This window comes from Artemia sp. Qi Xiang Cuo, chromosome 3, assembly GCF_049724085.1.
Source record: "Artemia sp. Qi Xiang Cuo chromosome 3, ASM4972408v1, whole genome shotgun sequence".
In the NCBI taxonomy this organism is placed as follows: Eukaryota; Metazoa; Arthropoda; class Branchiopoda; order Anostraca; family Artemiidae; genus Artemia; species Artemia sp. Qi Xiang Cuo.
The window spans coordinates 19931070-20003158 of NC_142796.1; the positions used below are offsets into that span (position 1 = coordinate 19931070).

A 72089-nucleotide genomic window follows, 5' to 3' on the forward strand; every position below is an offset into this window, starting at 1 on the left:
TTATATTTTAGTTTATTTTTAGTTACAGTTCAGAATTTAGAGTTTTATCTTAGAGTCACAGCTTAGAGTTTTACTTAAAGTTATAGTTTTGTTAAGTTTTAGTTAAGAGTTTAGAGTTTTTAGCTTAGAGTTTTTGTTGAAGTTCTAGTTTAGTTTAGTTTTAGTTAATAGTTTAGAGTTTTAGATTATAGTCTTAGCTTAGAGTTTTTGTTAGAGTTGAAGTTTATTTTAATTTTATTTAAAAATTTGATGTTTTAACGTTGAGTTTAAGTTAGAGTTCTAGTCTAGTTTACTCTTAGTTTAGAGTTTACACTCCTTTAGCTTAGAGTCTTAGCTTAGAGTTTTAGTTGTAGTTTTAGTTTAGTTTAGTTTTAGTTAAGAATTTAGAATTTTATCTTAGAGTCTTAGCTTAGAGTTTTTGTTAGAGTTCTAGTTTATTTTAGTTTTGACTTCTAGTTTAGCTTACATATAGTTAAGAGTTTGGAGTTTTACCTTAGAGACTTAGCTTAGAGTTTTAGTTTAGTTTAGTTTTAGTTAAGAGTTTAGATTTTTTTAGCTTATAGTCTTAGATTAGAGTTTTTGTTAGAGTTCTAGTTTAGTTTAGTTTTATTTAAGAGTTTAGATTTTTTAGCTTAGAGCCTTAGTTTAGAGTTTTAGTTAGAGTTCTACTTTAGTTTAGTTTTAGTAAATAGTTTAGAGTTTTAGCTTAGAGTCTTAGCTTATAGTTTTTGTTAGAGTTCTAGTTTATTTTAGTTTTAGTTAAGAGTTTAGAGTTTTAGCTTAGAGTCTTAGCTTAGAGTTTTTGTTGAAGTTTTAGTTTAGTTTAGTTTTAGTAAATAGTTTAGAGTTTTAGCTTAGAGTATTAGCTTAGAGTTTTTGTTGAAGTTTTAGTTTAGTTTAGTTTTAGTTAAGAGTTTAGAGTTTTAGCTTAGAGTAAAAGCTTAGAGTTTTTGTTAGAGTCTTAGTTAAGTTTAGTTATAGTTAAGAGTTTGAAGTTTTACCTTAGAGACTTAGCTTAGAGTTTTAGTTAAGTTTAGTTTTACTTAAGAGTATAGAATTTTAGCTTAGAGTCTCAGCTTAGAGTTTTTGTTAGAGTTAAAGTTTAGTTTAGTTACAGTTAAGAATTTAGATTTTTAGCTTAGAGTCATAGCTTAGAGTTTTACTTAAAGTTATAGCTTGGTTAAGATTTAGTTAAGAGTTTCAAGTTTTAGCTGAGTCTTAGCTTACAGTTTTTGTTATAGTTCTAGTTTAGCTTAGTTTTACTTAAGAATTTAGAGTTTTTCCTTAGAGTCTTAGCTTAGAGTTTTTGTTAGAGTTCTAGTTTAGTTTAACTTTAGTTAATAATTTGATGTTTCACCTTGGAGTTTTAATTAGAGTTCTAGTTTAGTTTAATTTTAGTTAAGAGTTTAGTGTTTTACCTTAGAGTCTTAGCATAGAGTTTTAGTTAGAGTTCTAGTTTAGTTTAGTTTTAGTTAAGAGTTTAGAATTTTAGCTTAGAGTCTTAGCTTAGAGTTTTTGTTAGTTCTAGTTTATTTTAGTTTTGAGTTCTAGTTTAGTTTACGTATAGTTAAGAGTTTGGAGTTTTACCTTAGAGACTTAGCATAGAGTTTTAGTTTAGTTTAGTTTTAGTTAAGAGTTTAGAGTTTTTTAGCTTAGAGTCTTAGATTAGAGTTTTTTTTAGAGATCCATTTTAGTTTATTTTTAGTAAATAGTTTCGAGTTTTTATATTATAGAATTAGTTTAGAGTTTTAGTTAGAGTTTTAGTTTATTTTATTTTTAGTAAATAGTTTAGAGTTTTAGATTAGAGTCTTAGATTATAGTTTTTGTTAGAGTTCTAGTTTACTTTAGTTTTAGTTAAGAGTTTAGAGTTTTAGCTTAGAGTCTTAGCTTAGAGTTTTTGTTGAAGTTTTAGTTTAGTTTAGTTTTAGTTAATAGTTAAGAGTTTTAGCTTAGAGTCTTAGCTTAGAGTTTTTGTTAGAGTTCTAGTTTAGTTTAGTTTTAGTTAAGAGTTTAGAGTTTTACCTTAGAGTCTTAGCTCAGAGTTTTTGTTAGAGTTGAAGTTTAGTTTAGTAATAGTTAGGAGTTTAGAGTTTCAGCTTATAGTCTTAGCTTAGAGTTTTTGTTAGAGTTCTAGTTTAGTTTAGATATAGTTAAGAGTTTGGAGTTTTACCTTAGAGACTTAGCTTGGAGTTTTAGTTTAGTTTAGTTTTAGTTAAGAGTTTAGAGTTTTAGCTTAGAGTCTTAGCTTAGAGTTTTTGTTAGAGTTCTAGTTTAGTTTAGTTTTAGTTAAGAATTTGGTGTTTTACCTTAGAGTCATAGCTTAGACATTTAGTTAGAGTTCTAGTTTAGTATTAGTTATGAGTTTAGAATTTTATCCTAGAGTATTAGCTTAGAGTTTTAGCTTAGAGTTTTAGTTTAGCCTAGTTTTAGTTAAGAGTTTAGAGTTTTTTAGCATAGAGTCTTAGCTTAGAGTTTTTGTTAGAGTTCTAGTTTAGTTTAGTTATAGTTAAGAGTTTAGAGTTTTTAGCTTAGATTCTTAGATTAGAGTTTAAGTTTAGTTTAATATTATTTAAGAGTTTAGAATTTTAACATAGTCTTATCTTAGGGTTTTTTTAGAGTTCTAGTTTAGTTTTGATTGAGTTAAGAGTTTAGAGTTTTTAGCTTAGACTCTTTGTTTATAGTTTTTTGTTGCAGTTCTAGTTTAGTTTAGAGTTTTAGCTTAGACTTGGAGTTTTAATTAGAGTTCTAGTTTAGTTTAGTTTTAGTTAAGAGTTTAGAGTTTTAGCTTAGAGTCTTATCTTAGAGTTTTTGTTAGAGTTCTAGCTTAGTTTAGTTTTAGTTAATAGTTTAGATTTTTAGCTTAGAGTAAAAGCTTAGAGTTTTTGTTAGAGTCCTAGTTAAGTTTAGTTATATTTAAGAGTTTGAAGTTTTACCTTAGAGACTTAGCTTAGAGTTTTAGTTAAGTTTATTTTTACTTAAGAGTAAAGAATTTTAGCTTAGAGTCTCAGCTTAGAGTTTTTGTTAGAGTTCTAGTTTAGTTTTAGTTAAGAGTTAAGTGTTTTTAGCTTAGAGTCTTAGTTTAGAGTTTTTGTTGAAGTTCTAGTTTAGTTTAGTTTTAGTTTTAGCTTAGACTTAGAGTTTTAATTAGAGTTCTAGTTTATTTTAGTTTTCGTTAATATTTTAGTGTTTTTAGCTTATAGTCTTATCTGAATTTTGTTGATATTTATAGTCTAATTTAGTAGTATCTATGAGTTTTGAGTTTTACTATAGAGCCAAAGCTTAGAGTTTTAGTTAGAGATAAAGTTTACTCTAGTTGCAGTAATGAATTTATAGTTTTAAATTAGAGTCATATCTTAGAGTTTTACTTATAGTTATAGCTTGGTTAAGATTTAGTTAATAGTTTCGAGTTTTATCTGAGTCTTAGCTTACAGTTTTTGTTATAGTTCTAGTTTAGCTTAGTTTTACTTAAGAGTTTAGAGTTTTACCTTAGAGTCTTAGCTTAGAGTTTTTGTTAGAGTTCTATTTTAGTTTAACTTTATTTGATAATTTTATGTTTCAACTTGTAGTTTCATTTATACTTATAGTTTATTTTAGGTTTAGTTAAGAGTTTACAGTTTTGACTTTGAGTCCTAGCATAGAGTCTTAGTTAGAGTTCTAGCTTGTTCTATTTTTAGTTAAGAGTTTAGAATTTTAGCTTAGAGTCTTAAATTATAGTTTTTGTTAGAGTTCTTGTTTAGTTTAATTTTAGTTAAGTATTTGATTTTTTACCTTTGAGGTTCAGTTAGATTTATATTTTATTTTACTTTTAGTTAAGAGTTTAGTGTTTTACCTTAGAGTCTTATCTTAGAGTTTTAGTTAGAGTTCTCGTTTAGTTTAGTTTTAGTTAAGAGTTTAGAATTTTAGCTTAGAGTCTCAGCTTAGTGTTTTTGTTAGAGTTCTAGTTTATTTTAATTTTAGTTAAGATTTTAGAGTTTTTGGCTTAGAGTCTTTTGCTTAGAGTTTTTGTTGAAGTTCTAGTTTAGTTTAGGTTTAGTTAATAGTTTAGATTTTTAGCTTAGAGTCTTATCTTAGAGTTTTTGTTATAGTTCTATTTTAGTTTAGATATATTTCAGAGTCTGGAGTTTTACCTTCGAGACTTAGCTTAGAGTTCTAGTTTAGTTTCGTTTTAGTTAAGAGTTTAGAGTTTTAGCTTAGAGTCTTAGCTTAGAGTTATAGTTAGAGTTGAAGTTAAGTTTAGTAATAGTTAAGAGTTTAGAGTTTTAGCATAGAGTCTTAGTTTGGAGTCATTGTTAGAGTTCTAGTTTGGTTTAATTAAGAGTTTAGACTTTTATCATATAATCATAGCTTAGAGTTTTTGTTGAAGTTTTAGTTTAGTTTAGTTTTAGTTAAGAGTTTAGAGTTTTTTAGCTTAGAGTCCTAGCTTAGAGTTTTTGTTAGAGTTCTAGTTTAGTTTAGTTTTAGTTAAGAGTTTTGTTTTTTAACTTAGAGTTATAGATTAGAGTTTTAGTTAGAGTTCTAGTTTAGTTTAGTTTTAGTTAAGAGTTTAGAATTTTAGCTTAGAGTCTTAGCTTAGAGTTTTTGTTAGAGTTCTAGTTTAGATTAGTTTTAGTTAAGAGTTTAGAGTTTTAGCTTAGAGTCTTAGCTTAGAGTTTTTGTTGAAGTTCTAGTTTAGCTTAGTTTTAGTTAAGAGTTTAGAGTTTTAGCTTAGAGTCTTAGCTTAGAGTTTTTGTTAGACTTTTAGTTTAGTTTAGTTTTAGTTTAGAGTTTTGAGTTTTACCTTAAAGTCTTAGATTAGAGTTTTAGTTAGGGTTGAAGTTTCGTTTAGTTTAGTTATAGTTAAGAGTTTATAGTTTTAGCTTTATAGCTTTATAGAAATTATAGAGTTATTGTTTATTTTAGTTTTACTTAAGAGTTATAGCATAGAGGTTTAGCCTAGAATCTTAGCTTAGAGATTTAGTTAGAGTTGAAGTTGAGTCCAAACTAGCATAACCACAAAATTACACAATATTGCATAGAAATACCAAAACCATAGGTTAGATTAGGTTAGGTTAGGTTAGAGGTTAGGTTTCTCCACGTTTAAGTTAGGTTAGATTAGGTTAGCTTATCATGAGCGGTCATGATAATCTAACCTAATCTAACCTAACTTAAACGTGGAGAAACCTAACCTCCAAACTCTTAACTAAAACTAAACTAAACTAGAACTCTAACAAAAACTCTAAGCTAGGACTCTAATCTAAAAAACTCTAAACTCTTAACTAAAACTAAACTAAACTAAAACTTCAACAAAAACTCTAAGCTATGATTCTATGATAAAATTCTAAACTCTTAAGTAAACCAAACTAGAACTCTAAAAATGACTCCAAGCTAAGACTCTTAAGCTAAAACTCTAAACTCTTAACTATTACTAAACTTAACTTCAACTCTAACTATAACTCTAAGCTAAGACTCGAAGCTAAAACTCTAAACTCTTAACTAAAACGAAACTAAACTAAAACTCTAAGCTAAGTCTTGAAGGTAAAACTCCAGACGCTTAACTATATCTAAACTAAACTAGAACTCTAACAAAAACTCTAAGCTAAGACTCTAAGCTAAAACTCTAAACTATTAACTAAACCTAAACTAAACTAGAACTTCAACAAAAACTCTAAGCAAAAGACTCTAAGCCAAAAACTCTAAACTCTTAACTAAAACTAAAATAAACTAGAACTCAAACAAAAACTCTAAGCTAAAATTCTAAACTCTTAACTAAAACTAAACTAAACGAGAACTCTAACTAAAACTCTAAGCTAAGACTCTAAGGTAAAACACTAAACTCTTAACTAAAAGTAAACTAAACTAGAAATCTAACTTAAACTCAAATGTAAAAAATAAAAAACTTAACTAAAACTAAACTAAACTAGAACTCTAACAAAAACTCTAAGCTAAGACTCTAAGCTAAAAATCTAAACTCTTAACTAAAACAAAACTAAACTAGAACTCTAACAAAAACTCTAAGATAAGAATCTAAGGTAAAACACAAAACTCTTAACTAAAAGTAAACTAAACTAGAACTCTAACTGAAACTCCAAGGTGAAACATCAAATTCTTAACTAAAGTTAAACTAAACTAGAACTCTAACAAAAACTCTAAGCTAAGACTCTAATGTAAAACTATAAACTCTTAAGTAAAACTAAGATAAACTAGAACTCTAACAAAAAATTTAATCTAAGACTCATCTAAAACTAGAAAATCTTAACTAAATTTTAACCAATCTATAACTATAAGTAAGACTTTAAGCTATGATTCTAAACTAAAAATACAAATTCTTTACTCCAACTAGAATAAAATTTAGTTCGAACTAAAGATCTAATTTATTACTCAATATTGAAACTATAAACTCTTAGCTAAAAATAAACTAAAATATAACTATAAATAAAACTAAGCTAAGACTCTAAGCTAAAAACTCTAAACTCTTAACTAAAACTAAACCAAACTAGAACTCTAATTAAAACCCTAAGTCTAAGCTAAAACTCTAAACTAAAACTAAACTAAACTAGAACTTCAACAAAAACTCTAAAATAAGACTATAAGATAAAAACACAAAACTCTTAAATAAACTAAATTAGAAGTCAAAAAGAAACTCTAGACTTAGACTCTAAGACAAAATTCTATGATCGTAGTAGAACTAAACTTAACTTAAACTATCAGCTAAGTCTCTAAAATAAAAATTAAATCTCTTAACTATAACAGAAAATGAATAGGACTCTAACAAAAACTCTAAGCTTTTACTCTAAGCTAAAACTCTAAACTCTTAACTAAAACTAAACTAAACTAAAACTTCAACAAAAACTATAAGATAATACTATAATCTAAAACTCTAAACTAAAAACTAAAAATTAACTGAACTAGAACTTCAACAAAAACTCTAAGCTAAGACTCTAAGCTAAAACTCTAAACTCTTAACGAAAACTAAACTAAACTAGAACTCTAACAAAAACTATAAGCTAAGACTCTAAGCTAAAACTCTAAACTATTTACTAAAACTAAACTAAACTAGAACTCTAACTAAAACTCTAAACTAAGTCTCTAAGCTAAAAACTCTAAACTCTTAACTAAAACTAAACTAAACTAGAACTCTAACAAAAACTCTAAGCTAAGACTCTAAGCTAAAAAACTCTAAACTCTTAACTAAAACTAAACTAAACTAAAACTCTATGCTAAGTCTCTAAGGTAAAACTCCAAACTCTTAACTATATGTAAACTAAACTAGAACTCAAAACTAAAATAAACTAGAACTCTAACAAAAACTCTAAGCTAAGACTCTAAGATAAAATTGTAAACTCTTAACTAAAACTAAACAAAACTAGAACTCCAACTAAAATTCTAAGCTAAGACTCTAAGATAAAAGACTGTTAACTCTAAACTAAAAGTAAACTAGACTAGAACTCTAACTGAAACTCAACGGTAAAACATCAAATTCTTAAATAAAATTAAAATAAAATTAAAATATAACAAAAAATATTAGATAATAATATAAAATAAATATATAAAATATTAAATAAAACTAAACTAAACTAGAACATCAACAAAAACTCTAAGCTAAAAAATCTAAAATCTTAACTAAAACTTAAGCAAACTATAACTTTAAGTAAAACTCTAAGATATTACTCTAATTTAAGACTATAAATTATTAAATTTAACTAAAACCAAAATAAAAAAGAACAATAAATAAAACTAGAAGATAATAATATAAGGTAAACTATAACCTATGAACAAAAACTAAACTAGAACTCTAACCAAAACTCTTAGCTAAGACTCTATGGTAAACTCTAAACTCTTAACTAAAACTAAACTAAAGTAGAACTCTAACTGAAACTGAAAGGTAAAAAATCAAACTCTTAACTAAAATTAAACTAAACTATAGATATAAAAAAAAAAAATCTAAACTCTTAAATGAAACTAAACTAAACTAAACTCGAACGAAAACTATAATCTAAGACTCTAAGCTAAAACTCTAAACTAAAACTAAACTATACTAGAACTTTAACATAAACTCTAAGCTAACACTCTAATCTAAAAACACTAAACTCTTAACTAAAACTAAAATAAACTAGAACTATAACAAAAACTCTAAGCTTAGACTCTAAGCTAAAACTCTAAACTCTTAAGTAAAACTAAACTAAACTAGAACTCTAAGCTAAGACTCTACGTTAAAACACCAAACTCTTAACTAAAACTAAACTAAACTTGAACTCTAACTGAAACTCAAAGGTAAAACATCAAACTCTTAACTAAAATTAAACTAAACTAGAACTCTAACAAAAAACTCTAAGCTAAGACTCTAAGCTAAAACTCGAAACTATTAACTAAAACTTAGCTAAACTAAAACTTTAAGTAAAAGTCTAAGCTATGACTCTAAGCAAAGACTCTAAATTCTTAACTGTAACTAAACTAAACTTCAACTCTAACTAAAACTCTAAGCTAAGACTCTAAGGTAAAACTCTAAACTCTTAACTAAAACTAAACTAAACTAGAACTCTAACAAAAACTCTGAGCTAAGACTCTAAGCTAAAACTCGAAACTCTTAACTAAAACTTAACCAAACTAAAACTTAGCTAAACTAAAACTTTAAGTAAAACTCTAAGCTATGACTCTAAGCTAAAAATCTAAATTCTTAACTGTAACTAAACTAAACTTCAACTCTAACTAAAACTATAAGCTAAGACTCTAAGCTAAAACTCTAAACACTTAACTAAAACTAAAATAAACTAGAACTCTAACAGAAACTCTAAGCTATGACTCTAAGCTAAAACTCTAAACTCTGAACTGTAACTAAAACTAAACTAGACTAGAACTCTGAATAAAACTCTAAGCTAAGACTCTAAGCTAAAAACTCTAAACTGTTAACTAAAACTAAACTAAACTAGAACTCTAACAAAAACTCTAAGCTAAGACTCTAAGCTAAAAAAAACCTCTAAACTTTTAACTTAAACTAAACCAAACAAAAACTTTAAGCTAAGACTCTAAGCTAAAAACTCTAAACTCTTAGCTAAAAGTAAACTAAACTAGAACTCTAACTGAAACTCAAAAGTAAAACATCAAATTCTTAACTAAAATTAAACTAAGCTACAACACTAACAAAAACTCTAAGTTCAGTTTCTAAGCTAAAACTCGAAACTCTTAAATAAAAATTAACCAAACTACAACTTTAAGTAAAATTATAAGCTATGACTCTAATCTAAAACTCTAAATTCTGAACTGTAACTAAACTAAACTGAATTAGAACTCTGAATAAAACTCTAAGCTACTACTCTAAGCTAAAACCTCTAAACTCTTAACTAAAACTAAAGTAAACTAGAACTCTAACAAAAACTCTAAGCTAAGACTCTAAGCTAAAAAAAACTCTAAACTTTTAACTAAAACTAAACAAAAATAAAACTTTAATATAATACTCTAAGATAAAAACTAAAAAATATTAACTAAGACTAAACTATTCTATAACTCTATCAAAAACTCTAAGCTAAGAGTCTGAGGTAAAAAAAAAACCTCTAGACTCTTAAATAAACATAAAAAAGACTTAAAATTCTAGCTAGGTCTCTAAGGTAAAACATCAAACTATTACCTATAACTAAGTTGTGGGTGAAAAGGATGGGTACTTCAATTTGTAAAATGGGTTTAGAACGGTCACTAAGAAAAGAGCTTGTTCTGAAATGCCTTTTGAAAAGTATTGCTTGGTGTTGGGGATTCAAAAAGCTGTAAAGTATAGCTGTGGGTTAAAAGGATGGGAACTTCAATTTGTAAAATGGGTTTAGGATGGACATTATGAAAAGAACTTGTTCTGAAATGCCCTTTGAAAAGTATCGCTTGGTGTTGGAGCATTCAAAAAGCTGTAAAGTAAAGTTGTCGGTGTAAAATTGGTACTTCAATTTGTAAAATGGGTTTAGGAGGGACATTAAGAAAAGAACTTGTTCTGAAATGCCATTGAAAAGTATTGCTTGGTGTTGGAGCATTCAAAAATCAGTATAGTAAAGTTGTGGGTGAAAAGGATGGGTACTTCAACTTGTAAAATGGGTTTAGGATGGACATTAAGAAAATCACTTGTTCTGAAAAGATATAATAAAGCCATAAAAAAGCATTAAAAAATGGGGGCTCTGGGGCCTTTGGGGCGCCGGGGGTCCTTTGGGGGTCTGGGGTCCGTTGGGGGTCTGGGGGGGTCCTTTAGGGCCGGGTGACCCTTTGGGAGCCCTGTGGAACTTTGGGGACTAGGGGAGGGCCTTTGGGGGTCGGGGGAGGGCCTTTGGGGGTCTGCGGAGGGCCTTTGGGGGTCTGGGGGGCACTTGAGGTCCGATTGGTCCTTTGGGAGCCCGGTGGACCTTTGGGGACCGGGTGAGGGCGTTTGGGGGTCCGGGGGGTCCTTTGGGAGCCCGGTGGTCTTTTGGGAGCCCGGTGGGCCTTTGGGGGCCTGGGGAGGGCCTTTTGGGGTCTGGGGAGGGCCTTTGGGGGTCTGGGGGCCCTTTGGGAGCTTGGGGGACCTTTGAGTACCGGGGGCTTCCTTCGGGGTCGGGGTAGGCGGATTGGAACCCTTTGGGGTTGGGGTAGGGGGATCGGAACCCTTTGGGGTTGGGGTAGGGGACCTCACGACGCTGTTAAAATACAACTTGTGTATTATAACGACCACAGAGTTTCACCCTTAAATTCTCTTCTAAAATTATCTTTTAAATCATCTTTTAAAATGTCTCTAACTGTTTCGCCGAAATAATTCCATAAAATGGCTAAAACGGCTTCGCCCAAATAATCCCTAAACGTAATTTCAGCGTGTTCCTTTTGTTTGGCATCTCTGCACTGTCACATTTCAAATTATTTGGAAACCCTTTCGTGAATCAATCTCTTCATCGCTAAGATCTAAACATTTGCTCGGAGACGATTCTCTTTAGAAACAATAAATTAATTCCCCTTTCGTGAATCAATTCTCTTTAGAAACAACAAATTAATTCCCCTTTCATGCCAATCAATCATGACATCAGCTGTCATGTATGATCTAAACTTTGCCTCGGAAACATTCTCTTTGGAAATATATCAAAGACATTAATTAACTTGACGTCATCTGTCAGACACTATTAAACTTTGCCCGGAAACAATTTGATTAATGACTGACAGCACAGGTGTTCCATGTCATTGACACACTTTGATTACGCAATCAATTTCTCAGAAATCCATTTCCCCTAGGGACTCTATGCCCATATTTGGTGTGGTGACACGACCTCCTGAGGCATCTCTACTCACGACTCTTGTGCTAGAGCAGTCGTTCTTCAATTATTAGGGGGTTGGGTCAAACTTTAGAGAAAAGAACAGGAGGTCGGGGTGAGTGTGACAGCCCCAACATGAACAAGATAATTTATATTTTTTTAGTTTGATATGCGTTGTCTTCATTATATTTATGTTACACAGACCATATGATAAACATTTATTTTGATATCAAATATTTTTTTTAATAGCTATTCGCATTTTGCTATTTTACGTTTAAAAAATAAATATAAATAAAGTAACCACGCTAAGAAATGTTGTGTTAAAGTTAGCTTCCCGCGACGATGAATGCTGTTCATTGCAAAGACGTTTTCCAGTTACCAATATCCAGGAGTATAGCTCTGGCATTTATACTGGGGGGAGAGGGGGTATACGTCAAGGGAATTAAGGGGCTAGGGATATCGTTCAGGGGAAAGGGGGTTGGAACATATGTGAAAAACCCAAACCTAAACTTGTTTTCAAGATGTCTGAAAACTCCTTTTGGGAAATCATTTTATAACGGGTGCTAAACACAAATAGAAGAAAAAGTAAAGGTGGCATGTGCCTGCCCTAAATCTTCAATACCACATTTTCTCCGAGAGGTTCTGAAGAAAAATTACTATTTAGCAACGACGTTATTCGGTAATTTTAAAAACATTACATAATACATAAACAAACAATAAACTCGCACCAAACAAATATAAAATAAAGTAGTGGACTAAGCTTGTACCAAGGCTGTCAGCAATGATTTACTGCCCTTGCTGCAAACGACAGTAGTGCATTGTAAACAAGCTTTCGGGTGGGTGATGATGAATTTCATATAAGCTTGGATTTTCTGCCAACTTTACTGTTCCTACTAAAGTGACTATCCCCCATCCACTTCCTTCAACTCCCGTGCCCATCACAAGAGAGTAGTACCCCCAGTTCAACTGTGTACTATTACAACTGCCCTGTTCATCGTGTCATTTAGTTCCATATGGTTCGAAAATAGCGTCTTAGCAAATCGAAGATTGCAACCCCTCTCCTTGAGCAACAAGCAAAAAATCACTTTTTTGCGTGGGCAGCAATGATGTGTCCTCTTGTTTTCTTCGTCGCTATCACGGAAATGGAGCATCATTGAGAGTTGTTTAAGGGTTTGTTTAAAAGCTAATTCTTAAAAGACTCATTAAAGTCGTCATAAAGTGCCAATTGGTACCCTAAAAGCGCAGTTTGGGTGACAATTTTGGATGGAAAGGCTGGGCCAAAAGCATGGTCATCATAGAGAGCTAATCATGGGCTTATTTATAAACTAATTTGTATATTAATTGCTTTTTATAAATTCGACTTAATAAGACAATCATGAAGTGTCTTTTGGCACACAAAAAGTGAACTTAAGGTTTTTCAATTTCTAAAAATGAAAATAACAAAAAACGCTTTTGTCCAATGAAAAAATTCCGCGGACAAATCTAACCTGGAACCCCCACCCCACCACCCACTGCGGAAATTCTCCTCCACTGCAAATCCCCCTCCCTGGAAATTTTCCCCACATTTAAAATAGCGAAAATGGTGGGAAGTCAGCATGGTATTATACATAGTGGCAGTTCTACGTTTATGGGTTAGTATGTGAATCCAGAACTTAAGAAATAGGACGTTCTCAGAATTTATTAGGCGTTTTCATTTACAAATAAGAGAATTTGGAGCTATTTTGGAGTTTTGATTAATTATTGGAATCAAAAATTAAAACAACTAAACTGTTCCTGGAGTGGATTCCCTCCCTCCCCCCCCCCCTACTGACTTCCATGACCAAAATACAACCGATTTAACCTATCTAGCTATACTATGAATATTATTATAAAAATCACTAAGCGTTATTTTCTTGTTCGATGTTTTTTTTCATTCAGGAAATTATATAATAATAATAATAATTTATTTGTGCCCCGCTCATACAAAAAAAAGGAAAGCGGAGTAAGGAAAAGGAGAAAAGAAAAACAAAACACTTCAACACCAAAGAATAAACTCAAACAACAACTTCTTCATTCGCACTCGTAGATAAGGTGTAGGGGCAGAAATTCGCACAAAGTTTCCATTGCCCTTTTTTCGGCGTTTCTTTCGGAGGATGGCATAATGTCAGTCGGGTCAAACATATTTTGGGAACGCAGGATGAATGTGTTTCTTTCACGGAGCGGATATCTAAGTAAGAACTTTAGATACTTGCAATAGATTGACCGGAGTTTTAGTCTATCACTTTGGGTGAACCAATCCCACAATGGCGATACATAGAGCAGTTGAGGGAGAGCAACTGCTGCATAAAGCTTTGCAAGAATCTTCCTGTTCAGGAAAAACTTCAAAGAGACAAGTTTTCCGTAACTTGATCGAATACTTTTGGATATTTTTTCTATTATCAATAAACGTGAACTTCTTATATCTTGACCGTACGTTATTCCCAGATACTTCATAGAGTTTCCCGGAAAATTTTTCGTTCGTACCACCTTAGAATGACATAGTTTCTGTTAGAAGGATTGGAAAACAAGGCTCAGGTTTGAAATCTCGCCCACTTGTTGTGGAATTTTGCAGTTTTAGAATGCAACAGCGTATTCTTAGAGAAAAGAAAAGCTTGCTAGGTAGTGGTGTATTTATGTCTGCGTCACTCGCAAAGCCTAGACTTCAGCTACTTAACTATGCTAAATCAAAGCTTGGGAAGAGGTCTACATGGACTAGTGGAGGAGAAATACTTACCAAGCTTTCTGATGGTATAGTGATCACTGTTAAAGAGGCATCTCAAGTTGATGTTCTCCATCAGTCAACTACAGCCCATCCAAGCCCCTCCTAGGACTGAAATAAACCATTTTTCCCTTTTAGCTCTGTTGTTTTGTTTTTGTTTTTTTTAACTCTTTACGATTTAATGGTTTTACTTATGCTTGCATTTATGTTGTTTTACATTATTCTTTTAAGTAAATTCCATAAACCGTTGATAACTCTTTCCTCTGGTTGCTTTTTTACTGTTTTGCCTTTTTCTTTATTTTGTTTATGCCTTTGTCCTTGTAATTGTTTTTTATTTTTTTTAGCTTTGTAGCTTGGTATTGTTCTTTGTCTTGCAGGTTTTTTTTTTTTTTTTTTTTTTTTTTTTTTTTTTTTTTTTTTTTTTTTGCCTATAAGTTTCACCTTTTTAGTTTCAATTTACCCTCTGCTATTTCAGCCTGTTTGTTTGATATCTTGTTCATTTGTGAAGATATTGTGTGTATTTGTTATGTGTGGTAAATCTGGCTGATTTTTCTTTTCTTTTGAATTCTTCTATTTTTAAATCATTTATCTTTGAACAACCAAGTAGTGCTGGCAAACAAGAGGCCCACACACTTGACCCTCTTCTTGAATCTATGGTTAATTCTAGTTGCAATTATCACACTACTATTGATTTTTGTGATAAAATCATGCCTTCTTTTTCTTTAAATAGTTGCTTTAATGTATTTTGTTTGAATGTACGTGGGATACAAGATAAGTGGGATAGTTTGAAATCATATTTGTGGTCTGATAATTCTTGCCCTTTTGTTGTAATTGGTTTAATAGAAACATGGTTATCTGATAGTGATAATTTAACAGCTTATGATATGCATGGTTATATTGCTATTCATGTCCCTAGAATAGTAACAAGTGCTCAGGGGGCATTTCTTTATTTATAAAATCTGATATTAAGTTTAGTAGACCGTCTAACCTTGAATCCTTGTTTACATCCGTAGTGTCTAATAGTAGGACTGTTGATTCTTTTGTCATTCATCTGAAAAACCAGTTTGCATGTGATACTGTTTGTTTGTTTTATAAGCCCCTTCCTTTTCCAACACATCTGTTCTGTGATTTGCTTGATCAGCTTTCTGGCGTGGGGACTTTCTCTAAAAAACGTATTTGTGTTTTGGGAGATTTTAACTGTAATATGTTAAATATTGGATCAAGTGATGAATGTGACCATCTCTTTGATGTGCTTTCTTCTTCTGGGCTACTTCCTTCAATTTTTTTTCCTTCCCGTGTTGATCCTACAAGAAATTCTGCCACTTTGATAGATAATATTTTCATTTCTCATTCTCCAAAATTGAAGTTTACTTCTGGTCTTGTTTTCACTGATCTGTCTGATCATTTCCCTATTTCTTCAGCAAACGCCTTCAATTCGTATTTCACCGCTCTTCCTTCAGTTCCCATTCAACCCAACAGTAGAGTAAGTAGTTTTCCCATAGCAGAAAAGTCATTTTTGCTTTCCCCATGCAGTGATATTGAAATTTATAGTATTATTTCCCAGCTTCCAAGTAGCCGTTCAGTTGATTGTTTTGGTTTGAGTAATAATGTTCTTAAAAAAATTGGTTAGTTTGTTTCTAACACCATCTCATACATAACTAACCTCTCTCTTTCTTCTGATGTTTTCCCTCATTTATTTAAAGTTGCTAATTTTTTACCTTTACATAAAAAAGGTGATTCATCTCTAATTTCAAATTATAGACCCGTTTCTCTTCTTCCTGTCATCTCTAAGGTTGTTTAAAGAGTAGTGTATCGTAGACTCTCTTCATTGGTTTTTAGTACTAATACGACTACAGGAAATTATCCCATAACTAACCATTAGTATGGTTTTTGTCCCACTTTCTCTACCTCGTATGCACTTTCTAATGCAACAGAATTTTTGCGTGTTAATCTGGACAAGGGCTTGTGTGTTTTGGGTCTATTTCTTGACTTTTCAAAGGCCTTTGATATGGTTGACCACTCTGTTCTTTTGTCTAAACTATCTTTATTTGGAGCACATGGAGTCCCACTAGAATGGTTAAGGTCTTATGTGTCGGGAAGATCTCAGTATGTTTCAGTTAATGGTAATTCTTCAACTACTTTGCCTATATTGAAGGGTGTCCCACAGGGCTCTGTGCTTGGACCACTTTTGTTTTTAATTTACATTAATGATCTCGTTGATGGTCTTCATCCCCTTGTGGACCCTATTCTTTTTGCTGATGACAGTAACTTTTTCATTGCTGCAGTGGACTTGCCATCTGCCACTTCCCTAGCTCAAGGTCTTCTTGATAAAGTAAAAGATTGGTGCTGGTCAAAAGGTATGACTCTCAACAGCCAAAAAAGTGCCATTGTACACTTCAGGACCCCTTATCGTATGAGAGACGTAAGGGAGCCAATCACCCTGGCTTATGGGAATGATGTTATACTGCAAGCTGCTATGATGAAATTTCTTGGTGTGTATCTTGACTGTTTTCTTTCTTTTCAACCTCATATAACTCACAGCCGATCCCTCATCTTCCACCAGTCTTCAACGTTGCACCGGGCTAACTCATTTCTTCCCCCAAATGTTATGCTTTCTCTTTATTACGCTTTTATTTTTCCTTACCTTTCTTATTGCTGCTCTGTCTGGGGTAATACTAATGAATCTCTTATCTGCTCACTTCAAAGAGCCCAAAATAGGGCAGTGAAGGCTAATTTTCTTCTCCCTCGGCTTTACCCTTCCTCTGATCTTTATAATGATACTCGAATAGCTCTGCTGGATAGTATTGTGGGTAAAAGTAATCTTTATTTAGCACATTCTGCTTTACTAGGTACACTTCCACCACCTCTTCAGCAATTTTTTTCAAGGACAGGCTCAGGTAGGTACTCTAATTTCTTACGTAGTTCTTCTCGTAGACTTATGTTTCCCAAACGTTCATCTTCAGCAGCCCAGAGGTCTCCTGTTTATAAATCAATTCAGTTATGGAATTCTATCCCACCGGATGTCCCGTTATTTCTGTCTGCAAAGGCAGTTTTTCATTGGGTCTTTCCAGTTTAGTAATTTTGCCCTCTCCTTGTTTATTTTCCCTTTTTTATCTTTTCCTTGTGTTTCGCCCTTTTTGGTTTTCCCTTATTTATCGTTATTATTATATTTTTTTTTCTTTTTTTTTTTACTGTATGGTAGTGTTTATTCTATTTAATCTTTATTTCATATATATTGTTTGATTTAGAGTAATATTTATGGTTGTTTTAGTGCTTTATTATTGTGTTGTAAGGCCCACAACAAGCCAAGCTTCTTGGGCCAAATAATTTTTCTTTACGTTTGTAATAGAGTTTAGTATTAATAAAATGATTGATGATGATTGATGATGAAGTAAAAAAAAACATGTTTTTCCGACTGAAAGTGAGGAGGAACATTAAAATTTTGAACCAATAGAAGTTGTTCCGCATTTTAGGCGTGCTGTTCCTTCCTCAACCCTCACTTCTTACGCTAAAATTTGAGTTTTTGCCCAATTCTTTAAGATATACCGCTCAAACACAAGGGCCGTTGGTAGAAAACTTTAAGACTTCAGAGTAAAGAGCGAGGGTTGAGGAAGGGGAGCCCCCCTCATTAACGGAATGATTTCCGTTCGTTTTAAGTTTTAATATTGCTCCATAGTTTCGATTGAATAGCTCGTTTTTTATTCAATTGTTCCACAGGGAAACCTTTATCAAAATGATCTTAAGTAAGAAAAACTATTTGACTCCCAAGAAAATTGGACATTTTCTTCTATAAGACCCCAAATCCCAGCTCATGTTACGCGAAACGTTTCAGATTCAGACTTGATCGAAAACCTCAACTGAAATAATCTCGTTCATCTTAAATCAACTAAATGGCTTGGTTTTGACAATAAAGTTTTTGAAGATATTCCTAAAATTTGTGTTTCTTTTTTTTACGCAATTAAGAAGGTACTGGTGCATTATATGGGCACTTCTAAAGGGTCAAGTTTGGTTAATGCTAATGAAATAAAATAAAATAGGATTAATATATAATAGTTTATTAACAAATTAGGGCTATATATTTGCACATTCGGGGGGTTTGGGGTAAAGCATAGCATATATTAAATACGTAGCATAAACTAACCTAGGTACCTTCCCCCCCCCCTATAAACCCCAAAGCACAACAGTTAAAATATCGCATACGCAATAAAAACCACGCTTTGCAATGCATTTCTCTATAGCGGTCTCTTGCAATTAACCAGTCAGGCGGGTTTTTCGTCACTGGTTTCCTTGTACATAGATATAAAAGTGACCGCACCACTACCATTACACAATAACGCACCAGTACCATTAAAAATATGTTGAAAACAATTATTCTCTCTTAAAATAGGCCAGCATCCCCCTTCCTTCTCCATTTTTTTAAGAAGCAACACTTGGGTCTTTGATTATAGAAAATTGTTTTGGGAAAAATAGTGAGTTTTTTTTTTCCTTATCATACTGTCACTCTTGCTCTCTTTAGGCAAGTCCTTAAGCCCCTAGGACGTGATCATCTTCGACATTTGGTTAGGGCAGTTTATGTCAGCCTTGAAGAACTTCTAAGGGTACAATCCCATTATCAGGGCCGCTTGGCTTAAACACTATAGCCTAGGCAATTAGACCCCAAAGCTGCGTCGAAAAGTCGGCAGCGCGCCGCCGAAAAAAAAAACGGTGGCGCGCCGCTGAGCTTGCATCAGCGCACTGACGCCGCCACTGATTCTTTCGGCGGTGGCATCACTAATACGCCGCCGTTTTTTTTTATGTTTTTTGCTTATCGATATCGACCTCCAGGATTGAACTGTCATCCCGGCTAATATGTTTCTTAAAGATAAATGCTGTCATCTTGGGCTCGCCATGTATATCGGTTCGTAGGAAGAAGAAGAAAAAATTTTTCTTGAAACAAAAATTCTACCTTCCCCTTTAAAATTCTGTTCATTTTCTTTTGATTTTTTGGATGAAAAGAGGTAGGTAAAAGAGCATTAGGCAATTCAGGATATTATTATGAACAATGTTGGCACAATGTATTTTTTTTTTCCATACCAGGGCAATTCGTATCGAAGGAGTTGTCGTAGAAAGTTCGAAAAGGGCTCATTCGATTGGAAATTGGAATAGCTAGTGCCCTTTGAAATAGTCGAAAGTGATCGGAAGGCAGATAACACCCCTTCCACGCCCACCATTTCCTCAAACACATCCAATCAAAACTTTAAGATAGCCATTTTGTTCAGAGTAACTGATTTCCAGAGAGAAAATATGTTTTTGAGAAGGTTACTCCCCCACAACCCTTAGGGCAGGGGTTTTAAGTTATGACCTAGGGTGTATAAGAACGATGTTGGCACAATGTATTATTTATTATTTTTTCCTTTAGACCTGGGAATTTCGTATCAAACAACTCATTACAGGAACTTCCAAAACGGCTGAATCAACCGGAAATTGGAGTGGCTTATGCCCTTTTTAATATTTAAAAGTGATCAGAAGGTAACTAACATCCTTTCCACGCCCACCACTTCCCTAAACACATCCAATCAAAATTTTGAGATAGCCATTTTGTTTAACATAGTTGAAAGTTCTGGAAATTAGGTTTTAGAGGATGACAACCACCCTCACCGCCCTTAGGGTGAGGGTTGTAATTTATGTCCTGGGGGCATAAAAGATCGATGTGGGTACAAGGTATTATTTTTTTGTGGTTGTTGTTGTTTAGACCAGGGCACTTCGTATCGAAGGAGTTGTCGTAGGAACTTCGAAAAGCGCCCGTTCGATTGAAAATAGAAAGGACTGATGTCCTTTTTAATATTCGAAAGTGATTGGAGGTAAACTGATCCCCCTCCCACTCCCACCCACCCAATTCCTTTATGGTTAAAAACTAAATGTTGTTTTCAGATTAAATCAAAATGCATTGGTTTAATGCTAATTACAAATGAGGTATCTCAGACGTATCGTAAAAATGACTGAGGGTATTATGTTCAAACATTTAGGGCTTCTCCTATTATATATTAACAAAGTCAAAAAAGCGTAAGTGTATCCAAGCTATGAAAGAAAGTAAACAGATTTTTCTTCGAATGGTATCAAGTTTTCTATTTCAGGTCAACTAGAGGAGATATGAAACTAAATTAAACACTACTATTTGTGTCCAGATTTTTAAAAGGGTCTATGTTGTTAAAAATTGCTGAACATTTTTTTCCAGCATAGAAATAGCAGGCCAAACAATAAATCCTTAAAAAAACGGAAAGATTTAAAGTATTTTTTTCTTTTTCCCTTAAAAAAATTATGTCAATATAAAACGAACAGAAATTAATTAAGAAAACTGTTTCGACAAAATATGTTTTTGAAAGAAAAGTAAAGAACTCCATTAAACAAAAAACGAGCAAAAATAAAATCAAACAATCTACCAAGCTTGAAACTACCACAAATCAGCATCGATAAATAAATGAAACCCAAAACGAACAGACATTACAATAAGTAACCGAGTCAAACTCAAAACGAGCAGAAATTAACATAGGTTGGGCTCAAAACCCCTATGCCTTCCCAAGGCCAGAACATAATTTGCACTTTACTGAAAAAAATACAAATGAATGTCAGTTTAATATACATATACTGATATTTAGTAATCAAAATCTCAATATTATTTGATTTATTAAAGTTATAAAAGTAAAAACATTTATATTTTTTCAGTAAAGTGCAAATTCTGTTCTGGGAAGGCATAGGGGCTTTGAGCCCAACTTATGTTAATTTCTGACCGGCGGCGCTCCGCCAAAAAATGTCGGCGCGCCTAGTGGCGCGCCGCCGCTGATGCTAAATCACACATTCGCCGCCGTCATGTCGGCGTGACTTCGGGGACTATAGGCAATGATGAAACCCGTTTTGTGACGTCTTATCTGTTGTAGAGCAGGCAATGATAATAAGTTTTCATTGCGTATACGATATTAAACAGTGCTTTTTTGGATTTTAGGGGGGGGGAATGGTACCTAGGTTAGGTTAGGTTAAGTATTTAATATATGCAATGCTTTATCCCCCACCCCTAATGTGCAAATATATAGCCCAAATTCGTTTTAGCTTTTATATATTCATCCTATTTTATTTTATTCATTATCATTAACCAAACTTGACTTTTTAGAAAGGCCCTGATAATGGGATAGTACCCTTCTAAGAAATTTTATAAAGTACTAGAAAAAGTATTATCAAAGCGTTTTCCATCACAACCAGTTGGCACCATTAATCATTTAGACATACAGCAGTTTAAGGCCAGGACAATCAACCACGCCCGATATAAGTGGCACAGCTATATTTTACTATGTGTCATAAAACTTTTTTTGTTGGCGAAAATCTTCAGCAATATGAGTTTAATTCAATACACTTAAATGCGAAGAATTTCCCACGACCCGTGACGACTAAAAACCTTTGCTTGACAACCTTGAACTAGACATTCTTAATTTAGAATAATTGAAATGAGGGACTCCAAATCCTTCAGTAATTTCAAGCATTGCGTATATGAGAGCAGGAAAGTGCGCTGGGAGGAATCATTTGTGCTGAGCCCTCCAAAAAATCTTGTGTTGGGGGGGGGGGCGTTTGTTATTCAAATTATTGATAACAATTATTTTATCATTTACCCCTCACCACACACACCAAAGAAAATCTTCTTTGTACGGATTTTAAGAGACAGAACAAGAAACTGGTGAAAAGGAGGGAAGGGTATAAGCTACGGCCTTAAACTTTAATTTGTCCCGTTTTATGCATAAATGGTATCGTTCTAAGGCTGCTCTGTAACTTTTTGAGAATCAAGGGATAACCGTAGTCAGAAGCGTCGTCTGGGGTGGCAAGGGGGGCGGTTGCCCCCCCCCCAATAATTTGGAGAAAAATTATTATACATCCCATGCCCTTTGACTATCCAGACATGGACCCCTCTTGCCCCCACCCCAATAAAAATACTGGAGATTCGCCCATGACCACAGTCAAGCCAATATTTACTCGAACGGACTTGCAGAGTGGTTCACTTGAAAAGTGTATGACCATTCTGTTCTCTTTGAGTATGCTATCTTTCAGTTTCCACTTTTCGTACTATTTTGTATACTATTTAAGAAGTTGTTGCTTTTGTTGTTATTATTACCGTTTTGTTTCCTCTTTTCGTATTTTTGTATACTCTGTCATTGTACATTTATTGTATACGACGGGTTTTCAATATATATTATATTATTACATCATTCTGTTTGATAATTGAGCCACTCCGTTGACCGGACTAACTCAAACTGGTTCAAAGGACATGGGGGCAAACAAAATAAGGGTGCTCTTATCCTTACTGAACATATGCCTAATTTATTTTTGCTAAAAATTATTTATTGGGCTCTCCGACTTGCCTGGATTGTTTAATATACGAAAAAAAGTAATACAAAAAAAATATTTCCACCTGAATAAAAGACTTGAGTCAAAACTTGAAACAATCCAGATATCACCCTAAAAATTAGGGGGTAGGCATCCGTCAACATTCGGTTTTATACGCTGTATTTTAACTAATGCTTTACTGAAAAATTACACATTTTCAGAAGCGCAACTAATTCATAATACATTTTTAACCCAGTTTTTTTAGAGAAAATTAGCAATATTTGTATGCTGTTTTTTTTATACAGTTTTACCCATTTTGTCGGAAATTTTTCAAAGGGTAAATTTTCCCCAAAGGAAACTTTTTCCCCAAGTTTTCCTTCGATTTCTCTTTCCAAATTGAATCGTGTTGAAGAAACCTTTGTCCTTATCATCTCGTCTTATCATCTCAAAAAGATCACATGTAGATTCTTGAGTTGCTATTCATGCATGAAAATATCGATTATAATGGCAGATTGAACGCTAAAGAAATAAAGCCTGTCAATATATGAAGTTCTGTTTGCTAAATTAAAGATTAGTAAATATTTCCTAGGACTCATCAAGGGATTAAGTCAAAATTACCAAGAAGAAGGTAAACTATATCACATATTAGGAAACAAACAAAAAAACCTACTTGCCCCTCAGACTGCACTTTCTCTTGCACTATCCAAATAAGAAGTCGTATATATCTAATTTGAAAGTGAAACATATTAAACTAACGTGTGTGTGTGTTCGTGTGTGTGTGTGTGTGTTTGCGTTCATGTGGGTTTTATGTATGTGTACGTCTGTGTATCTCTGCCTGTCTGTGTGTGTCTGTGTGCGTTTGGGTTTGTGTGTGTCGGTGTAGTTACGTGTGTATATCTCTGTGTGTGTCAAGTCTGTGTGTATGTATTCCAAAGCTGATAGAGATATGTACAAAACTGATACATAGAAACTGAAATAAAGCTCATATAAATTAATATAAAAACCTCCTATTCACGGGCCTCTAAACCTTTATAAATAAACTTGCTTATTGTCACAGGAGAGGTTAATTTAAAGATCCCCCAGTAGCAGCTCACCGTTACCACAGTTTAAGATATCAACCTTTAAATTCAACAGTCCATCTTATATTCATCTAAAAAGAAAGTTTCGTCGTCAATCTCCCAAAATACCACGTAGTGTTCGAGTTTGAAGTCTTGCTTACAATTAACGACTTCCACTAGGTGTGTATTTGAAATTCTCTTTAAATAAAAGTGGTTTTAATTAATAAGAAGAATTATCAAATATATTTATTTCAAGAATCCAAAATTTAACAATAGACAAGAGGGAGGTTCAAAACACAGCTAGACAGGAGCTATATATTGAAGTGGTGTGGAGTGGTGTAACATTCTATTAGTAGCCTAGCCCGACAAATAGAATGGCTAACGCAACGGGGCGCCAAGGGTCTGGGGAGCCTTTGGTCAAGTCAATTCCCATGAAACACCAATGGATATTGAAACCTGTGGCAAAAATTCAAGGAGGACCTGGAACCGTGGGGAGGATTCAGGAGACACGGTCGGAGATGGGACAAAGACTGGCTGAAGATCGTCAGAGAGGCTGCAGCCGACAGGTCCAAGTGGTCGTCGGAAGTCATCCCAAGATCCTTTGGTGCCGGGCAGGACAGTTCATCGTCTGGTTCCCGCCGAAAGTAAAGTAAGTAAGTAAGTATATATTGAAGCCGTATCTTTTAAGACAAATATATAGAAACACAATCATAGGCATAAAGTACGGAGGTGAGCACAGGGCCAATGCCAGTTGTCAGGAAAGCTCAAATTAACTTAGCCGATACCCTGAAATTCAAGGTTCTTCTTGAAAAGGCTCTGAAATTTAAAAGAAAATATTTTTTGATTGCAGTAGGATTGATCCACCCCCTCCCCCTCTCCTACGGAAGTAAAACTGAAAACCTTTGAATGTGATTATAATGTCAAATAAATGTCAAATATGAAATAATAATATTTATGAGTTTTCCTGGTAGCCAATATGGCGACCCTATAGCGAATCTCATCGACCTCCCAGATCAACCACGCTGTTCATTTGAATTTCATGGAGTTGCAACATTAGTTTTAATGGTCAGTGTGAATGATATTAACTATGTTGAAGACAATTTTTGTTCTAGGTTTGTTCTAAGTAATTCTCTTAATCTTATATTTTGTTATAATAAGAAGTAAACTCTGCTTTCAGGTAGATCCTAAGGTATGCAAATGTAACTTCACAGGATTTTATAAATAAAGACTAACTAAGAAGTTAAAAACCCCTAGTTGTGCCCATTTTCAGACTTAATGAAACTAATCTAATGTGCAACTGTCTGCAATTATGGCAGAAAGATTTCAAACACCTTTGCAGAATATAGAGAATATTTTTTATGGTATTTCGTTCGAATAGACAGTTTTCTTTTTGGATGAGCCTCATTTTAATGTTTTTATAAGATACCCCTGAGAAAGCCTAAAATGCCCCCTAAAAGAAACCTGGCTTATTTACACTTATTACAACAAGTTAGTGATCGTAAGGAAGACTCAAAGTACAACTGATGTATGAGACCATCATTAAACTACAGAAATAGGTGAATGCACTTTCACCCTGTAGAACCTAAGGATAAACTTGGATAACACTCAAAACCTCACTAGTTTGGGTATTTGGGCCTTTAAACTCATTTTCTAATGTGTGTAGTCTTCCTAGGGCAACCTCTTATCTCACCCGCAGCATAAAGTTTCGATATGTTTATGGTAACATTTTAGGCCTACCTGTAACCGGTGAAAAAATAAGAGTTAATCGTTCTTTCCTTAATTTCGGTATAAAAGCCTTTGGGAAACAGAAAAATAGCGGCATGAAATTGTTTTTTTCCTTTTTCAATCTCTGTGAAATTTTATCTCATGTCCCTGCCTCTGGATTGATTTTCTGCAATCTTTTAATGAAAGGGAAATTCTTCTTGGTGCCTGGACGTCCTAATGCTAGCATTAATGAGCTAAATAACTAATATTTTTAAGACCTAATTGACATTTTTGCCACGCTTAATTAACACATTTGCAAGTCCGAATTACACATATCCCTCTATCATTTTGTGAGATCTGACCCTCCCCAAACGTAAGTGAATATGTAGGCTAAATGCATGTTCCTATTTTTTTTAATGAGAGAGAGAATTTATTTTAAAAACACAAAAAAAAATACAAACAAATAAAAAATTTGCCAAAAATCCTAATGGCTTGATCATATTCTATAGTATTTCCCTATTTTGCCTATACAAAAAAAAATAATAAAAAACAATAATAAATACCAAAACAATGGTGCCTAAGCAACTACGAAAAGTTGGCCTATCAGTCTCTTGAACTATATCATAAGGAAGGGACTCCCATATAGAAGGAAGTACATCGCGAATCCAAAATGCACACTTTGTAGACCTTTTAACTAGTTTTCTAATTGCTGACGAATTCCTTGTCTCATATTCAGGCTGATTTACACATTCGGGTGTATTCTTATGCAATATATCAAACATAAAAAGAGCCTTATAAAAATTAAAAAGACCTGAAGCTGCTGAAATATTAATTTTTTACAATTATCTCTTACTGACATACAACTATCACAATTAATAAGAACCCGAATGGCCGAATTTTGGAGAACACGTAACAACTTCAAATGTGTTTGAAAAGTAGATGACCACACCGAACAACAATAAATCAAATAAGGGTTGATAATAGAAAAAATGTATCAATCTAAGTATATTAACTGGGGGAAAATATTTCAACTTTCTCAGAATCCCTACATTCCGAGCAATTTTAGATGATATACATTGCATACACTTTGAGAAACTAATAGTCTCGCCCATTATTACACCAAGATATTTCACACCCAGTACACGCTCAATACGGTAAGATCCAATATTTAGTTCCTTTAAACAAGGATAATAATCTAGCGATCTAGAAAGAAATATCCAATGCTAGTTCTTATAATTCAACTTTAGGTGATTAACTTTAATCCACTTTTCTATCCTTGACATACTATCTCTTGCCATAGTTAGTAATTCACTTTCTGTTCTTGCTGCCACCGTTAGACATGTATCATCCGCAAACAGACTTAAAACTCGGTTAGAGTCCCGTTGTCATTGGGCTCTTCCAACTTCAATATACAGCCTACCGAGTGGTAAGCATAGGTCATTTGCATATGGAGTTCCTGTGGGACTCTACATCTTACTTTATGATCTATTGATGTACCTCTAATTTCACAAAAAAGGACTCAGGCTTTAAGATAAAAAACAAAAAGTCGCAGTGCATTCCCGCGAATGCGTCCATTTCCTAATTTTTTCAATAAGATCAAATGGTCATATGTTTCAAACGCCTTTAATATATCAAGAAACACTGGATAAACTTAAAATTTATTCTCAAGGCCATCATTTATTGTTGTAGTCAGGAACTGGACAGCATCCTCTGTAGAATAACATCTACGAAAACCAAACTGATTCTTTAAAAAAATCCAGTCTTACTAAAAAAACTATCCACTCTCACAAATATTAATTTCTCCATCACTATTGAAAATATTGGTAGCAATAAAATCGGTCGATAGTTATTAACATCTTTTGGGTCTCCCTCTTTAAATACTGGTGCACTTTTTGTTCTTTTAAAGGCACTCGGGAATGACCCTTCTTTAAAACAACCATTAACTAGATCAACAAAAGTTTCCAAAAAACGGCATAATTGATTTCACTATCAGCAAAGATATATAATCAGATCCTGCAGCACTGCTCTTCATTGAAGACACTATATCAATCACTTGTTGATCAGTCACTTTTGTAAGCCAAATGCTCGTATTACTTCAAGGGCCCAGAAACTGTTTAAAAGTTCCATCCTCAGGACAAACTTCAATCGAATTTTTTATTTTACAACCTATATTAGGAAAATGGGAAGCCATTCCTTCGGCAAGCTGACCTGGGTCATCCAACTGATTTAAATATGGTGGCTTATTAGCATTATTTCCAATGACTGACTTAATTGTTACCCAGGTCTTTTCTGGATTATCCTGACAGTTTTTAAATGGCTTGAAATAATTTTCCCGTATATAGGCTTCCCTTACCTTAGACCTTAGTTCCTCCTGAGCCCTTGGAGGCGCATAGGGAGTCGACGAAACCTCTCCACTCGTCAAGAAGCAATGCTGCAGCGGTGACATCTTCCCATTCAGGTATTAACGAGGTCTCAGCCGTCCTCAGATCTCGATCAAAACTTCGCCGCAAAGTGTTCTTTGGACGGCCTCGTTTTCTTCTGCCGCACGGGTTCCCAGTCGTACGCTGTCCGAGGCAGCCTTCTTTCATGCGGAAAGAAGGCATCCTTCTTTCTTATGGAGTACATGACCTACATATGACCACCTCTTCTTCCTCATAACAGCAGCAATGAGAAGCTGTCCCGTTCTATTCCATATTTCAAAGTTACTGACTTTCTGTTGCCAACTTATGTTTAAAATTCTCCTCAGGCACATATTTTCAAATGCAAGAATTATCTTTTCGAGCTGCTGATTCATTTTCCAGCACTCACTAGCGTAGAGAAGTATGGAGAGCACATTACTACTGAAGAGACGTAGCTCCAGTCGCAAGAAATATTTCCTGCTTCTCCAAATGGGCTTAAGTCTATTGAAAGCTCGGGTTGATTGACCAATTCTGCGTTTGATCTCTGTCTTTATTTCACCATTACAATCGATCCAGCTACCCAGGTATTTGAAGTCCTTCACCTGTCCTATACTAGTATTCTTGTGCTGCAGGACAAGCGGTGACCTTGTGATGAACTCTTTGATTTGTCAACGTTTATGCTTAGCCCGACATTTTCTGCATTTTCTGTAATTGCGTCAAGTAGCTGCTGCAACCTCTGTTTAGACTCTTCTAGCAAGACTACGTCATCCGTGAAATCCAAATCACATAGTTACTTGCTGCTTACACTTACGCAATATACAGAGTTTCGTCTTAATATGTAATCCATTATAATTATAAAAAGAAATGGGGAAAGTACGCATCCCTGACGCACACCAGACATTATCTTGAAAAATCTGGTTCTACCAATTTCGGTCATAACGCAGCACCCGGTCTCTTTGTAAAGGGATACTTTCATGCTCACTAGGTCTTCCGACATCCCTTAACACTTCAGGGTTTTTAATAAGCATTATTGGTCAACTGAGTCAAACGCCTTTTCGAAGTCACTAAATAGTAAATATAACTTATTTTTCCACTCTTTTGATTTCTCGATAAGCGTTCTTAGCACAAATGTCAAGTCAGAGCAGGACCTGCCGGTTCTAAAACCATGATGCTATTCTCGCAGATGTGTATCTAGTGCCTCTCGCATCCGGTACAGTATAATGGAAGCCAATAGTTTGCACGGTACTGGCAGAAGGTCGATGCCCCTCCAATTATCGCACACCATTGTGTCTCCCTTTTTGAAGATTTTCATCAATATCCCCTTGGTCCATTCACGTGGAACCTTCATTATATTGCATATATTGGTGAAAAGGGTGATCCATACAGAGAGGCATGTTCTTATTGAGTACTTTAGTATTTCCGCTGGGATTCCGTCTATGCCAGAAGCTCGTCCGTTTTTCAGCTTTTTTGCTGCATATATGACCTTGGCTGAGCTTGATGGGTATGTATTTATTTCAAGTTGTAAAAAGGGGGTACCAGGTTCATTTTCGCGGTCACTGGGTTTAGTCAATTTAATGATTTCTCGAAGTGGACAGTCCACCTTTCGTCAATTTTTTTAGGATCTGTTAAAGTCACTCCATTCTCGTCTTTTACCAGGGTGCTTCTGCTGCTCTGTTTCCCGACCATCTCATTAGTCAGCCGGTAAACAGTTTTAGAATCACTCTTTTTAGCAGCTTCCTCTGCTAGCGCAGCTTTATTTTCGAGGAAAAATCTTTTATCCTTCCTAGTACTCTTTTTAATTTCTTTGTCCTTCTCCTTGTAGAGAAGCTGTGATGCTGACCTTGCACGCCGTTTGGCAGTAGTCAGTAAGTTTTGCTTAAGTACCTTACGCTCATCAATCAACTTCCAGGTGTCAGAGATCAGAGATCTACCTTTCCTTTGGTTTCTTTCTGAACCTCAGTTTTTCTTCTGCGACCATAGTGTATACACTTTTTATGGTGTCCCACTTCGTTTCAATGCTTTCTGGTATGCTGGGTTCCACTGCTAGAGCATCAAACTTATTTTGTAGAGTTATACAAAACTCTCTGCGAACCTTACGGTCATGCAGTTTATCCGTATCTTAAGGTATCTTTGGGCTTGAATTGGGTTTCTTATGGGCACGAAGTTTGATCTGCACGCGAGCGACCATAAGCGTATGATCGGACTATGCGTCAGCTCCTCTGTACCCACGTACATCCAAAAGGCTTGTGCGCCACCTGCGGGAGATCAGACAATGGTCTATTTGATTCCGAGTTAAGCTGTCTGGTGACGTTCATGTGTACTTATGCACTGTTTTGTTGTCGAAAAAAGTTGTGGCAACGACAAAGTCATTACTTACTCCATAATCTACTAATAACGCGCCATTTTCCTTTATTCTGTCAAGTCCATGCTGACCTAAAACTTCAGGACAATACCAAAGATCGCTTCGCACTTTTGCATTTATGTCACCAAGAACACACAGTACATCATGCTTGGGGATTTCTTTAGTAACAGCCTGTGATGTTTCATAGAAAATGTCCTTGTCATCCTCATCCGCCTCATTTGTAGGCGCATAGCACACGATCACTGAGAACTTCGTGTGCTCTGTAACAAATCGAACTAACATTATCCTGTCATTCACAGGTGCTCATTTGAGAAGAGATCGATGAGCTTCGGGGGACATCAGTATTCCTACTCCTGATCTATGATGGCTGTCATCGCCACAGTAGAATAACACATATCCATCCTCTAGGTTCTTATGGCCAATGTCATTCCACCGAATTTCACTTAGGGCCAATATGTCGATGTTGTACTGTTTCATCTCTCTGAGAACTTGCTCGGTCTTTGATAACTAACTCATAGTTTTCACATTACAGAATCCAATTTACGTTGGTTTTTTCGCAGTCAAGAATCGTGTCCGGAGGCGCGCTGGGTTCGTTATCAGGGAAGAAGATGGTTCATCAGAGGCTCTTGTCGACGTTTCCGTTGCTGGGTGTTTTTACAGGGACAGGTAGCAAACCTGACGCCCAAGCCTCCTCCTTCTTCCTGGCTTGGGACAGGCTGTCAAGTCAATGAAGCCAATGACAGGCGGAGTTAATAGGCTTCCTCAGGAGTTTATTTAAAGCACAATTATAACTCTTATACACTCCACTATCACTCTCACTACTACTTATCAAACTTCGCGTTATCCAGGGTTTCCTTGGTTTATTTTTGCTATCTAGAATAGGTTTTTTCTTCAGACACTCTTCCTTCCTTCGTACTAGGATACGATTTAAACCACCCGTGTAATAGCTGGGAAAGCCTTTTATACAGCTACAGAAAGCTTTTGGAGAAATCATTGCAGTTCTACTAACTAGAAAAAACGTAAATTTCACTGATTTATCCATTTCCTTGTATTAAATCAATTTGTAATGTAGCCCATGGTAGCCCCAGGGGCTGGTAACTATTATTGTATCAAGCCATTCGTAGTTAGGGGAAACAAGTAAAGTTGCTGGAGTCAATGGTAATGACGAAGCTAAAAAAAATATCTTAAAACAATATTTACATAAATAAAAACCAATAGTTAGGTAAGCTCCGCGTGTGTAACAATAGTTAGGGAAATACGTTCTAAACTTACATAGTAATACAAAGTACTCAAACCTTTTTAAATTCGTTATCTTGGAACAACATATAATAACAAAGAATTTATTACCATAACTAATAACGGAATTCTGGAGCACACTCATTTGGGGTTGCTTCATCGTGTTTTCAATCCTGCGGAACAACCGAATATCCAAAGCTGAAATGGAATGAGGTGAAGGTAAATGTCATTGTCTTAGAATTCTACAGGTTTAAGGTCTTCGATGTATCTATATTTTCCACTTACCTCCCAATATTTGAAAATGATTCGCCTCTTTGGTGTGTTTTTTTATGTTGTTTGTTCAGCGAAATATATCCTCTTCCGGAATGAAATCTTAGGCTACGTGACTATTATAGGGATAAACAAGAAAGTCACTTCATTGCCTCATTATTCTATTACTACTAAAAAGTTTTTAAAGTGCTAAAAGCATTCGACATCATAAGCAAATACAGTTTCTGAAAAGGAATTCATTATCGATAAGCTGCTATTTTGAAATGCTTTAGACATAAATCAGCTTATATATAGCTGTCGTCAAATAAGCTTATCATAGAGACATGCTAAAAGCATTCGGCTCACACGAAAGCAGATTGGTAGGTTAATATAAAAACTCATCTAAAACTTTAAAGCCTGAGACTAAAACGAATAAGAATTCCGTTTTGTGATTCGATTCTCTGTTGCTCGGGGTTTCTAAAGCATTTATCGCAGCTTTTGTAGCTGAATTTGAACATGAACCAATAAGAAAGGTAGCCCTTTAAAAGTCAAACTGACCTCAATGATTACATGTTACATTTATGACACTTGGGGCAAGAGAATAAAAAGGGGAGTAAATGACCACCCCTTCCAAATCTGGCTCGATGCATTACAATACAGATAAAAATAAATAAACTTCGAGAGTTTTCCCTGGATGATCTGAAACCTGACGTAGCACCAAGGCACCCATGGACCTTCAACGAAATCAAATACAAATTCTCACAGTGAAGAAAACAATCTCTCCAATTAGCTAGAACTAACTGGAAATAAAAAGCTATGATAACTTTTAAGCATTCTTAATCCTAAAATCTCATCATATTTTCTTATCCATATTTTGTTAAATAAATACTTGGGGCACAAATAAGTCAATCCAACTTTGTTCGTGAATAGACAGAAGCACCTCTTAGTAAATTTTTGCTACAGATAAAATACCGAGGTCTTCCGACGCCAGTTGTTGTATAAGAAGGCATCGGCGCCTCTCCATGACGGCTTCTCAAGTGTTTTTGACGACAGAGCTTCAAGAAACAACCTTAACAGTGCAGCATACTTTTCGAGATAATGGCCAAATTGTCAATTTACGTTGCCTACGTTTTCTAATTTCGGAAGGGATACAACACCAACCATCGTGGATAAGGGCATATCGAGCGTTTTGGTTTGGGGGGAGGTAATTTTCTGTGGAGGGGGTACACAAAAGAGCTGTATAAACATATCATAAATTTGTTTATATGCATTTTTGCTATGTTTTACGAGTCGGACGAAAATTTCAGAAAGGGAGTTCAAACCCTATACCCTACCCCACTCCCTGGATACGGCCTTGATCACGGGAAAGGCGAATTTCATCCATTTGCACCATGTACCCCCAAAAATGGTTTGGGATCAATTTTCTTTAGTTTGTGGTTTCGTCCATAAGATAATCAATCTTGAAATTATGTCCTATTCATGTTTATACGCAAGAAGAGAGCTTCTGAGCCTGCTCCCAGAATTTCAGATATTATTATGAGTTTGCCTTTTCAACTTTTGCAGCTTCATTACTCCCCCGCCCCCTTAAAAAAAAGATGCATTTCAGTGTTAGTATAATTCCCCTGTTTAACCTATTAGTGACGGTGGCTGGCGTTTTCTCCCCCGGCGATTACCCCTCCGGAAAATAGCTCCCAGAAAATACACCCCGCGGGAAATACCCCCAACGGAAAATAGCCCCCCTGCCCGGAAATTGCCCCCTGGAAAATGCCCTCCCGTAAAATACCCCCTCAACCCCCCGGAAAATACCCCCCGGTAAATACATCCCGGAAAAGACCCCCTCCCCCCGTGGAAAATAAGGCTTTCCAAATTTGAGAATTTTATTTGAGTTCTATTTTTTAATTTCCGTAGGGGGAAGGAATTTTGGTACTTTTGTATTATGCACCTATGCACCACTCACTCAAGTTTACGCTGTGTAAAATTCGAGAACAAACCGATTTCTTCGTCAGTTTTTTTTTTCAGCTTAGCGCGAGACAACACAAAGAGAAGCGACAGAATATATGGGAAATATACAATTTGGGCTATAAATTCGCACAAAGGGGGGGGGGTGGAAAAGAATTTGGACAGTTTGAAGTCAGAAAACAATTCTTTTTAGGTATGGCCACTAAAAAATTACAGGCCGCTAAAAATTCCAGGGTGTACTTTCCGCGGGGGGGGGGGGGTACTTTCCGCGTGAGGGGTATTTTCCGGGGGGGGGGTATTTTCCGGGGGTTATTTTCCGCGAGAGGTATTTTCCTGAGGGGGAGAGTATTTTCCGGGGGTATTTTCAGGGGGTAATCGCCGGGGGGGGGGGGGGTAAACGCCTAGAACCATTAGTGACATTCTTGTGATACGACAGTTTGACAATATTATTTCTTGGAAATATCCTTATCTCAGCTGTATGGTCATCTCCCTGAGCTAGTACATTAGTTTCTCTACTGATGATTGTGACTGACTATATCATCAAAATATCTAGAGCTTTTGTATATATTTGTTTCCCTTTCTAATAAAAGGACCTATCCCTCTTTGGAACTTATATTTGTTTTGTCTTCATTCTATGTATCTCTCTCCCTGCCTCTCTCTTTCTGTGTCAGTCTAACTCTCTCTCTCTCTCTCTTTTGTTAATACACTTTTTGATGTTAGTTTTTAATTAAGACGAGTATCTTCCCCTCCTTTATTGGCTATGGAGTTATTGTGGGGATCAATTCTATTTATTTATTTGTCTGCTGTTTTCATGAAGGTCCCCAAAGTTAGTCAATGGGAATTCCCATTGCAACAGCAAAAGTTCTCAGCATTGATAAAGGCCTTATCCGCTGACAAACCAGATTCTTGAAACATCAGTAGAACACAGAAGTTCAAAAAACAGGTTTATAAAACAGGATTGTCAAATTGCTAACTGTAGAACAGCATAAAACATAAACTTAGACTAAGACCCAGTCAAATCCCCATCCAAATCCACAATCTCTGGTTTGTCAGTTGAAATGAACTTAAAACAGAGGCAGGTTTCTTTCATTCTTGAAACATCAGTAGAACACAGAAGTTCAAAAAAAAAAAATACCAGCAAGTGTGTTTCAACGAGCTGATAAAAATCCTTGCTATCAAATGCAATTGTAATTTGCTAATAATTCGACAAGTTGATGGATACAATTGTTGAAGATTTGAGCTTAAAAACAAAAAACAGTTGGTTAATAAAAATAAAACGACGCCCTCATTCCTTGTTTTTTTCCATTTTTTTTTTTTTTTTTAGAATAAATATGTCAATCTGCTCAATTTTTGGCACCTTTGTGAAATTGAGCACCCCCCCCCCCCAGATTTTCCTCATTGATGCCCTTGTCACATTGGGCCTCCTCCAAGATTTTGCCCTAGATCCGCCCCTGAAACCTTGCCCTTCTAAATCATTGGTTTGGTTGAAGCGTGCAGAGTAAAGCCGAATGATGGCCAAGTCAAATCCATTGTATACAGCAATTTTGAGGAGGTCCTAATATAAGGGTACCAATCCTTGTTAAAGGCAAAATGTTTAACAGATGAGGAAGGAGTAATCCAAGATGACACTGAGGTGCGTCCAGGAGTTTTTCTTTTGGGGGAGGGGGAGAAGGGTCACAAAAATCTACTTAGAAAAACGCATCAAAATTTGCCTATATGCATCTTGTTACGTTTTTACGAGTTGGACAAACATTTCAAGGGGGGCCAAACCCCCCACTCCTTCCCCTCGGATACAGCCTTGCTGATGCGTCAGTATCCTTAGTTTTATAAGTTTATTGAGGTTTTTTTTATCGGTTGAGTCACATGCATTTTCCCAGGGGGTAAGGGGGGAAGTCGCTCTCCTCCAAAAAACTGGAAAAACCTATTATATAGCTCATCTCCCTTGACTATCCAGATATAAACCCCTCTTCCCCCCCCCCGAGGCCAATAAAAATGGGTGAGCTACTCCCCCGTATTTCCCAAAAAAATTCCTTTCTAAGAGGAATTTCTTCATAAACGTTATTCATTTTATATAATTTTGCCCCCTCAGAACATATTAAATTAGTTTTAAAATTAGTGAAAGCCAAATTCAAGACAGAAATTATAAAATATTGCTTATTCATGTGCAACTAAAATCATATTTCAACCATTAATGAACTCATAAACTTATCAATGACAATAGCGAGCAAAAACATACTGTTTCTTGTGCTCATTTCACTCACAGCGGGACGGGACTGAAGCATATTTTACTGAAGAAGTTACACAGTTCCGACTGTGATGGTTAATTGGCAGAACAATTAAGAGCAGAGCTGGGCAATATCGATATTCAAACATCCATACCCCTGTTATCACATCGCCAAATCAATAGTTAAAAAAACGTTTTATTGTTTTCGAAATTCAGCTATTTATTGTGTGTTGTCGATTTACAACCTTCTACTGCGAAAGAATGTATATAAGAAAATATTCTATAAATCCCTGGGCGACGCTAGGTCTCGTTACGTCTTTGAGAAGAAAGAATGATATCTGGTAGGTCAATAAATCTGCTAGCTCCTGAATGAATGCCATTCCTCTTCATCGATTCAAAATCTGCAAGAATTTCTATAATTCTGTTTGTCGAAAGGTCAAGTTTCAGTATCACTTTAAGTTTTTTTCAGATTGCCGTACAAATATTCGCATAATTATTGTCCGAATTCCAAATTTTCATACAGATATAAGCATAATGTTTTAAATTGCAGCTTCAAGCAATGACATAATGACCAGGGTAGCAAACTTGGTCTGCCAATCTCATTTGCATAAATTCCTTTACGGCTATCTTGGCCATTTGTCTGAAATATGAACCAAGTGTCTCAGTTTTGATCCATCAGTAGCCTGAAATTAGGAATTTACTCGAGAAAGACCGGTTTTCACTTGTTGTCAGTGATGCTTTGACTAATGGCATAAAATGCCACATTCCCTTCCAATAGCTTTATGTCAGAGGGAAACAGATCTGATTAGTTGAAAGAAAAGTAGTATCCTTGTATGCACTTTAAGTGATCAGTCCCCCCCCCCCTACTCATTTCTTCCTTATCATCTTAAGATCATGAAGAAGGTTTAGCGGCGATTCCCCCAATGTTGACATCTACATAACCAAAGTTATAGATGGCGTTATTTTTAACTACACTTATATATGATGACATTTTTCTTTTCCAACGACACTTTTTTAGCTTCTAAGCAGTTTTCAATTGATTTTAACAAATTCATGTCTGATTTATGAATCAAACGTGAAACCCATTATTTCATTTGGTTTAAGAACGACATGTTACTCGACTGAGCCAACAAGTCATTGATGATACCATCTTCTTAGAAATATATTCTAAGGAAATCAATGTATTCCTTCTAGGACGCTAGCCAACTGATGTTAAGCGTCACAATATCATAACAAGTTATTTGTGTAATCGATTTCTCAATTGTATTTTTGGTAAGTATTATCAGTGATATGTTTCCGGGAACCTTTTTTTGCATCATCCTGTGAATATGCATACCATGGTGATTTCAGATGTTTGCTTGACAGATATATTCTTTTGATGGTTAATTAAACTTGTTTCGATCTCCAAAAATTGTAATGATTACAACAGGGCAAGTATCATTTTTGTAATGTAATGGTCCTGAGCACATCGGTTTTTCATTACCGGGCTTGCACATGAGTTTGTGTCCCACATGAAAATGAAAGATATCCTTACGCCGGAATCTTTTTATTACGGGATAAAAATGATTTATCATAAGACTCAACTTGCCGTAACTTTAATCTCAAACAAATGGTAGATTTCCCAACGACGAAGGGAAGCACCCAACTAGATATTATTGACACTAATATAAAACAATACTATAAAAGACCAACTCTGCTTCCTGCACTCGGCGGTAGCTACCATTATTCAATTGAAAGTATCCCGAAATTTGCTCCAGGCCAGTACCGAATAAAGGCTTATTGGAATTTGGAAATTGGACAACAAACGAAACTTGGAGTGAAATTATAAATGCAGAAGATGTTAATGACAAAGTCTTACGGCTGGACTCCTAACTAAACACTACATTGGATCATTCACGGAAAAAAAAGACCCAAATGTGTTCCACTGACAAACCGTCCTTCAATCATAACCTTAAAAAAAAATTTAAAATTAAATGCCTTAAAAAAGGAGAAATTCTAGAAATAAACAAATTAAGGAAAAATTTAAAGAAGCAACTTCGTCTGGCTGTATCAAATTTGTATAAAAAGAAAATAAATCACTTATGCAGTACTAATCCAAAAAAATGGTATGAGGAAATAAAATTTATATGTGGCAAATAACCTATACAATTAAACTTTAACTTAAATGAACCTCCTATATAAACCGCAAACGACCTAAAACGCCACCTTAGTTTGATTTTCCGACTTTACCTACACCCTGAATCCGGGAAGAATCTCCTTCCAAACCTCTGAATATAATTTACCGATAATTAAAAAATCTGAGATTACAAATAAAATCCAAAAATTAAAAAGAACCCGTATCTGTCCCCTAAATATTCCGATCGTACTCCACTCATCGTAGAGCCACTGGTAGATATTTTCAACGAGATCACAAAAACAGTTGAATTCCTGGCTCTTTGGATACAAGGTTACGTAACTCCAGTTCCTAAAAAAGGTGCCGTGGTCGATTTTTACAAATTTAGACCAATATCATTAATACCTCTTTTTTCAAAGCAGCGTCAATCATTTTTATCTGACTGGCTCAAGGTCTCAATTGCAGAACGTATTGAAATTCGACAATTTGGAAACGTCTCAAAAGTGTCAACGTCCCACTATCTAGTACATATGTATGACAAAATACTGAAAAACCTAAAGATACCAAATACCTGGGGCCAATCTCATCTCAGTTGACCTAGAAAAGGCTTTTGATTATGTTGACCATAATGTTTTAGTTGATAAGCTTTCCCATGAATTCCAAATCGACCCCTGTCTGGTAAAAACTACCTCATCATTTTAAGCCAACGATCTCAAGTGGTCAAATACATGAATACTTATTCTCAGCCTCTACCAGTCTATAACGGAATACCCCAAAGTAGTATAACTGGACTCACCTTATTCAGTGTTATGGTAAACAATTTGGCAGAGGATGTTCCCTTACGATGGAATGTTTTGGATGATATGACTCTACTAGAGATCGCCAGGAAAAATATAAATGATGATGATGTTGCAACAGAAGCCCTCAAAAATTAAATATAACTAAGCAAGCCAATATTTCCCTAGCTTTCCTTAAGCATTTGGCAAAATATAAATGCCATGCTTCTCATATTTTGAAATTTTACATATCTTTTATTCGCCCAACTCTTGAATAGGCTTGCCCTCTATGGCACTTCTCACTAAATAAAAATCAAACCAAAAGGCTGGAATCCGTCCAGAAAATGGCTTTAAAATAATCGCACGGGAAGGGAAATTGCCTTACTCCTACTTCTTAAAAAAGCTTAAAAACAAAACCCTGGAAAATAGACGACATGATCTGTGTCTCCGTTTTGGTGGTAATGCGAGAACCAACATTCGAATTGAAGACCTTTTTCCGCCTCCCCATAATCCTGAACGGAAGCCTCTCCAAAGACAGGCAAAAAATCCCATCCCCATCCTAGAACCTGTAAAGACTAAAACAAAAAGATATTTAGACAGCTTTATACCAACCTTCACTCAAATCCTCATCACCTCCAATGCCTCTTAATAAATTATTTTCTATACTCTTTTGACAATCTTGTTTTTTTATGACTTATTATATTATATGCCGTTTTATGACTAAATTTTTACCTTTAATGTATGACCTGTTTGATATGACATTATTTTAGCTACTTTAATATTTTTCTTAATTGTTTAATTTCTATTTGTCTGTATTTTGTCTCTTTATATTTCTTAATATTTTCGTGTCTCTGGTCCGAATTTAATTGATGTGCTTGTGATCGTTGTTGTGACACTTCTTTTTTTTGTGACACGAACTTATATTCGGCGATTTATCGCTCGTGAAAAGTTTTAAAAATAAATATTATATTCTATTCTATACTTGTTATACTTAACTATGTTACGTCGTTAGTTGGTTTCAAAGAGTCTAGTTTGGTCTATTGTTTTCTATTTAAAATAAAAACAGAAGAAACAACATGAGCATGCGTCCAATACAAAACTAACCAAAAGCTCACTCAAAAGCACATCTAATTCTGTCATTGTCTATAGTTTGAAAATAAATTTAGAATTTTCATTCTAGAACAACTTGAAAAAAAGACTGTTTTAAATAGAAGACTGTTCTGAATAGATAAAATGTTTTGAATAGCACTGTTTAGATTCAGTCTAAGATTTTGAGTTTACTTGGCATTATTAAAAAAAAAACCGTGCTTGGCCGTATTAACTAATGCCTCGGAACTAGTATAACCGAAATTAAACGCAAACATAAAAATAAATTTCAAATTAAGCGTTTGTAGGAGTTTGCTCCGAGCGCTTCTGGGGCAAATTTACATAATTAGACACAACTTGTGCGGTCAATATTTTGCTTCTAATATATTCCCGAATTATTATTTATGTGAAAGATGAATATCTCTCCTCTTAAATAAGGAAAGTTTCCGGAGGATCAATTTCCTAAGCTTAGGATCCCAGTTAAAATTACAGAACAGTAATTTATTTGAACTAAAAAAATGAGCCAACGTTTATTTGACCTAGTGGAAAAAAGAGTGGGCAATATTTGCTGACCTTATTCAGCTGGTTAAATACAAGGGGAAAATGGATGGGGAAAACTGGTTTACATAGATTTCTTTTCCCATTGCCACCAAAAGCTTGATAGGATGTTCGAGAAAGGTAAAGGCTCACGTAACAAAAACAATTAATAGCTGGGAGCCAACTTATTGTTTAATAATTTAGTTTGGCAATTCGAGAACTGTAAGGTAATATATGCTGAAGTAAATGATGTCTCTTTCGTTTAGAGAGATTTCATTCTGAATTATCGTGATTTCTGTTTTTCAATAGGAGTGTCTGTAAAAGCAAACATTTGAAACTTAATTTTAGAATTTTAGCCATTCATTAAGCAAAAAGTTAATATCAGTGGTATATTAAGCTACAAAAGGGCTCTGTGTTTTTCATTTTAAAATCACTCCAGAAAAGTAGCAGTCGGTCTCCAGTTGAAAAAGAATTCCTGTTCTAAAGGATGTTTCGTTTGTGTGTGTGCGCGTGTTTGTGTGTGTCTGTGATATATATATATATATATATATATATATATATATATATATATATATATATATATATATATATATATATATATATATATATATATATATATATATATATATATATATATATATATATATATATATATATATATATATATATATATATATATATATATATATATATATGTGTGTGTGTGTGTGTGTCTGTGTGTTTAATGACAAAATTAAACACATAAAGAGCTCAATTAAACCAAAAACGAGCGTACAATAAATATCCGAGTCAAACTCAAAATAAGGAAATATTTACATGAGCAGGGCTGACAGCCCCCACACCTTCTTAAGATTAAATAAAAAGAGTTTCTAAGTACTTTCATTAAAGCTAACGCTTTTTGGTGCTTTTAAAAAAGCTTCTTATTGTTCTAATTAAACGACCCTTGTGTTTCAGGAGTCGTTCTTAAAGGATTGGGAAAAAATTCAAACTGTAGCGCAAAGAATGAGGTATTGAGGAGTGGGCAATCCCCTTCATATGCGTAATAATTTCTCTTCGTTATAAGTTTTAATGTTGCTCCTTACTTTCAGTTGAAAAAACTTGTTTTTTTTTATTTCTTGTTGTTTTTAAACAATACCAGGAAATCTGGCCCCACCTCCATTGAGAAATCCCCTCTCCACGGATATATCATCTCGACAATTCAACCACGGGGAAAATTTATCCATGACAATTACCCTTAACAGTTCCACGCGTAAAATTGAGACGAAAAAGAGAAAGCAAGACATACAAAGAATTTTGTATAGGAATGCAGGCAAATTTCCCCAGTGTAAAATTTCTCCTGACAAGTTCATTCCCTGGAAACTTCCCTCCCCGTGGACAATTCCCCGTGGAAACCACCCAGCAGATAATTCGCCCGCCCCTCCCCCGAAAATGCATGCGTACTTCCCAATAGCAATTAGTATACGTAAACAACGGGCACATTTTATAACTTAAAGATCTTTCCCCTAGGGCTCTGAGAGGGGGGGAGGTCATTTTATATCCAAAGGTACAGTTATTGGGGCTCTTAACTATGATGAACAAAATGGTTGTCTCAAAATTTCGATCAACCGGTTTTGGGAAGAAAAGGGGCTGAGTTGCTCCCCAATATTTCTGGAAACCTAAAGAGGACACTAGAATTTTTAACTTCCGTTCAAATGAGCCATATCTCGATATACTAGGACCAGTAGGTCGATACGATCACCCCTGGGAAAAAAAAAAACACGAAAAAACAAATAAACACGCATCCGTGATCTTTCTTCTGGCAAAAAACGGAAAATTCCACATTTTTCAGATAAAATGTTGAAACCTCTGGAATAAGGTTCTTTGATACGCTGAATCTGATGGTGTGATTTTCATTAGGATTCTTAGATTTTTAAGGGGTGTTTCCCGCCTTTTTGGAAAATCAGGGAAATTTTTTCAGGCTCGTAGACTTTAATATGTAACACTAAACTTACTGAAACTTATATCTTTGGAAACAGTGATTCTTCTGATATATCTATTGTTATCAAAATTCATTTTTTTTTAGTTTCGGTTACTATTGAGCCACGTCGCTCCTTAGTTCGTTACCACGTACTGTTTGATCAGAACAAAATTTACACTTTATTGAAAACAAAATACATTTTAAATGTTTCCTTACTTTGACTTTAATAAATAAAAGACTATTGAAACTTTAAGGAATGAATATTATGTTCTGGAACGAATATTCTAAGGAATGAATATTATTTTCTGCTAATTATGTTCTGGTCTTAAGAAGGTATGGGGGCTGTTAGCCTTACTCATGTTAATTTTTGCTCGTTTTGAGTTTGATTGGGTTATTTATCGTAATTTCTGTTTGTTTGAGAATTCATTTATTTATTGAAGTTCACCTCGCCTCCCCCCGAAAAAAATTCCTTGAAGATTTCACCTTCATGCCTTTAGGTATAGTTGTAATATCAGTAGAAGTGACCCTAAAGGCCCCAGGACTCACCCCTGCTGCCACCTATAACTTTTTTAACACCAAATAAGGGCATAGAGTCCCTGGGGAGAACACGTGGTTAATGGGGTCAATGACCTCTTTTTTCCAAGGTCGATTTATTTGTTGTTGTAAGTGCACGCTCTCAGCGAATGTTATGATCCAGAAATAGTATTTGTTATTGTTGTTGTTTTGGACATGTACATGCTCGAGGCGAATGTCAAGGTGTCCAGAAATAGTATTTGTTGTTGTGGATAAAATTGTTCAATGTTATGAGTTTCCCGGAAACAGTTGGATCACGTGTTTCCTTCTCAGCCAATCAGAGGGCTTTGTTTACATAATAGCGGTGGGGGGAATACAAAGAAAGGATTTTTGTTAGAGTTTTATTAGTCTGTGAATAGAATTCAAGGAGTGAGAAGAAGAACAGTCTGACTTTACTCTTTTGGATATATATTTGTGATGCCGATGAGTGGAATGTTTACTCTATTAGAAGTTGATAGTTGAGTTGATGATAATAGAACAAGAGCACCAAACATTGCGGTGGAAATTACGAAAGGTTCACGGCTTTGTCTGAAATGGGATGCAGTATATGCAAGATATGTGATATCCTTGTGCAAATTTAAAATGGAGGATCAATTATGATTTGCCGCTAAAGTTGATATAGCACATCTGAATAGACTTCAATGTGCTTTAAGTGCATTGGTGAAACATATTGAAGACAATAAACAGTATCGTTAATTGTACATGCTCTATATTATTGATGATGTTGTTGTAACTATTCAATAAAATTGTTTCGAAATCGAAAATGTTCTCTTTCTTTTCTGGTTATGGCTAACGAATCAGGGTCAGTCTAGAGTCAGCAGTCGGAGTGAAAGGACTGAAAAATGAATAAATTTGAGAAAGAGAGAATTAGATCAAATCTAGTGTTTATGGAAAAACGTTTGATTTTGGATGATGATTTTCTCGAGTTATCTCTTAAACGCGGGATATTCTCTTGTCAGGGAACAATTGACAATATAATGAGGAGTGATTCTCCCCCATTGGACTATTGTATGAAACTTTTAAAATGTGACTCAAATGCTTATACTCAATTTATTGATATATTAATTGGAACAAAGCAGAATCATATTGTAAATATAATTTTGAAAATATTGCCCATGGAATCAATATTGATGGCTCCCCCATCACTCGAAAGAGGTAACGTAACAAAGTTCTTCATCTCTCTCCCATGTCGCTCTCATTGACTTTTCGAGCGAGGATGATCAGTTTCGTTTTAGCAGTGAGTGAGTTGACATTGGAAACAAAAAAATGTTCTATATATGTCCATTGTGCTTGTACACTCTTGGCAGTTGGACTCAGTGTGAGAATTGTACAATTATTGATGACTATGATGAAAAGTGTAAATTATGTAATCCTTGCAAATTACATAGGGGCTATGCAGTACAAATTAAAGGATGTAATTCATGTCATGAGGAGGTGTGTGACGCACTCTAGAGGGTACCCGTCATCCAATTGTCACAATGATAAATGTGATCCGTGTGAAAATACTTATCCTGAATTTATTGGAAAGAATCCTCAACGCGACTTTATTTTATAGCTACAAGATTGGTCTCGTCACGAAATTAATTTATTTTGGGAAGAGGAATCTAGTCTACGATTCAACTGGTGGGGTAACAAGACACTCTGGTTTCTACGTCATAGCTACAACGACACCACCTACTATGACTATAAACCAAGTGATTTTTATTTGGCAGTTACCGAATGTGATTCACCATTTGAAAACATTGTATGTGATATTGCTTCAAATAGACAGATTGAAACTCGTGAATTTCATAATATGAATGCAAATAGTATCATTGACTATACAAAGAGATATGACAAGAGCGAAGTTACATTGTACTGCAGAAAATGTGACCCTGACTTTGCAGTCAATCAAGATCAATATACAGTGAATCCAAATGATTTACCAGCATTAGTGGTTCACGACAGTTGCCTATACATCGAAGATGAAGAAATCTAAAGTGAAGATTTAAAGACATTTTTGTATATATATGCATTTTATTAATAAACAAATTCACAAACATTTTTTAAGCACTTTACTCTTAGGGCACTGAAATCAATACTATATAGGTCTGAGAGGATATTTTCCACTAGAAAGTCATTCAGAAGAGGATTGTCAACATAAATGTGGAGAAACTGCTTGTAAGTATAGCCACGGCATCGGAACACAAAATATAGTAGCGCATGGAAGCCACAGCTTTTAGTCATTAGATGCTGCACCTTCTTCCGATTTTGAATAATAGTTTTCCCACTGCTCTCAATATAGTTGCTGATGTGAGGTGTGTAGAATGTATAGGGTAGGCCAAGAGGATAAAAAAATTCAATCGTTTTCATTGTTTGAAAGATGCAAAGCCAATGACGCGTCAGCCCAGTCGACGGACTGCTATTAATAATAATCAAGGTATTGTTGACACATTGAATTTTTCCAAGAAAGTCCGAGGGTAGACAATAGGATTTGTACTGGGACATGTATGTGTCCATATTAAATACATTGATTATTTGACTGTTGTTCATGGCGCTAAGTCTAGTAGAAAAATACCTTCGGGAGTGATTTCCCAATAGGTTTCATATTGGTTTAGTGATATTAGTGCAATACTTTCAGCCAAGGGGTCGGCAAATGTACACTCTAAACGCACACTCCCCGTACGTACTAGACTCATATCCTGTGTACCCGACAAATCCAATACAATGATACCATGTGTTTTAGCAAACATATCTTCGGTTATACCATTTTCAAATAGTTGAGAGTCATGATCTAGGGTTTGCATGGTCAACTCATCCAATGTTCTATAGGATTTATCAAAATATATATTGTAGAGTGTGATACCGTTTACTTTGCACACAAGAGATGAAAGTCCAAACATCTCGAATTTATGTGGGCATTCAGTCCATGATCCTATTGCACTGGCGCTTTTTACAAAGTACAACGCTAGTTTTGACGGAATTTTACCATTGATAAAGGATGAATCGGTGAAGATGCGTGACCCCATTGCAATATGACGCTGATTGGTGATTGTATGAGGACCAAGTAGTTTAATATTGTTGCCATTGGCTCTCAGTTTTTCCCCGGCCAATGCAACAGAACTCATGACCTGTTGTGTGCGTACATGTATTATTGCTGAGGTGAGGGAGAGACTCGCCTCAGGATTGGCAGCAAGCTCTTTTCTCAAAATAACAATGGGTGGTGCAAGCGTTAGTTTTATATCCACTTTAACATTGGGCGGTAGCCACTGGGGTATATTAAATATATCATGATATATTTTTCCAACTAGATGTAATTCACTAGTTGTAGCATTTTTAAGTGCATTTGTACTACCAGTATTAGTATTATATTCATATCCAATGGAGATGCCTCTGAATTCCTTATATGACTTGGGTGTCTTCAACATGAATTGCATGTAGATTGTATAATTTGAGATTGTTACTTGTACTCACCAGCGTGCCATTGATGTAGACACCGATTTGACGAAATAGATTATGTAATATAAAATTTTCATAGGATATTCCATCGGCCCGAATTGGCATTGTATTATCGGATTTCCGGACTTTCCTTTGTAAATCAATAAATGTTGAAGACATGTCCATAAAGTAGTCTTCATTAGAATAAATTTGAAAGTGGATATTATCGGAGAGGGGTTGTTGTAGATAATATTGTTCATAGTATCTAGGCTTGACACTCACATCGACGTTTTTGGCATTGAATAGACTCAATGCGGCGGTGATTGAATGTTGAGAATCCTTATGAGGTAGGTAGATATTCTTTGGTGAAGATCTCTAACTTCTATCTAACAATTTTCTTCCTGGTACGTCTGGTTAAAACGCGTGGTCGTTGTTTCCTTTTTATCTTTGACAGAAAGGATGATGTCTTTTGTTTCCATCGTGAGTAGAGACTGATGAGGGATGCAGTGTTTCTTGACCTTTTTAAGCCTTTACCATTTTGTTTTAATTTCTCGCCAAGGGTTCGCGCAATGGACCTAAGATTTTCCGAAGCACTTTTTTTTAAATCCTTGCCAGAGCCCCAATCGTATAGTGTAGAGGATGCAAAATCTGTCGCAGCCGGTACAAGATATTTTCTGGCCAGTGGTAGTGAAGAGCGAAACAGCTTATCAAGCCAACTGCCAAGACCGTAGCCAGACATTGACGAGCGACCTTTGTAATAGTCCATTCCATTGCCCTGTTGTCTTGGGCCAAGAGTATTAACATAGCAGTCAATATCAGGACAAGTGAATACCACTTTTTTATTAGACATCTTGCTTTTGAACGATGGATCGAAAATGGCATGTAATCACAGCCAACCCTTTTAAAATTGCTATTGGATCACCCAATTTGGTTCTTAGTGTTAACTGACAGAGTTCCAAATAGGACGTGTTTACGGGAATATACTGAAGATGCTTTATATTGTAGTGGTGAATATGTTCTTGATTGGTTTTTCGTTCAAGAACTCGTAGGAGGGGGAAATTTGAATTACCAACTCGAGATGTTTCCACAAATGAAGCATAGAGAAATATACAGGTGTTTGTGGAGAAGGCAGGCGGGTAGTCGGCAGAAATAAAATTAGTGTTTCCGGCCCTTCTGCCATTGATTATATTGAGCTTTAAAACAAGAACATCCTTTAGATTATCGTTGAGAATAACCTTTTCACTGGCAATAGGTGAACTAATGTAGATCTTACCCACCTCCTTTGAATAGTTGAAATGAAAAGCTCCTTTCTTACGAGCGGAAATTCTTTTATTAATAGAACGACATAAATCGTTCATACAGGTGAGTTCCTCGTAGGGTAATTCAATATATGGATAATCCATCCAATTGATTTTTTGAATTTGTTCCTGATCACTTGTTGGTGGCGGCGGCCAATCATAGGGTCTAATTTTTATTTCATATTTACGATCCTTTCTCAGGATGTCATAGGTGTTTTTGAGAATACAGTCGACAAGAGCTTCTTCATACTTTATATTATCGAATTTGATTGTGGGGGTAAGTTTCGTCAAAAAACCCCTTGTTCTATTCAAGTCATTGTAGAGAGGATCGGAAAAATTTCACTTTAAAGTCACATAGAAATCCTTGGGTATTGTAACTGTCTTCAGCACTGACCCAAGAATCAAAATCTGAGTTGTATCCTACCCAGCGAACAAGCAACTGTCTCTTGCCATGGCGATTAGTACTCTTTTATATCATTTAAATTTTGTAACGGTCACTAGTTCTTCTAACTGTTTGCAGTTCATATTTATAAAAACCGCCAAGACTCTCGTCATCTTTGGTCTTTTGCAGTCGCTCGGTTGCGGGTGCAGTGTCCAGGATTTTGTACACTTTAAAAAGTTTAGTGCACCATAAATAATTCCCTTTTTCAAAAATATTGGTGGTTCTATTAATTCGAACTGTATCACCAGCATTGAATTTCTTCTTTTTTTTTCTCTTTTTCACCCTTGGAGTATTGCATTAGAAAAGTATCAAATGTATTTTAAGTGTAGTGAATATCCGGTGGTGTAGAGTTGGACAGAGATCGATGGGGTCCTTTATTATAAATAAAAATGATTTTATCTAAATCATGAATAAAAGCCGGTGTATTTTTCAATGTGCAATATCTTGAAATTAATAGACGAATCGCTCTTATTAATCGTTCGTTCAATGCAGCCTTTATTGGGCTGTGACTATGATAAAGTACTGTATTTTATTTCAAAAGAACCTTTTTTACACGAGGATTAATAAATTCACCACCACGATCCGATTGAAGTTTTCTATACGAATCGTGTTCAAGAATACTTTCACTGGCCTGAGAAACTTCAACACCTCTCTTTCATCGCAGTGGAATGGCATAGGCATAGCGACTAAAGATACTGATTGCCACCAGAATATATTTTTAGGGTGCATTGTGACGTTGTTGAAGTGCGTCTAAAGTTAAAATATCCATTTGCATTATATGCAGAGGGAAAAAGGCTCTAGTTTGTCGATATTGTTTACTGCGAAGCCTGTGATTCCGATGTAGTGTGTAACTCGGTTCATTTTCTAGATACTCCTTTGCATTTTTCAATGTGGTGGTGCCGTAGACAGCTTTGGAAAGTGTTTTGGGAGAACTTAAACTTCCCGCTTCGACAATATTTTCATAGACACCTTTCAAAACTTCATCCATTTTGAGCGTAGACATGTAGTGTAATGTCCATTCCCCTTTTACACACTGGCGGGTGAATCAATTCGTCTTTGCTTTTGACTAGCAACCACAGGTGTCGTAAAATCAATGGCGCTGCTAGTATCTTCATATATTGAATCTTCTTCTTTTTTAAATGGTGTTGTTGGTGGACTATATTCTCTTAGTTTCTTTAGAATTTGCTTATTGCCAATAAGACTTTTGGGAAAGTTTGATACACACAGAAGGGTGTATAGATTATCGTCAAAGGATATGAGTCTTTTACGATTCGTTACCATATCACAAATTAAATCAACTAGATTGTAACTTTTTCCCTGAATTATAATTCATTTCCCTGTGCTCTCGACTTGAACTTGATCGCCAGTTTCCAACATGAGATAAGATAATACTCTTTTACTCTGTTGTCGATAGGTGAGTGGCAATAGGTTTCCAATTTTCAATAAGATTTAATTCAAGTCCTTCTCCTTTGGTGATGCTGCAGAATCTTGAGATGTTTCCTGTTTAGGAGGATCAGTGGTGAGTCTCTCACGATATGTTTTATGTTTATCCACACGTCGCAATGTATCTTGAAGTAAAAGTAGTTTTTTGTCGTCGGCAATATTCTCATCGTTAATGAATTTGCTTAGATTGTCTTCAAAATGTTCGATGGGCGAGAGGACAAGTTCAAATGGTGTCAATTTATATGGTTTTGCCATTCTCACTAGAGAAAACTGTTTACAAGTCCTGCAATTATCGGTAGTAAAAGTGTGAAAAAGCTACCGCCCGCCTGACGGAGCCGTTTTCTTTTAAATTTGTCTCCTTTGTTCTAATAAACCAAGGTGCGTAAAGTTGAAAAACATTGCTTTGTCCGCTGTCGAGCATCATCTGACATCAGAACGTTATCATCGTTTGAAATTAAACATAGCTCAGACATTAGACAGGTGACATCCTTGTCGGCAAAATCGTTAAGTAAGTCCGTCCAACGCAAGCGTCTCGACTTGTTTAAAGTGGAAAATAGATGTCGTTGTTCATGTCGTTTCTTCAGTGTCATAATAGTGACTAATAGCCTTTTTTACTGGTCACTCGTATATATACTTTTATTTCATTCTCGAAAAATGTCGGTAGCTGAACTAAGATCATTGGGCAGTCGCTGATTCGGATCCGACAAAATGTACCCGTAATTATTGTTAGTCGCTTGTGTGTATGGTGACAATATACCGGCTGGAGCGCCATAGTATTTCTGTTTATTTTTTTTTCGTCGTTATATAGAAAACCGAACGACTCGATAGATGATATAAATAGTGCAGTTCAATGCACGGACTCGTATACATTTGCTCTGATGAAACTGATTGTGTAGAACCCGGGTTATGGACATGTTTTCATGGTGGGAGCGAACGGTGAACAGTTGTAGCATTTCCTGTGAGAACTGTTCAATGGATTCAGCCAAATCATCAATAATCAGCCACGAGTTCGATTCAATACTATTGAAAACATCAAGTCTCCGTATGAATTGTATTGGTATGGTTGTGACAATAGCTTTTATTTTATCATAGGACTCCTGCCAAATACTATAGCAATAATATATTTTTTTCGGCTTCTCCAAAAACATTTTATCACAATTTTGAATTATTTTAGCTAAAAGTGTTGTTTTCCCCGACATTGAGGGACCACACAGAAACGATCTGAAGGGTGTTTTAAATTGATACATGCTGTTGGGGACAACAGTCGGACTGCAACTAACTGTAAATCATATGTGCTCAGTGAATAAGTAGCAATAATTTCCCCATGAATCTATATATTCAAAAACAACAAAAAAACAATATTTAATGTTATCATTTATTTTGATAATAAATGAAAACAAATATTTGCAGTTAATATGGACAACGATAAAAATAACACCCGTTCAAAAAGAGCAGTTGACAAATTTTCATGGTCAACACGAATACTTTGTTTATTAAACGTGAACTGCAACGATAACACTTTATAATAAAACACTTTTCTGTCCATTAGCAGGACTTATTGTCTTTAAACACTTTTCTGTACAGCACTTTTCTGTCCATCTACAGCACTTTTTGTACAACACTTTTCTGTACAATAACACTTTCTATACAACAACAAAATACACACTTGGAACATGAACTAGCAGAGTTGAACGTTATGAATTTAAAAATAGGGACCCCCCCCGGGGACCACGGGGCCGAAGGCCGGCCGGCCGCGGGCGGGACCCCCCCTCCCCAGGGTCACGGGGCCGAAGGCCGGCCGGCCGCGGGCGGGACCCCCCACCCCCCTGGGCGGCCGCGGGGAGGGTCCCCCACCCCCCGGGCACCGCGGGGCGAAAAACAATAGTTGTCGTCACTGCTATGGGTTAGTTGAGGTTGGGTTAGTGGAGGTGGTGGTGGTTAAAGTAGTGAGATTGGGTTAGTTAATTTATGAACAGGTTGAGTGGTGGTTAGTCAGATTAGGTTAATTTATCCAGACCAAGTTGATTGCGATAGTCTATGCATTCAATCCGATCTGAAATACGGTAGTGGCCATGGGGTAGGACAGTCACACCATTCTCGAGCACATAGACTTTGTCGGATATACACGAAATTTCATTTTTTTTTCCACTCTTACAGTATAATTTCTATACTGCACAGAGCGAATTGCAGGCACTTGTGCTCTCGGCACTAGGCTACTTTCTACACAGTCTCTAGACACGTTCATGTTAAAATTGTTCTTTACAAAGTGTGTAGGCACCCCTGTACACGCCTTCTTTACTTCACCACTAGTTGTTTCAGCTCGATAAAACGTAGGACCTGGGACCACCCCCATGGATATTCAATCACTCCCCGTCTCTGATTTTTACTTTAGTAGTTTGTTTGGGGCTTGACGTTTCAACAGCTCGGGGTAGAGAGATGGATTCCAGTTGGTGAAATCCCTCCGCGAGCTGATGTGCACCCCCTTTTGCAAATCACCCAATAAATCCAATTCAGTCCCATTTACCTTTAACAGCAGAAAATCTGTATCCCCATAGTAAGCTTGAAGCTCCCCCTCCCGTGGCCATTGCACCTTGCACACATTGTAAAAGAACGACAACATGAGCTTCTTTGAAATTTCTAGTACTGAACTGCCACCTGCTATATTCTTGTTCAGTACCACATTTCGCAGTTCAGTACCACATATACATTTCCTTCTCTACCTTTTAATTTGCATTAGAGCGTTTATCGACACAGATGTTGATATTCGTTTTCATATAGGGATAATGATTGTACTGTAGGGCCGTAGGTGTTGTAGTGAACTTTAAACCGTTGTTCAACATCCAATGCCAAATCACATGGTGAACAACCCAATTCTACGTATCGTCCAAATCAGCAATAAGTTTCTGTTTTGAGGGAGTCCAATGCATCCCCATATCCTCAACCAATGAACGATTGTAGGGGCTCAGAGAGTCCCTGCTCACGGGCCGATTGATACAGGGAAAGAAAAAATCTTTGACTGAGTCGTGAAGCGCCAGCGGAATGTGACCGTCAACTTGAAAGAACCATCCTTGTGGCCCATTGTCCTCGACGGTGGTAATGTCGGGGAACTCACAAGGATTCTCAAGCCATTGATAGTTCCCACACGGCAAAGAGTAGTGGGACATTGCCGAGGGGTACAACGAGTACATGTCCAAGAACACTGCACTTGACTTTGCACCGGTGCTTTGTCCGCTCGGATCGGTTAATAAGACGCGGTCCCCATGAAAAACATACCCACCCCTCATTGAACGCTCTACAAAAAGGTGTTCATCTTCGTCGGTGATTAGGCCTATTTCCTCCCGGCTAATTTTTTAAATTAAATCCATTACTAAATGGGGTGTGGAAAAATAATAGCCTATATCTAACCTTAACTCTGAATAGATTTGGTCTGTGTTCTTACAGACTATATCCAACAGAGTTAGAACGTCACTGGCCAAGTACAGTCTACAATAGGCCCACCCATTTTTACAATCCCCCTTAGACTACACCTTCTTGGCAAACTCATACTCCTCGGCTGTGCATTCACTGTTGGTCAGTGAATTGTAAAAAGCTTCAATTGGAGGTAGTTTCTCCTCACTTAAGCGAGCGCCAGAACAATAATAGTCGTATGTGTATATACCTTTGCTGGTTAATGAGTCATACATTTCACTGTCTGGAAAGTGCTGTTTAAGCAAGGGAAAGCAATCAAAATTGTCGCTTTTTTGCACTTGAATCAATTGACTCAATGCCTTGGGAAAGAAACTAAAGGAATCTAGAAACCTGATTTTATTCCAGCACATATGCCCATTATCCACTGCCTGCCATTTCAGTTCGAGGAGCAATAGCTTCTAGGCCGATTTGGGAATTATGTTATAGGTAAATGAACTATTTACCCATGGACAATCTACTCCCCCTCCCTCCCTATGCATACGTGCCAGTACCGGTAAAATAAATTTTAAGTCATAATTGGAATTCTGAATAAAAACGGGGATAAAAAACTGTTGGCTAACATTTAAATTACACGATTGATGCGCAACTCCTTTAAAATTACTACCCCCCGAGGCTAGGACCTGCCCAACGTGAGCCGGGTCTCTGACTTTCCTCCTCTCCCCTCTTTTCCCTTTAGTCTCTATATCCACCTCTGCAAACTTCTCCTTACAAACCCGACATAGTTTTGTATTTTAATCGCGAGACGATCCTATATGGACAGCAACCTTGGATAATGAGTATTTATCAAACGAGAAATAGCGCCATTAGACGTGCCAATTAGTTTAGTCAGTGCCTTAACCATGCACTCAGGCCCCTTATTCAATGTTTCTACTATTTCTAACAACCGCATGGTGTTAGAACTATCTCTTTGTACGTGGGTGGATGGATCAGCAGGAACTTGGTATTATTTAACTTGATTTGGAAATTGGGGGTCGTTCACCTCCACCAGCTTAGCTTCACAGCCCCAGGAGCTGTGTTTACTTTGAAAGCGGAGATTCTGAAAAATTTTGTAAGGTAAACTTGACCTCTCCCCTGTAATCGATTCCCCTGTCTGATAGCCATGGCGTCTCCAATGCTTCATGTGATTTCGCAACTTTAATTCAGTCCAAAATCTAGAGAGGCATGTGGGACAGTAGAAACGAGTCCCCCTATTCTTACCCTCCCCCAGAACTCTACTAATGTCAGTGATAGGGTTAAAATGACCGATTGTATTTGGTTCACTAGGTGGTGTGTAAAGCAACCATACCCAGTGTTTAACCAAATCAACTGAGGGACCCCTGACGGGGAAAACCACCCCCTTCTTTTTAGAGCGAGTCCCCTGTTTAAAGTAAGTTTCGAACTGTACCATAGTAACACCGATGTTCAAGTGGGCATTAGCCCTTTCAAAAACATAAATAGATCGTATCGTCACTGGATATTTTCCTTCTAAGCATGACAAATCTACAATGGAAAATGGGAGCCCTCCTTCCCATGTATAGTCCAATGATGTAAATTCTTCTTGGTGGCTTCATCTTTCAATAGTCGGAAGGCTGACATGAGGAAAGCATACTTGAAACACTTTTGATCTGTTTCAAAACAGATCCGCTGGACACAACGACAACCTACTAGATCTGGATTATATTTAAAAACTGTATCCCTTTCATGCCCACCTGCCCCCCCTCTTAAAATAAAATCTTTCTTAAATTTACAAATATTAACACTTAAATTTTCAACAAAAAGAACTAGAGAACCACTCCCATTTTCATTAAAGTTCTCGAGATGCGTTATAATTTGATCTACCCAATCCATGAAAACACCCCCAAAATTTTCTAAATTCGAATGAGCCAAGCGAATCTCGGAATGTACATAATGATAGTAAACTTCGCTTTTCCCCACATTTAGATTAATCATTTTTAAAACAATGGAAACCTTAATTGAATCCCTCCCCAAACGCTGAATTGGGTTCTCCAGAAGTGCAAGAATTTTATCTACATAGGAATGCACAATTTCTACAGGGTCATAAACAAAGTTTCCCCCCATTAGTGAATTAAATGGATCCCCAAACGTGGCAGTGAAAACAACTATATTATTTAAAATTATATTCGACAATTGAAAATCGGGGAGAGTTGTACCCCCCTTCCCCTCTTGGGTCTTTAACCCACCCCCCAGGTGGTCAAACAAAAAGGTGGCATTCTACACGTAAGGTATTCGTAGTGGAGTCGTGTTGGGCTAGGAGGGTGGAGGAGGTGGGGTACCCGTTAATTACTCGAAAAGCTGCAAAGTATTTTTGCTCCAGTACCCCAGGTAAACAGTGCTATTATCTAAAATAAAAAGAAAATAATCTAAAAAATCGTCAATATTAAAAGGTACTTCAATGCTATCGTCCCATGTTGAATTGTTGGAGGACTCCACATCTGCCTCCTCTCCTTCCCCTTCTAAGCTCGATGGCGAATATGGGACCAATGCTTATCCAATCTATAAATGAAAAAATAGCTTATTTTCAAAGTGTTCAAATCACCCCTACTGTTAAAATATGGATTATTATTGCTTAATAACATTTGGTTAATTCAAGTGAAAGTTCCAACTTAAGATAATCAAAGATATGACATAGAAGGTAACAATTTGTTCCTTTATTTTCAAAGTATTAAAAATTTTTATCTTTTTTGAGGCGCCTTTCGGAGCCACAGCGCATCCCTGACCCGCGGTGCTTCCCCCAACGTGGCGCATCCCTGTGGCTCGCATTCCCTGACTCGTGGCGCATCCCTGTGGCACTTCCCTGACCCGTGGCGCATCCCCCGGCGCCTCCCCCGGCGCGTCCCGAACCTTGCCCCCCCCCGGCGCGCCCCGGACCCCACGGCTCCGCAGCTCCCGGCCATTTACATAATGTCCCAAAAAAGTTGAAATATTTCTAAGTCCATACAGGTTCGGTAAACACATGAGTTTAATTATGGAGGTTAGATGAACGAGTTTGAACTTCAAAATGTTGAGAATCGTTAAGTCGCTTTCCCCACACACTTCTTAGGCATTATATCGCTATGTTTTGACATAAAGCTCCCCGTGCGAGATTATAAATAATTTTGGCATCTCCTTTCCCCTGTTTTGTTTTACACTAGCGGTTTTAGTCAATCAAGGTTTCAATGGCCTTTGCGTAATTCTGTGTTTTCTGAAATAGCGGAGAACAAATTGTCTGCAAAATTAATATTTAAGGACATTGGAGTTCTATATTCTATGTAGGAGCGAAACATGGCACGATAGAAATATTCAGTGTAAATTAGAACGACAATATGTGACAGATGGGATAATCTCTCTCAAAATTAGGTGAAAAAGAGCAGTCGGTGTTTCAAAGGTATCTAAAAATATATGTGATATTCAATTGTGAAAAATAGGGGATTTCGAGTTTCAAATGGTGAGCATTAATTGACTTGAAATTACCCATGAAAAATATTCGCTTATGAGATAGCGGCAAAGAGATAGGGGGAATGCATAGAAAATAGCAAAGATTAGAAAAGAGTGGTTTCTTTGCAAAAAAATTAAATTTATATATCTACGATGGAGATAAATTTAAAACAATGGTTGGGGGGTGAGGGGTTAATATCCCGCTGAGATAAGTTTATATTGGGATTGAAAAAGAAAAAAACATTGGAAGAAATAGAAAGGTAGGAAAAAATGCTTACATTTGCATAATCCGTCTGGGCTTGAGTGCCCGAAGGACCAGGTAACGTGTGTTGGAGGGTGGACGGGGCGGCGTCGCAATGTTCTTGTGCAGATTGGACTGCGATGTTATGGGATTGCATAGATGAGCCGGCAGGGTTCACCATATTATAAGAAGCCGCCCATTCTCTTTTTGGTTTTTGACCGGACTGTATGGGGGCTGGCACTGATGGGGCTGCCTCAACCTCTCTTGCTTTTTTGGAAGGAGGGGGCACACATTCTTCATAATTTACTTTAAAAAGAAAACAAAATTATTATCAAAATAATTTGCCCCTTTTTTTTTACAGAAAGAAAGTTAGTACCCTTATCCATGTAATTTATCTCTTTTCAGTAAAGCAAAAAATAAAAATTTCGCGAGAAATATATTATGCTTAGAAATCAATCGTTTTTATTAGACAATCAGTAGTCTATAGCCATAGGATAGAAATCAATGTTTATATTTTTATCATTTAGAAAAAAATTAAATTTTCCGGTATATAGGCTTTAAATTAGATCGTTAACCCATCGACCTGTAGGCCTAAATTTTGCAAACATAGGTTAAATGCTATTCAATTTACACATAATATAAGCTTTATGCAACTCCTAAAGACTTTTCTTTCTAGCCTTGCATATCAAAGTTAAAAAGCATAGTTTTCACGCACCCCTCCTGGGAATATAAAAGAAACTTTATCGAAAGAAAGCCTGAAAAAAATTTAAAAACATGCCTATAGACGCAACGCATATATTTACACATTAGTTTTCTTGTCAAAGGGTATACCTATCTACACAGCGAATCACCCCTCTTACTTCTCAAGCGAAGAAACAGTTTGTTTTCATTTTACACTGATGGCGGTAGAATTGAAGGCATTGCCCCCCCCATTGCATAATTTACTTACAACGAAGCTGTTAGAAGCAATGTATTGCCCCCTCCTCCCTTTCGCCAATGTCCTAAATATATTGTTAGATCTTAATTTGAAAATAACGAGATTTCACCGGTTCTCCAAAAAGAGATTGTATATGCCTGCGCTTAATAAATTGCAATTGTCTGCTTAAAACTGTTTTAATTTGACAGCCAAAACAAAACCCTTTGACTTTGGCTACTGCGTTCGTAAACACAGAGGGAAAAGGGTGACAGCTAATTATAGGCCTCGCGCTGGAGCTATGTTTCAAAACCAGAGCGGGTTAATAACAACAGTGAAGGAAGTCAGTAGACACTTTAAATCACAATAGAGAAAGGCTACAATTTTTCGAAAGAAAATTATTTCTTTTTGCGAGAATTTTGGTTGTAAAACAATGGTGGGAGGGTAAAAAGAATATATTTTATGTTTTCCATTGATTATAATGATGTTTGTATGGTTTGGGGGGGGGGGTTGGGGGTAAAGGAATATATTTATGTTTTAGCTGAATATACTGGAGGATGTCCAAGGAAAATAATTTTATTTGAAAATGTACTAAAACGGAACTTACATGGTAAATTGTAGTTGCCAAGGCTTCTAATTCATCAATATTATCCATTGTTGTTTACACTGTGTCAAAATACTTTCTAATAATTTAATCACATTGAATGTCCGTTACATACGAAATCTTAAGGGCGAATTGTTATGTAATGGGGAAAATTATGTGTAAGCAGGCCTCTGATTGGCTGAGAAGGGAGATGTATCCGACTCGCTGATTGGCTGAGAAGGAAACACGTGATCTAACTGTTTCCCGGAAACTCATAACATTGAACAATTTTATCCACAACAACAAATACTATTTCTGGACACCTTGACATTCGCCTCGAGCATGTACATGTCCAAAACAACAACAATAACAAATACTATTTCTGGATCATAACATTCGCTGAGAGCGTGCACTTACATCAACAAATAAATCGACCTTGGAAAAAAGAGGTCATTGACCCCATTAACCACGTGTTCTCCCCAGGGACTCTATGCCCTTATTTGGTGTTAAAAAAAGTTATAGGTGGCAGCAGGGGTGAGTCCTGGGGCCTTTAGGGTCACTTCTACTAATATCATTAGTGTTGGGGGATAATTTGATTAAACGATATTTCGATATATCGATATTTTTACTTTGGATAATCGATATATTGATTTCGATATTTATGATTAGATTTTTATTCAGATTAACTTTTTGCTTTGTCAAAGTTAAATAAAAATTTGTAATTAAGTATATTTTACCCAATTTTTTTTTCTTCAAACTTTGAATAGTAGAAAATCAAACAGTAAAAAAAAATCGATTATATAAACGAATATCACAGAAATCCAGATTCGAATTTCCAGAGATAGAAATCCAGAATTACTCGAGCTCAGGACAAAAAAAAAATAATATATCGGCTACTTTTAGGTATTCAAATCAGCAACATGTCATGTTTTTTCTTGAGACCTGGTTCTATCTTTCATTGATTATATAAAAAAACAAGTTATTTGAACTGAAACTAAGGTTCAGCATAAAAACTTAAAACGAACAGAAATTATTCGTTATATGAGAGGGAAGCCCTTAATATACGGTTTTTTAGTATTTTGAGAAAGCTTCTCATTAAAAGGTCAAACTTTACCGTATAGAGCGAGGGAATCAGGAGGGAATATCTCCCCTCACATGCGATAGGATTTTTTCCGTTTTAAGTTTCTAAGTTCCTCTTTTTTTTATTTAATTCCTGAACGTTGTCAAATAATGCCAGTAAATCTAACTCCTTTCTCCGTGGAAAATTCCCCCCTCTTCCAACAAAAATTCATCCATGGAAATTTACTTCTGCGTAAAATCTTCCTCACCCACAATAAATCCGTCCCTTCTGAAACATTCACCCCGAAATTTTTTCGTGGACAATTTCGCCCAAAAAATTCTCTTTAGCCTACTTTCATATGAAAAAAAGACTTGTTTTTCATTTAATTCCTAATATTTTTTCAAATCATACCAGAAAAACTCCTCGACGGGAAATTTCCTGAAAATTTCATCCTTCTAATAGAAATTTTCTACCGCGGAAAATTCTCCCATGAAGAATTTCCCCCGCAAAAAATTCCCCCGTGTGTAAACAATAGGCAAAATTCATAGCTTTTAGCCTTTCCCCCAGGTACTGTGGGGGGGGTGTCATGACAATTTCCCAAGAACATCTCTATATGAAAAATTGGATCGGAAAAGACAAAGTAGGACAAATTTCGTATAAGAGTTCTGACAAATTCTCCATCGCAAAATTCTCCCTTGCAGGTTCATCCCCGGAAACTTCCCTGCCCATGGAAAACTCCCCCTCCCCAAAAAGTGTCTGTTCACTAACAAATAAAAACACTGTGCATAAATAATAGGCGAAATTCATAACTCACAGCCCTTCCTTCAGCTTATGGGGGTTCATGTCATCTCCAGAGGCAAGGCCGTATCCAGGAGGTTTGAACCCCCCCCCCTCTCCCCAAATGTTTGCACGACTCTTAAAAATGTAACAAAATTGATTATAAACACGTTTGGATGCGTTTTTAATTTTTTTTTTGTAAACCCTCCCCCCCAAAAAAAAAAAATCTGTTTGTAATCCCCTCCATCCCCTCCAAACAAAATCCTGACTACGACCCTGTCTGGATGCACACTCACTTTGTCTTTCAGTTAATGTGAATAAAATGGGTATCTCAAATTTTGTTTGGATTACTTCGAGTAAAAAAGGGCGTGGTAGGGGGGCTAGTTGCCCTCGAGTACTTTTGCTTCGTCCTTGAGCTCTGGAACGTTGTGTCCACCCCGAAGGCGTTGTTATATACTCTTTCGACTATTGTGAACGAAATTCTATCTCACAATTTTGATCGGAAGTAGTAATTTATTAGGCACTTTCACACCTACATTCACACCTACAAGAATATACAGTACAGTTTCACGCCTACACGAATATACAGTGTGGTTACATGTGGACATTGCAAAAAGGCTGGTAAACTTATAAAGTGTTCAAACACGTTTTGAAACTATAGTCAAGGTTGTATAATATTGGAACGGTACATTCACGCCTACAAGAATATACAGTGTGGTTTCACGTGGGCATTGCAAAAAAAGCTGGCAAACCTTTACCTATAAAGTGGTCCAACATGTTTTGAAAGTATAGTCAAGGTTGCATAAGAGAATTAGACTGTTTTTTTTTTATCGAAAACTAGAGATTGTCAAATTGCGTATTCAGGAATGATTTTGTGGGAAAATCTGTCTATCACCCATGCTTTATCCAATGTTCCATTTTTTTGAAGTATGTGCTATCAAGAGTGGTTTCAGATTTTTTTTTTTTACAATTGCATTTAGATAAGAAAAGTTTTATATGAATTTGTGGGTAGATAGCATTTGCGAATTGGACTATACGAACGATATTAATTGAATAATAGGGAAAAATAGAGCTAGATAACATTCGCGAATTGGATCGTATGAAGGTGGAGAAAAAAAGGGGTGGTCTTATGACTTGACCTAGTTTTACTTCTTCGATGCGTACTGTATAATACACAAGTGGTGTTTGAACAGTGTTGTCAATTTAAAATAGAGTTTAACGTTATACTGTAGTAAAAAGTTGATACAAAGAGAGATGTAGATGGCAAGAAAAGAATTTTAATAACGGATAGCTTTACTTCTTCAATGTGTTCTATATAATACACAAGTGGTGGGGTGATGGGAGCGGGGTGTCTTAGAGTACTTATAGTGCTGTACTGTAGGCCGAATTCCTAGCGAAAAACCCGAGTGGATGACTTGAAAATAAAATTTTTAACAAGAAATGGCTGAAAAGTGTTTTTGGGGAGATGGGTTGATTGCCAGAAAGCTGTCTGATAGTAGTTATAGTGGGGGGCGAGTTGCTAGTTAAAAACCCGTGTGGATGACTTGAAATAAAATTTTTTCACCAGAAATGGCTGAAAAGTGTTTTGGGGGAGCTGCGTTAATTGTCAGAAGTATGTGTTAGCGTAGTTAAAGTGGGGGGTGAGTTTCTAGAGAAAAACCCGTGTGGATGACTTTAAATAAAAATTTTTAACAAGAAATGGCTGAAAAGTGTTTTGGGGGAGATGGGTTGATTGACAGAAGGATGTCTTAACGTAGGTATAGTGGGGGGTGAATTGCTAGCGAAAAACCCGTGTGGATCACTTGAAATAAAACTTTTTAACAAGAAATGGCTGAAAAGTGTTTTGGGGGAGATGGGTTGATTGGCAGAAGGATGTCTTAGTGTAGTTAAGTTGGGGGGCGAGTTGCTAGCGAAAAGCCCGTGTGGATCACTTGAAATAAAATTTTTTAACAAGAAATGGCTGAACAGTGTTTGGGGGGAGACTGGTTGATTTGCAGAAGGATGTCTTAGAGTAGTTATAGGGGGGCGAGTTGATAGCGAAAAACCCGTGTGGATTACTTGAAATAAAAATTTTTAACAAGAAATGGCTGAAAAGTGTTTTAGGGGAGATAAGGTTGATTGGCAGAAGGATGTCTTAGCATAGTTATAGTGGGGGGCGATTGTCTAGCAAACAACCTATGTGGATGACTTGAAATGAAATATTTTAACAAGAAAATAATGAAAAATATTTTTGAGGTGATGGGGATAATGACAATAGTATTTGTTAGCGTAGGTATAGTGGGGGGCGAATTGATGGCGAAAATCCCGTGTGCATGACTTGAAATAAAAATTTTTAACAAGAAAGGGCTGAAAAGTGTTTAGTGGGACATGGGTTGAATGGCAGAAGGATGTCTTAGCGTAATTATAGTGGGAGGCGAGTTGCTAGCGAAAAACCCGAGTGAATGACTTTAAATAAAATATTTTAACAAGAAATGGCTGAAAAGAGTTTTGGGGGAGAGGGGTTGATTGACAGAAGGAGGTCTTAACGTAGTTATAGTGGGGGGCGAATTGCTAGCGAAAAACCCGTGTGGCTTACTTGAATTAAAACATTTTAACAAGAAATGGCTGAAAAGTGTTTTGGAGGAGATGAGTTGATTGGCAGAAGGATGTCTTAGCGTAGTTATAGTGGCGGGCGAGTTGCTAGCGAAAAACCCGTGTGGATGACTTGAAATAAAAAAATTTACCAAGAACTGGCTGAAAAGTGTTTTGGGGGAGCTGGGTTGATTGGCAAAAGGATTTCTTAGCGTAGTTATAGTGGGGGGCGAGTTGCTAACGAAAAACCCGTATGGATGACTTGAATTAAAAAAATTTTAACAAGAAATGGCTGAACAGTGTTTTGGGGGAGATGGGTTGATTGGCAGAAGGATGTCTTAGCGTAGTTATAGGGGGAGGCCAATTGCTAGCGAAAAACCCGTGTGGATGACTTTAAATAAAAAATTTTAACAACAAATGGCTGTAACGTGTTTTGGGGGAGATGGGTTGATTGGGAGAAGGATGTCTTAGCTTAGTTATAGGGGGGCGAGTTGTTAGCGAAAAACCCGTGTGGATTACTTGAAATAAAATTTTTTAACAAGAAATGGCTGAAAAGTGTTTTAGGGGAGATAAGGTTGATTGGCAGAAGGATGTCTTATCATAGTTATAGTGGGGGGCGAGTTGCTAGCGAAAAACCCGTGTGGATGACTTGAAATAAAATATTTTAACAAGAAATTGCTGAACAGTATTTTAGGGGAGATGAGTTGATTGGCAGAAGGATGTCTTAGCGTAGTTATAGTGGGGGGCAAGTTGCTAGCGAAAAACCCGTGTGGATGACTTGAAATAAAAATTTTTTAACAAGAAATCTCTGAAAAAATATTTGTGGTTCAAATGTGAAACTCAAGTTTCACAAATGTGAAAATGTGAAAATGTGAAATCGAAAAATAAACTATTTCGGTAAAATCTGAGCTAATAAGGGTTTTTGACCGTAAACTCTAGTTTTTTGTAAGAAAATTATGGAAAATACAATTCTCTGGTTCAAATGTGAAACTTATGTCCAGTTATGGATCGAAAAATAAACTATTTCTGTAAAATCTGAGGTAAAAAGAGTTTTTGACCGTAAACTCTAGTTTTTTTTGTAAGAAAATTATAGAAAATACAATTCTCTGGTTAAAATGTGAAACTTAAGTCTATTTTTGGATCGAAAAATAAAACTATTTCCGTAAAATCTGAGCTAATAAGGGTTATTGACCGTAAACTATTATGGAAGTTTTTTGTAAGAAAATTATGGAAAATACAATTCGTTGGCTCATATGTGAAACTTAAGTCCAGTTATGGATCGAAAAATGAAATATTTCTATAAAATCTGAGCTCATAAGGGTTTTTGACCGTAAACTCTAGTTTAATGTAAGGAAAGTAGGAGACATACATGTCATTGCGTTGTAAGTAATAATTAAGCCCATTTACTAATAGAAAACTAAAGCATTTCTTTAAAAACTTACCTGATAAACGGTTTTGACCGCAAAATCAACTTTTTTGTATTAAAATTATGGAGAACACAATCTTCTGATTCATATTTGAAACTTATGTCCACTTTTGGATACTCATAATGATGAGGACTGATGGTTCTAATTCAATATTTTTTTCATAAAAACAAACTATTTTTTTAAAACTTTGAAATTATTCAACTTTATTTTTTTTTGTACGTATCTTAAAATGACAAAATATGCTTACGGCTCTAACAATTGTGCTCTATGATTGGTCAGAGATATGATATGGCTTTCCCACTGGTATTCTATGTCCGGTTATCGACACTTCCTAGTCTATTGCATGCATTAAATCAGTATTTTTTACGCACTGGATCGATAAACACATAAGTCATATCTTTGAAAAAAAGTGAATATGGAGCATTTTAATAAAGTCATAGCACTATTGGAAATGTATGCATGCATTGTCATGACACTAAGGAATTAAATTTCTTTGGAATACCGAAAAATTCAACTCTTATGTTGGTGGTTATGCGAGATTGAGATCTCCAGAGATGATTGCACTCAAAGATAATGCCAACATAAAAATAATCGTTGATTATAGAGGACAACTCCTTGCTACTGTTGCAGATAACACATTACCTACTGATACATCCAATCGTCAGCTTTCGGGAATTAGCATTCAACGGAAGGTCAATAAAAGAAAGGCATATTCTTCTACTAATATCGTAAACCATATCTTGTCTACGTGCCAAAACTGTTACCTGTGTAAAAATAATGTGAGAATAGACAGTGAAATTGCCAGAAAAATAAAAATGGCATTGTCACAAAATATCACTATGGAATATAAAGATGAATCAATGAAAAACAAATCACCAGCAAACGTTACTGCCATTGATCAAACAGTCAATGACCAAAGACAAAAAGCATATTGAGCCTGTTGATGAGACACCAGTAAAAATTGTGTATGACTGAAAATGGAATAATGATTATGCTACTGATTACGAACTAAGAGAAGACAATAGATACAATATCAAGAGAGAACATGGTGAACTATTTTATGGAACAGATTCAAAATGTCCAACGTTAATCATTGATACTAATAATGTATCATAATATATTTTTGCATTAATATTCTATATAGCATTATTTCATTAAGAATATTACATTGTTATGTGTTCATTATTTTTAGAGTAAGCTAGCATATCAAACGTTTAGAATGTCTATTAAAACATTGGAGATGTAAGAAAAGGAATTTGCATACATCTATTGTCAGACACATGGGATAACATTGACAAAATCTAGGTATCAGAATGAATAAATTCTTTATCAACATCCATTGTTAGATATGTCATTATGAAAAAATTGTAAGTAAGTAAGTAAGTAAGTAAGTAACAAACTCTTTCTTGAGTTCACCTCTTGGATACACAATACAGAAATTTTATTCAGGAAATTATAAAAAAAATTGAACAAATTCTTTATTAACATTCATTATCGATTGAAGTCGCTTCCTAGACAGACAATACAGCAATTTCACAAAATCTAGGTATAAGAGTGATTAAATTCTATATCAACATCCATTTTTCGGATACATAGGAAGAAGTTGACAAAATCTAAGTGTTAGAGTGAATAAATTTTATTTATCAACATCTTTTGTTAGATACATCGAATAAAATTGACAGAAACTAAGTGTCAGAGTGATAATTTTTTTTATCAACATCCTTTGTCAGATATATCAAATAAAATTGACAAAATCTAAATTTCAGAATGAATGAATGATTTAACAACATCCTTTATCGGATATGTCGGATAAAATTGACAAAATCTAATTGTCAGATAGAATAAATTTTATATCAATATCCTTTTCTCGGTTACATAGGATAAAATATCGGGTAAAATTGTCAAAATCTAAGTATCAGATTCATTAAATCTGATACAATGTTCCATTTCTTTGAAGTATGTGCTATCAAGAGTGGTTTCTGATTTTTTTTTTTGACAATTGCATTTAGCCAAGAATAGTTTGATATGAATGTGTCGGTAGATAGCATTTACGAATTGGACTATACGAACAATATTAATTGAATAATAGGGAAAAAAATAGAGCTAGATAACATTCGCGAATTGGATCGTATGAAGGTGGAGAAAAAAAATGGGTGGTCTTATGACTTGACCTAGCTTTACTTCTTCGATGTGTACTGTATAATACACAAGTGGTGTTTGAACAGTGTTGTCAATTTAAAATAGAGTTTAACGTTATACTATACTAAAAAGTTGATACAAAGAGAGATGTAGATGGCAAGAAAATAATTTTAATAACGGATAGCTTTACTTCTTCGAGTTGTTCTGTATAATACACAAGTGGTGGGGTGATGGGAGCGGGGTGTCTTAGAGTACTTATAGTGCTGTACTGTGGGCCGAATTCCTAGCGAAAAACCCGAGTGGATGACTTGAAAATAAAATTTTTAACGAGAAATGGCTGAAAAGTGTTTTGGGGGAGATGGGTTGATTGGCAGAAGGATGTCTTAGCGTAGTTATAGTGGGGGGCGAGTTGCTAGCGAAAAACCCGTGTGGATGACTTGAAATAAAGAATTTTAACACTAAATGGCTGAAAAGTGTTTCTGGGGAGATGGGTTGATTGGCATTGGCAGAAGGATGTCTTAGCGTAGTTATAGTGGGGGGCGAGTTGCTAGCGAAAAACCCGTGTGAATGACTTGAAATAAAATCTTTTAACGCGATATGGATGAAATTGGTTGTGGGGGAGATGGTTTAATTGGCAAATGGATGTCTGAGCGTAGTTTTCGTGGGGGGAGAGTTGATATCGAAAAACCCGTTTGAATTAATTGAAAAAAAATTTTTTAAAAAGAAATGGCTGAAAAGTGTTTTGGGAGAGATGGGTTGATTGGCAGAAGGATGTCTTAGTGTAGTTATAGTGGGGGGCGAGTTGCTAGCGAAAAACCCGTGTGGATGACTTGAAATAAAAAATTTTAACAAGAAATGACTGAAAAGTGTTTTGGGTGAGATGGGTTGATTGGCAGAAGGATGTCCTAGCGTAGTTATAGCGGGGGGCGAGTTGCTAGCGAAAAACCCATTTGGATGACTTGAAATAAATTTTTTTTATGAAGAAATGACTGAAAAGTGTTTTGGGGGAGATGGGCTGATTGGCAGAAGGATGTCTTAGCGTAGTTATAGTGGTGGGCGAGTTGCTAGCGAAAACCCCATGTGGATGACTTGAAATAAAAAATTTTAACAAGAAATGGCTGAAAAGTGTTTTGGGGGAGATGGTTTGATTGGCAAAAGGATGTCTTAGCGTAGTTATAGTGGGGGGGGGGCGAGTTGCTAGCGAAAAACCCGTGTGGATGACTAGAAATGAAACTTTTTAACAAGAAATGGCTATAAAGTGTTTTGGGGGAAATGGGTTGATTGGCAGAAGGATGTCTTAGCGTAGTTATAGTGGGAGGCGAGTTGCTAGCGAAAAACCCGTGTGACTGACTTGAAATAAAAAAATTTTAACAAGAAATCTCTGAAAAAATATTGTTGGTTCAAATGTGAAACTTAAGTCCAGTTATGAATAAAAAAATAAACTATATCCGTAAAATCTGAACTAATAAGGGTTTTTGACCGTAAACTCTAGTTTTTTGTAAGAAAATTATGGAATATACAATTATCTGGTTCAGATGTGAAACTTAAGTCCAGTTATGGATCGAAAAATAGACTATTTCTGTAAAATCTGAGCTAATAATGGTTTTGCACCGTAAACTCTTGTTTTTTTTGTAAGAAAATTATGGAAAATACAATTCTCTGGTTCAAATGTGAAACTTAAGTCTATTTTTGGATCGAAAAATAAAACTGTTTCCGTAAAATCTGAGCTAATAAGGGTTATTGACCGTAAACTATAGCTTTTTGTAAGAAAATTATTGAAAATACAATTCGTTGGCTCACAGGTGAAACTTAAGTCCAGTTATGGATCGAAAAATAAACTATTTCTATAAAATATGAGCTAATAAGGGTTTTTGACCGTAAAGTCTAGTTTATTGTAAGAAAATTATGGAAAATACAATTCTCTGGTTCAAATGTGAAACTTAAGTCCAGTTATGGATCGAAAAATAAACTATTTCTGTAAAATCTGAGTTGATAGGGGTTTTTGACCATAAACTCTAGTTTTTTGTAAGAAAATTATGGAAAATACAATTCTCTAGTTCAAATGTGAAACTTAGGTCTATTTTTGGATCGAAATATAAAACCATTTCCGTAAAATCTGAGCTAATAAGGGTTTTTGACCGTAAACTCTAGTTTCTTGTAAGAAAATTATGGAAAATACAGTTCTCTAGTTCAAATGTGAAACTTGAGTCCAGTTTCGGATACTCATAATGATGAGGACTGATGATTCTAATTCAATACTTTTTTCATAAAAAAAAACTATTTTTTTTTAAACTTCGAAATTACTCAACTTTATTTTTTTTTGTACGTATCTTAAAATGACAAAATATGCTTACGGCTCTAACAATTGTACTCTATGATTGGTCAGACACACGATGTGGCTTTCCCACTGATATTTTGTGTCCGGTTATCGACACTACCTAGTCTATTGCATGCATTAAATCAGAATTTTTTACGCAGTGGAACGATATACATAATTCATATCTTTGAAAAAAAGTGAAGATGGAGCATTTTAATAAAGTTTGTTCACATAACAAGGTTATTGTAGCATTGAATGCCGACAAGGAGAAGTATTTAAACTATGAAACAAGTACAAGTGGTAGCACTATTGGAAATGTAAGCATGCATTGTCATGACAGTAAGGAATTAAATGTCTTTGGAATACCGAAAAAATTCAACTCTTATATTGTTGGATATCTGAGATTGAGATCTATAGAGATTATTGTACTTAAAGAGAATACCAACATAAAAATAATCGTTGATGATAGAGTAAAACATGTTATTCTTGCATGTGAAACATTACCTACTGATACATCCTATCGTCACCTTTCGGGTATTAGCATTCAACGGAAGGTCAATGAAAGAAAGACCTACTCTTCTACTAATACCGTAGACCATATCTTGTCTACATGCCGTAACTGTTACCTGTGTAAAAATAATGTGATAGTAGGCAGTGAAATTGCCAGAAAAATACAAATGGCATTGTCAGAAAATATCACTATGGAATATAAAGATGAATCAATGAAAAACAAAGCACCAACAAACGTTGCTGCAATTGATCAAACAGTAAATGAACCAAATAATACCAAGGACGAAAAGTATATTGAGGCTGTTGATGAAACACTAGTAAAAATTGTGTATGACTCAAAATGGAATAATGATTATTCTACTGATTACGAACCAAGAGAAGACAACAGCTACAATATCAAGAGAGAACATGGTGAACTATTTTATGGAACAGATTCAAAATGTCCTAAGTTAATCATTGATACTAATAATGTATCATAATATATTTTTGTAATAATATTCTACACAACATTATTTCATTAAAAATATTACATTGTTATGTGTTCATTATTTTTAGAGTAAGCTAGCATATCAAACGTTTAGAATGTCTATTAAAACATCGGAGATGTAAGAAAAGGAATTTGCATACATGGGATAATCAGACACATGGATGTCACATATATGGGATGTCAGACAAATGGGATAACATTGACAAAATCTAGGTATCAGAATACCAGCACGCCGCGGGGACCCGCGGCGTGCAGGCCGGGAAGTGCCGCGGGGTCTGCTGCGGCGAGCCGGGAAGCGCCACGGGGCCCGCTCTGGCGAGCCGGGGGGGGGCAGAGAGGGCATTAAATAGTGAAATTTTTGATGAAATTGCTCTGCCTTGCACACATTGAAAATTGTTTTTGATAAAAAGAGAAAAAAAAGAATTGTCCGGTTATCGACAATAGCTAGCTTATTGCATGTATTAAATCAGAAGATGTTTTCCATCACTCTGATACTTGGGTTTTGTCAATTTTATCCGACATATCCGATAAAGGATGTTGTTAAAGCATTAATTCATTCTGAAATTTAGATTTTGTCAATTTTATTTGATGTATCTAATGAAGGATGTTGATAAAAAAAATTATTCACTCTGACACTTAGATTCTGTCAATTTTATCCGATGTATCTGACAAAAAATGTTGATAAATAAAATTTATTCACTCTAACACTTAGATTTTGTTAACTTTTTCCTATGTATCCGAGAAATGGATGTTGATATAGAATTTAATCACTCTTATACTTAGATTTTGTGAAATTGCTGTATTGTCTGTCTAGGAAGCGACTTCAATCGATAATAAATGTTAATAAAGAATTTATTCAATTTTTTTTTCATAATTTCCTGAATTAAATTTCTGTATTGTGTATCCAAGAGGTGAATTCAAGAAAGAGTTTGTTACTTACTTACTTACTTACTTACTTACTTACTTACTTACAATTTTTTCATAATTGCATAATGACATATCCAACAACAGATGTTGATAAAGAATTTATTCATTCTGATACCTAGACTTTGTAAATATTATTCCATGTATCTGAGAAATGAATGCTGATATAGAATTTAGTCACTCTGATACTTAGATTTTGTCAATTTTATTCGGTGTTTTATCCTATTTATTAGAGAAAAGGATGCTGATATAGAATTTACTCACTCTGATACTTAGATTTTGTCAATTTTATCCGACTTATCTGATAAAGGATGTTGTTAAAGCATTTATTCATTCTGAAATTTAGATTTTGTCAATTTTATTTGATGTATCTGACAAAGGATGTTGATAAAAAAAATTATTCTCTCTGACACTTAGATTCTATCAATTTTATTCGATGTATCTGACAAAAGATGTTGATTAATAAAATTTATTCACTCTAACACTTAGATTTTGTCAACTTCTTCCTATGTATCCGAAGAATGGATGTTGATATAGAATTTAATCACTCTTATACTTAGATTTTCTGAAATTGCTGTATTGTCTGTCTAGGAAGCGACTTCAATGGATAATGAATGTTAATAAAGAATTTGTTCAATTTTTTTTATAATTTCCTGAATAAAATTTCTGTATTGTGTATTCAAGAGGTGAACTCAAGAAAGAATTTGTTACTTACTTACTTACTTACTTACTTACAATTTTTTCATAATGACATAATGACATATCTAACAATGGATACTGATAAAGAATTTATTAATTCTAAAACCCAGATTTTTGCAATGCTATCGCTTGTTTCTGGCAATAGATATATGCAAATTCCTTTTCTTACATCTCCGATGCTTTAACAGACATTCTAACGTTTTATTTGCTAGTTTACTCTAAAAATAATGAACGCATAATAGTGTAATAGTTTTAACGAAATAATGCTATGTAGAATATTAATACAAAAATATATTATGATACATTATTAGTATCAATGATTAACGTTGGACATTTTGAATCTGTTCCATAAAATAGTTCACCATGTTCTCTCTTGATATTGTATCTATTGTCTTCTCTTAGTTCGTAATCAGTAGCATAATCATTATTCCATTTTCAGTCATACACAATTTTTACTGGTGTCTCATCAACAGGCTCAATATGCTTTTTGTCTTTGGTCATTGACTGTTTGATCAATGGCAGTAACGTTTGCTGGTGATTTGTTTTTCATTGATTCATCTTTATATTCCATAGTGATATTTTCTGACAATGCCATTTTTATTTTTCTGGCAATTTCACTGTCTATTCTCACATTATTTTTACACAGGTAACAGTTTTGGCACGTAGACAAGATATGGTTTACGATATTAGTAGAAGAATATGCCTTTCTTTTATTGACCTTCCGTTGAATGCTAATTCCCGAAAGCTGACGATTGGATGTATCAGTAGGTAATGTGTTATCTGCAACAGTAGCAAGGAGTTGTCCTCTATAATCAACGATTATTTTTATGTTGGCATTATCTTTGAGTGCAATCATCTCTGGAGATCTCAATCTCGCATAACCACCAACATAAGAGTTGAATTTTTCGGTATTCCAAAGAAATTTAATTCCTTAGTGTCATGACAATGCATGCATACATTTCCAATAGTGCTATGACTTTATTAAAATGCTCCATATTCACTTTTTTTCAAAGATATGACTTATGTGTTTATCGATCCAGTGCGTAAAAAATACTGATTTAATGCATGCAATAGACTAGGAAGTGTCGATAACCGGACATAGAATACCAGTGGGAAAGCCATATCATATCTCTGACCAATCATAGATCACAATTGTTAGAGCCGTAAGCATATTTTGTCATTTTAAGATACGTACAAAAAAAAATAAAGTTGAATAATTTCAAAGTTTTAAAAAAATAGTTTGTTTTTATGAAAAAAATATTGAATTAGAACCATCAGTCCTCATCATTATGAGTATCCGAAACTGGACTAAACTTTCACATTTGAACTAGAGAATTGTATTTTCCATAATTTTCTTACAAAAAACTAGAGTTTACGGTCAAAAACCCTCATTAGCTCAGATTTTACAGAAATACTTT

General features: G+C 35.4%; 1 protein-coding gene across 1 annotated transcript; it reads right to left on the bottom strand.

Annotated features, from left to right (window-relative positions):
* Positions 1 to 29780: 29780 nt before the first annotated feature.
* On the bottom strand, positions 29781 to 30113 carry LOC148953841 (protein CFDP2-like). Its single transcript, XM_089085926.1, has one exon. The coding sequence runs from the start codon at positions 30111 to 30113 to the stop codon at positions 29781 to 29783; it is 333 nt and encodes a 110-aa protein (XP_088942052.1).
* Positions 30114 to 72089: the final 41976 nt, after the last annotated feature.

What these genes read in the sequence shown, in the direction of transcription:
- LOC148953841 (XM_089085926.1), bottom strand. Translation starts at nt 30,113, where the DNA reads ATGTTAGTTCGATTTGTTACAGAGCACACGAAGTTCTCAGTGATCGTG.